Source organism: Hippichthys cyanospilos, chromosome 11, assembly GCF_059441005.1.
Source record: "Hippichthys cyanospilos isolate Australia breed blue-spotted pipefish chromosome 11, RoL_Hcya_1.0, whole genome shotgun sequence".
Lineage (NCBI taxonomy): Eukaryota > Metazoa > Chordata > Actinopteri > Syngnathiformes > Syngnathidae > Hippichthys > Hippichthys cyanospilos.
In genome coordinates this window covers 3757637-3818584 of record NC_142379.1, presented here as the reverse complement: position 1 = coordinate 3818584, position 60948 = coordinate 3757637, and the positions used below count along the sequence as shown (strand labels likewise).

Genomic DNA, 60948 nt, shown 5'->3' with positions numbered 1-60948 from the left:
TCAAAATCCAGTTTATACTACCATGAAAAAAAAAAAAAAAAAAATCAAAAGCACGTGCGCATTTTTGCTTGCGTCTGTGATCAGGCCAACTTCCAAAGGTCACCTTTACCGAGGGGTCACGGTCAACGGCGTCAGGAAATACAACACACGTTACAATCGGCAGTTACTCGGCGGACTTGACAACGGCAGGCGAGCGCATCATCCGAGCTGCCTTTCAAGCCGCTTTCCTATTTCCTGTTGTGTCAGAAACCCGGCGTGGGGGATTTGCGAGCGGGGGCCCGGAGATTTCCACTGATGTTCAAAAGTCTGGATGTGGAAAAAGGAACGAGCCGTAAACTGTTTGAGATGAGAGCGCGGCAGATCTCCGCAGGCCGAGCGGGGAAAACGCTTGCGTCTGAGCGAGGGGATAGATGTGCCTCCAAAATGGGACCCAGCCAGCCTCCTCTCCGACTGAGGTGCACGAATAAAACGGATGGATGGATTCAGCTCGCAGTGAGAACAGACAATGTGTGTTGGCTGCTATTGTTTCAGTCACCGTTGGAAGGATTTACTTGGGAAACTAAATTCCACAAGGCCAAATGTCTGGTCACTTCCTAGCCCAGATAGTGTTATGCTCACTTCAGAAAATATTGACTGGTGGCCAAAACAGGAAGGAAACAACCAGGTTGTTTTTAAAAGTCTCAAACAAATGCAGAGGTCATGTAATTCAACCTATTAAGGCTTGATAATAGACAGCTGTGAACTGATGGTCATTCCACCTCATAAATCACAATCCGCATCATAAAGCCAACTGAGAAAAAAACCATGATGTGCAGATCTGGACAAAAAGAAACTACATACTTTGAAGAATTTTTTTGCCCCAAGGTCTACTTGACACGTTTAGTACTTGCTGTAAAACTTAACATTTGCAATGTACATTTTTCGTAAATATACCGTATTTTTTGGACTATAAACCTGGGTAAACATTGGGAACATTTGTGACATGTAAATTTTATATACAGTACACGGTAAATATGATTTTATTTATGTATTTATGATTGTATATATGAATTATATGCAATGTGTTTTTATGTTCCCTAAACTAATCTATAAAACAAAGGGAGATTAAAAAAAGATGCTATTGAAGTATTGATGCATGTTCAGTCTGTTAAAGAGAGGATGTTGTTGTTGACAATTACAAAAAATAAATAAATAAACTTTTATCTGCCACCTTTTTTGCAGAAATATCGCATTTCATTACCTGTGGCTTATAGTCAAGTGCGGTTTATCCGCGACAAAAAAAAAAAATTTTGCTCATATTTTGCTGCTGCGGCGCATATACCGGTGCAACTTATAGTCCGGAAAATACGGTAATTATTAATTCTTTCAGTGCCAAGCATTATTGGAAAAGGCAACCCCTACAGTGCCAACCGATTTTTCAGCGTTTTCATCTTTTAAGGCCGACAGATTATTGTGTGCTACTTCTATGTAACCATGGCTGGTATCATATGAAAGCTTGATTTCCATTCCTTACTTAGAATTACAATTATGTTATGTATGTGTAGTATGTATGGCTTTCATCCCCTATGTGAGCAACACTGCCATCCAGTAGTTAATAATAAAATAAGCCCTAGTGAAGGGTGTCAGCTACTCTTTGATAAAATAACATAATTGACGAGAATTCTCGTCATTGGCACGCAGCATAAATATTTTAAAAGACAAAGACTGGCCTCACACCACCCATTTAGCAGAAAAATACGCCCATATCATCCGAGCAGCCGTGCATATTTCTACTTCCAGTTTAACGTTGGCGTTGGGTATTAGACATTTTGCACAGGAGTTAGCCAAGTAAACAGCAACGTTTCATTTATTAGTTACACAGTTTTACTGTAGAAAACAACTAGCGGCTGTTTGTGATTATCATCATTTCATGGAGGACTGCATGGTGAACCTTCGCCAATACAAGAGAAATAAAATTTGGAGCAATTCCCACAATTGCTCCCAATGGAGAGGTCATAAACTGCTTTGATGAGGCGTTTTCTCTTCCGCGACTAACTTCAGTGCCGTTTACATCAACTTTTGAGTTCCTTGACCTCATAAAATGAGTTGCGCACATTGTTTGACACAGCCCAATGCGATGTTACCTTTTTTGCCTTTGTCATATACCTTTGTCATCTTTGTGTCGTAGCCGCTCGGCTTTAGAACTATGTCATAAAGGCTATGCTGCAGCCACACAATTGAGTGGCACGATTTCTGTGAATGAGATGTTTCACATGAATGTCGCTACCACAAAAATAAACACATACTTCTGAAAAGTCACTAATTCACCAGAGGTAAGATTTAATCAATTACATGCAAATGTGTAACTGTGGAAAGTTGAAAATATGATACAGACCCTGAAAGGGGTCTCTCTAGGGGGCCGGCCTCCTAGACGCCTTGTTAACTTATTCAATGTCAGCCATGTTATGACCCTTCTTTACCCCGAGAGTTAAAACGAAAAATAATAATTGAATGTCCATACTTTCGAAACATGCGTGAAAATATGTCTGTTATTTGATTCCTCTATCTAGTCTGAGCACACACTGCCAAGGTGGCTGAAAGGCAGATTTTGATTTTTTGCGCATCGGCCGACGGGGAGCGAAATGGTCATGGTAAATTTATAAAAGACGTGACGGCAAACATTTCTTGCCTGTTTCAAATCCCTTATGCGTATAGCCTTGGAGAATTGAAAACCCTTTCCCATACCAAAGCTGTAAAATGTTGAAGTGCCATAGTGTTCTAGTGGGCTGATAAAGCCTGGTGGGTTCTTTCAGATACTACCTTCAGAATTCAAGCCTACTTGTGATTCTCTCAGTGTTCAAAGGCTGAATGGGGAGGCAGGAGCCTTCAGCTATCAGCCACTTCTATTGTGAAATGATATTATTCAGTCTGAAGGCGCTGATGGTCTTTCTGAATTTAGGAGAAGATGGTCTGTTCTGACAAGGCCCAACTCTGCGTTGCCATTAATCATCCCTTGGTTTTTGATGGTACTGGCCTCAAGCGACCATACTTGAACTTTGATCACTATCACTGCTTGCATTGTTTTCTTAGACTACCTCTTTTCCATGTCTCTGTCAAGCCAAAACGACATAAAATGAACATGAGACCTGGCTCTTCGAAGCGCCATCAAAATCAGGGCTGGGCGATTCCGGGCCTTGAGGGCCGGTGTCCTGCGTGTTTTCCAGTTTTCAACACACCTGATTTAAACCATTAGCTCAACAACAAGCCCTACTGGAGCTTGACAATACCCCACTTTCATTTCCACCAAGAAATACCAGTGGGACTGGATATCCCATAGACCATGATACTCATACAAAAAAATGTGCCAGAGAAGTGAAAATGATCACCAAAAGCCTACAATGCGTAGTAATCAGTGTAATCTATATTAACACGCATATAGCCCATATCAATATATTTCCACATTACTAGATCGTTAATTCACAAAAAATTGTACAACGGAACCAACCTTGTTGACAGTCGGCCCAACACTGGCCTGTTGTGCTAAATGCCACTAGAATCTGTAGATAGATTTGTCATGAACCGCTGGAATGCCATTTCATGTTTTTGCAACGATTCCTATACTCACTGCGATTTTTTTTTTGAAAAGGTGTAAAAGGAGACATTTAGAATCAAGTTAACAATGTCTTAGAACTATTATATAAAGCCTGACTTTTTAGAAACAATTGTTTTCAATGGAAAAACACAGGAGACATGTGGATGACGGAGCAAGCCACAGAAAAGTCTTCACTGTTTGCAAAATACCCAACTATGTGCACAGCAGGCCTGGTCTTGTCCTTTTCCTGAATTGTCTAATCCAGGAATGAAATAGAATGTTCTTTCTGGTCTTGACCTTACCTGGACCTTCTAGCTAATGACAAACACGGCAGACTAATAACCCTCAAATGAATCATTCCTTCATTTCTTTCCAATGAAACCGCAAGACCCCGAAAAAAAAACAAACAAGCTTTGATCTCCCACATCCTTCCCAAGTGCCGGAGTCTTGTGCATCTCATCTGCTAATTATTCTCAACGATCCACTTCTGAAGCACTCAGATTTGGTATGAAACAAAACCGAGCTTGGCTGCTTATTGAAAACAAAGCGAAAGTCTCATCTGTCAGCGGGCAGATGGGAGGACACTTCATTTTGTTCGCGAGTGCTGAAAGACGGTGGATTCGGATTCCCGATGATTGAACACGGACGTGGGAAGAAGCCTTTTCAACAAACTCCAATCATGACCTTTTCTCAATAACCACAAACTGTCAGATCATTGCAAGTTCCGGGTAAATAAATAGACCATCTGGCAAAGGTAAAACATGTTAAAGACCAGGTTCACTTTAGTCTCCGAGGCCTCATGACCCTCCCCTTGGACTGACAAACAACAGCCTCATTCAGTGCACCTCTGCTGACCTCATTGTCTCTTTGTGAAGGGAAAATCCACAGTTGCATTCTGTTCAACGATCCAGCACTGGACACTCGCCTGACCGTCCGCCCTCTGTAGCTCCATCACAGTCTCCAGATGAGCTTGCAAACAAAATGGTAAGGAAAGAAACTCACCGGCGCTTTGTATACTATATTTGTTCCGAAAATTGAACAATTATGTTTATTCTAGGGATCAGAGGTCACAAGATTTTTTTTAGTGCTCTCCTGTTTTCACAAGAGAGCAGATCATTGCGGCAATTACTTAGATAGAAGATAAGTACCTTCCATGAAGGCAGCTTTAAACGCAACGTCAACATGCTGCTAACAATGGAAAAGCATGCCTAAACGGACCATGCGTTTAACTAAGCCCAATACAAAAAAGAACCAGTGGAAGTTGGTCATGTCTGTGATGTTCCTCAATCTGACAGAGTCCTGATGGAGACACATTATCAGTCATTGAGAATACGCTGGCACTCGGTCATCGCTTTTCCGTCGAGAAGGCAACAGTCGTGGAACGAAGCCAGGGACTGCGGAGCTGTTTGAAAAGCTTTCGTAATGCGACAAATGGTAAGTGCCAGACATAACGCCTGATTGCCGTCTAACCACCTGGAACACCTAAAACCTAATCAGGCCCGCACTTTCAAACTATAAAGACACTTTGGCTGTGATTCAGTAATGGCGTAAAGTAAACACAGAGGAAGTCATCTGAAGCAGTGGAGATGACTTTGCTGCTCATAAGATCCACGTACCAAAATTTATCTTTACTTTGACTAGGTTGTCGGGTGTTTTGGAGCTCTTTGTTTTTGTTTTGCAGCATATTGCTAAACTACAAATGTGTGAAACTGCCAATGTTGGGTTAACATTTAAATGAGAAACTTAATCCAGTGTATTTGCAAATACATTTGACCATTTAAATACCTCAGACCTTTGAACGGGCTTGCGTGTACCTCTGATCGTGCTTCCGTGTATGTTTGAACGTACTTCCAATGTAAAAACAGCATTTTCCCCACATAATGTTACAGGGTATATTGACTTGTGCAGCCAACTTTTCTTTAGCATGTGGCTTACATTATACCACTGTTAAAAGAAAATCTGTTTTATAGTTTTATTATGTTTAAATTGCATGGTTTCCAATTGCCATTTTTCTCCCAACAGATTGCCACGGGTGTGTGCACATGCACAAATCAATAAAAGTCTCACATTTAGCCTAAGAGTACATTTGTATGTCTATGCAAGTATATTCAAACCTACACGTGAAAGTATCACAAATATTCACTTCACATTTCAGTTCCTCGTTTTTGTACGACATAGATTTGTGCTGCACGGTATTTTCATGTAAAAGTTGATACAGCTTATACTAGAAATGACTGTGCAGGAACAAAAAACGTTCACAAAAAGCAATGACAATTTTTTACACAGCCTAATTACTTGATGGGTTATTTTTTGTTTCTAAATTGCTTGTAATGTTAAGTAGGTGATCCGCGCGTTTGCAAGAGTGATGCAGTACAAAAGTTTATGAAATGCCAGCTGGTGATGGCATGCGAGCGGAGAGTGTGCCTAGTGAGCATCCATATCGAAAGCAGCCAGAATGTATCAATTTGTCGCTCTAGCTCACAGGCTGGTGAGGCTGCTGGCAGCCGTGTGGGCACTTGGACTCTTGGGAGGATTGGCTGTCGGCGTGTGGTTCCTAGGTGAGCATTCAGTGTATGATAAATAAACACGGTGTCATCTTTGTCAGGTCTAGATGTCGCTCAGCCAAAAATGGTCCTAAATTGATCAACACGCATCAGTCTCTTTATCCTGCTCGATTATTGATTGCAACATAATAGTACACAGGGGTGATTATTTCTGACAGTGTTACTAATAGTATTGCTGAATAAATCACAGTCACAGTCTATTTACTCGCAACATTGACACTGTTTGTATAAATGGCACCAAATGAGCGGGTGTGTAATTAGTCGCCTGATCTGTGTTTACACGTTCGGGGGTCGTAGCTATAATAAAGGCCGTCCAATATGTATTTTGTTTCATAGACTCAATGACGGTTCTTGGACTGACGCTCTAATTAATTAACTCCGTCATGTTTTCCCACCCAAGTCAAGTTTTTCCCAAGGCAATCGTCCTCTCACAGTGCAATGGGACTGGGGGACACAAAGGAGACGTCTTTCTGCAATGTAACAGAGGACGTTCCCATCACCGACCACAGGAAAGGTCTGTGTCAGCTCTCTTTATTCGCGACTAATTGGAAGCCAGATACCGCTCAACTGTTAAAGACGAAAGAAAGGGATTGTGAAGTTGCTTATTGTAGATGTTGTCGTGGAGGGCATAGTTCCACTGTGAAGAAAATTTGAGCCCAAAAAAAATTACCATTCAAAAGCCAATTCTTTGTTTTCTTTTTACCCTTGAGACTTGCCCATTGACTGGCATGAAAAGACAGTGTAATTATCTGTGCTTATTTGACTACATTAGCATAGGAACTTTTTTTTTTTTTTGTCTTGGTTGTGCTTTGTTTCCCCACAATCAGTTCTCACTGGCAGACGGTTAATTAAATGTTGGCCGGGAGCCTACCACTGAAGGGATTTTCAATCAATCAGGTTCAGTGTTTTACAGGATCAGCCCCGAGAACTCTCTGCTGGAGATCCAGCTGGGAAAGCTGCCCACCTGGCTGCCGGTGTGCTATGAGGGATGGAACTCCACACTGGGAACACTGGTCTGCAGGCAACTGGGTTATCTGAGGTTTGTCCGGCTCTCTCACTACTGCACAGTCGCGCACGGACTGTCTACCGGTTTTTACTGTTCGAATCTGAAACTGCCTGAAGACTTCATTACAATCTCACATTTCAACTGATTGAGTAGAAAGATCATAGGAAGAGATTAAGCACTACATCACATTTGGACTTGGCAATTTCCTAGCAGTATTGAGTTTCACATCACTTACATCCATAAATCCTGAAAGTATTGTCCTGCCACGGCGCCTCTGAGGTGAGACATCCCCTTCCGAAGCGCTGAGAAACTTTAACATTTGAAATTGTTTTTCCCCCCGCAGGAGCACTGGAAATAGAAATAATCTCTTTAAGGGTCAAACTGGAAATTTAAGGATGCAGCATTAACTGCCATACAAGTGTAAAAGATGAGATTGCTTCTAAGCTTGAATCATCTTTGCTTTTTTTTTCTGTATAATCAAAAAACATGGTCTTCAGTTAACCGAAGCAGCACAACCCGAATATTCGGCAAATCGTCGTCAAATTGCCTGAAGCCTTAAGGCATTCACGTGTAAAAAATTTCAGCATTGAACAAATTTCCACACCCCATTAACATTCCATTGCCAATGACACATTTGAAAAAACCACATTACAGTCAACCCTTGTGCAGTACTTTGTCCAGTTCTTTCACATTAAATGGAAGGCAGTTAAAGAAGACACCAGGGAGCTGAAATTTCACCCATTTCAAGTTCAATTTTGCATGACCCCCCAAAAAAAGCTCAAATTACTGCACAAGTGTTATTATCATGCAAAATCATTCCAGGTTTGTGTTTTTTTGAGGTCCAGTATTTTAGATTTCACATGCAGTTTCTCCAGAAATTGCAAAAAACGTCTAGTTACTTAATTTGCAGTATGCATTTGCCTAAAATGTAATTCCAGACTGACCAAGCACAAAGGCGTGAATCTGACTGATATTGGGCCCAACTACACCGAGGGCTTTCTACAGATAGCTCCAGAACATGGAAATCTGGAAAACCTTTGGCAGTTCAGGTAACATTCAGTGGACAATTTTACCCATATTATATTTAGTTATGTCAAACATACCCAGTTTGGCTTCATCTAGGCGGCGCTGCATCACTGACAAGGTTATCGCCTTGCAATGTTTCGGTGAGGCCACCGCACAACGGAAAATCAACTTCATGAGGAGCATTTTCCACATTGCTTTCTTGTCTGCTTTTGCTTTGGCTTTCAAGAGTGTGGCACAAGAGCCAAGCTGTCCAGAATCATCGGTGGACTGGAAGCCTCGCTCGGGAGGTGGCCCTGGCAAGTCGGCCTCTACAACAGCAACATCCACACCTGCGGAGGCTCCATCATCAACAGCCAATGGATTGTCACAGCTGCTCACTGTGTGCACAAGTAAGAACGGGCTGACCTTTGCCGGCCGACAGCTCCGAGGTTACCATTTCTGTAAAACAGCTGCCCCACACACAATCACACAGATCTTCTTTTCATGCTTCACAATCACCTTTTGTGTCTCAGAAATGTCAGCGAGAGGCTTCCGCAGGTGGACAGTTGGGTGGTCTACACGGGCATGGTAACGCGCAAGTTGGACGAAATGACGGAGCGCACGGGGCACGCCGTGGAGAAAATAGTGTACCACGAGAACTATGACATGAACCACGACTACGACATCGCCCTGATGAAACTGCAGACGCAGCTCAATTTTTCAGGTTGAAATGCAAAGACACATTGGCGCACCCCCCCAATCTAAAACAGTTCAAGGCAGCTCTGCTTACCTTGTGCCTGCCATGAGAATGGCTCACTCACAGATTTGCTGTTATAACAGTTTTAGACGTAGGCCCTGCCTGACAAAACTCCACCAATTTCATATTTCCACAGATAACTAAAGATTCACTTAGTTGTTTTCTTTGGCAATCGATGGGCGGGCAGGAACTCCAGAGACCAAACTAATTCATATGCGAGCCATTAAAAAGTCATTTTACCACAATATGTCTCCTTTAAAGCATAAACCAATTCAGATTGAGAAGATTTTATTTTATTTATCCCTGCTGGGCAATTAAGGGAGCAGCAAGCGGCACAGACAGCCAAGACTAATATTTAATTTTTTATTGTTTAGGTGATCACAGCTAAGGACCTCCCCTTTTTTTTTTAGCTCTCTCAGAACTCCGGATAGCAGTAGTTACACAAAAAGTAATGCATAAAATGAAGAGGTCATGTGAAAATATCTGTTATAGGATTAAGATTACATTTGTTTCCTTTATTATAAATACCTGGTGGTGGGCCGCTGGTATGCTGTGTGCTTGTTGTAGTCATTAGTGATTACTTCATTAATGTGATTTAGGTTAAAATGTTTAAGATATTAGTGCTGTTGAGTTCGTGTTCCAGTCAATTTACATATAGTATTTCATATTTTACAGCCTCAAATGATTTAGTTGGTAAAAAATATGTTTCCAGTTAGTAAGGAATAACACTAATTTCAAGCACTTTGATGCACTATTTTTTTTCAGTTTCAACATCACCTGTATAAATCCTGTAAAAAGTAACATTTGTTGAAGTTAAATAGATTACTTTTTTCGTTTTTCTTCTTAATGTTAAAAAGAATACAAAGTCAGGTGTACTTACAAAATTTTAATGGCTAATGATTGGGTGTTTTCTCTTCCCTGGGGAGGGCTTTGCACTAAGCTAATAGTGTTGACGTTGATTAGCATCACAGGTAATAAGAATATGAAAACAATACAGATCCAGAGTACAAAGTTGGACTTTCCTCAATCTGTCCCCATTCCAAAACTAGATATAGTTCGCCCAGTGTGTCTGCCTCAGTACGACTACGACCCCCCTGGAGGTACGCACTGCTGGGTCTCCGGCTGGGGATACACACAACCTGGCAGCAGTAAGTGAGTCGCCGCTCCAAAGCCAACATCTGCTACAAAGCTACAAATGCACGTTTCTCTCAGGTGAGCCATCCGAAACCCTGAAAACGGCCCCCGTCCCCATAATAGGCAACAACAGGTGCAACAGCTCCTGCATGTACAACGGAGAAATCACAGCGCGAATGCTCTGCGCCGGATACCCTGGGGGAAAAGTGGATGCATGTCAGGTGCAGTTACGGCCATCTCATTCTGATGTTTTTGAAACCGGATCACTCGGGGATGGGTGACATTTGTTTATGACGCCCTCTCGCAGGGGGATAGTGGTGGGCCGCTAGTATGCCAGGATGACAATGTGTGGAGGTTAATAGGAGTGGTCAGCTGGGGGGATGGCTGCGCCGAGCCCAACCATCCCGGAGTTTACACCAAGGTGGGCAAATTCCTTGGCTGGATCTACAAGATGATGGAGGTAAATGCATTCATATTGTTGTTTTTATTATAGATTTTTCTTTTTTTTTATAAGCGTCAACCATAACATTTCACAGAGGAAAAGTATTGAGGGAAGACACGAAGAAGCTGAAATTTCACCCAGATGGTGACAGCAGGTCAAAAGTTCGACATGTCACAACCACTTGGTTATCACACATGTCTGGACTCTTAGAGATAAATAAATAAGCAAATAAATAAATAACAAAGGAAAACTGTCTTTGGGATTGAATGACTTCATGCGCTTTATGGTTGTGTGAAGCGATTTAAGTTGCCTCATGTGTGAGTTGACATGCCTCCATTGTGTTTACTGATTACAATTCCTTATCATTACAGAATAACTGAGGAGGAACCTTGTCACAACATCAGCAATAACCAAGCATTTCACCTATTAATATTGCTAATTTGATGTAAACATACAATCACATGTACAGGATATTGAACTACATGTCACGCTTCATAACACCTGTTTTATATGTTGTTTATACTTTTCACCATTTATAAAGCTGTTCTACAGTGTTTTTTCTCTTTTTGTAACAAATATAAACGTTTCTTATGAAACACCTAACGTGTCAGAGGATTATTGAGTCGCAGTTCTCCCCTTGGCCAGCAGTGGCGCTCTTGCAACACCTACGCTCGGCCAGTTTCCATAGCAACAAACAAAACAGCTGGACTACACATATCGCTTCCACTAGATACCAGTACACAGGGATATTTTGAGTTATTTCAATTATAATTAAACCACGGCTTTTACTGGGGTGACATAGCAAGCAGCTACTATTTGTTTCTTGCTTGCCAATTTTAATAAGTTTGCGAAAACGTGAGCTTCGGGAGTTGACGGCAGTTGATGACGTAACGGCTTTACAATATTGAGGTTTAAGAAAGCGTGCGCTAATAGACAGTTGGTGTTTTTGTGCGACTTACCCTTAAAATTAGCGTTTGGGTTGAAAATGTCGTCCGCCGGCGGCCCGGGAGATGTTCTTCAGCAGGTCAACCAGCTGTGGTCCATGTTGGACGACCTTTGCCAAAATGACCCAGAAGCGTACCGGAGCTTCGTCCAGAAACAGGTGAAATCCGGCATGGAATACAACGCTCCACCTCAGCTCGACTCGTGCATACGTACCGAATTATCGGTAAGTTGCCACAACTTCTCACGTGAGTTTGACCCGCATGGACTTCGCAGGTGGAGCTCATTAGAGGGGTCCTATGAGTTTTCATGACGTCACACGTAGGCAAAAACTACACAATGGCACCGCTAGTAATATTTTCATGACAAATGACTTGTTTGAATGTGTAGTGCCAGTCAAAAACTTTTTTTTTTTTCTAGTTCTAGATCTAGTTCTCGTAGTTGGGGACTGTCATCTCCATTTTTTGTTCATGATAAAACCATGTCCAAAGTAGGGGTGTCAAACCTTTTCTTCTGAGGACCGCAAACACAAAAGTAGACATGTAAGGGCCACTTGCTTTTTTCTGTAGAAACACGATGAGCTATTTAGATTTTTTTCCCTACATTTCTAATGCAGCCTACCATCAGAGAACGTTCTTCTTTTAGTACGGGCGAAAAGAATGCGACCACTAAGTATAAGTTACGATTTTTGTGCTGTTTGTTGTTCATTGTACATGGAGAAGAAAAATGTCTTTAAAAAATTAGAGGCCGAAATCTTGGTTCTCTTTTTATTTCTACAAATATTTCAACTCCATAGCGCCACAAACCCCCATTATGTGAAAAATCTGCAAAAAATAATAATAATAATAATAACCTTTGGCTGCAAAATATTTGGTTTCTGTTTTTCACACTTCACAATGGGCTTTAGTTTGGATACTACCTATAGTTTTAGCTTTGTTTTCTTTACAGTTTGTCATGGTTTGTGTGCCCCCCCATCAGGAACCACACGGAGATTCACTGTACATTAACATATGCAGCTGGAAGCGCGTACCAGCATCCCAGGATCCCAGCAAACCATTACCCGTGTATGCTGGAAGCCTGGAGACACACACAGATGACGGTCAGAGCTTTATAAAAACAAAGCTGTGAAGAAGAAAGGACTTCTAATGTTTGCATGTCCTGCACACACACCATTAGAATGGCATTAAAATAATATATGAATATTTGAACAAGTGAAGTCATATATATTTAACAGTGTTATTGTATTGTGTTTTTTATGTATGATTATGAATTGTGAACATTGCAGGACTGGCCATCGACTTGACTTTTGGGGCCAATACAGTGATAATGAATATTATGCTATATATTATATATGTCACCACCCCTTATTTATCACACAACTTTATTATGTAGTATATAACATAGAAAATGCAGTGTACTGTATTTAAATGTTTTTTTTGTTGTTTTAAAAGTGTGTACTTAAGACAGTAAATATTTAATATTACATAAAGTCTAATTCATTGATCGACTTTTTTTTTTAACATTTTAAAACACATTTTTACTTGCTGTGGAGTGAAAATGGCACCACACTATTCATAGACCTGTTTTTTTGGGTTTGATCATGTGACATTTGCAAGTTGAGCCGTGATTGGTTGTTACCTGAGCTCTAAGTAAATGTGATGTCATTTTTAGTGTACATAAGGAAATGTGTGTGTCTGGAAAATATTAAATCAAAAATATATTTATTTATATCCACCAATCAGAGCAATTTCATTGTATACCAACTATAAAGGTATTCTATTCTATAAACCTTTTATTTTTAAAAATGGCTTAATAATTGTACTATTCCCTTAATTATTTCAGCCTGGATTCACGGTTTTACTAAAGCGAGGAGTAAGGGCGTACAAATAATGGTAAAAAGTAAAAGTTAGTACATAATTGATACTTAAAACAATTTGTACTTCTGTTCAGATTTAGAGCAAGCTGTACAAAGGAAATAAACAACACTTTCCTCACCCTGTGTATCATTTTCCAGGTGCTTACTCTGTACTGGACATAGCGTTTAACCCCGAAGTCCTGCAGGACTGTAAAAAAGACAAAGGCGGGATGGACCAGATCTACATGTTGGCTCTGAGTTTCGCCCAGCAGCAGCACGGGCTCAAGTTGTCTCAGCAGTATAACGTGGTTAGCTTTTGCCCCAAAAACGCCCCGGAGGACCTGCGCCGCCGCCTCAGCCTCCAACAGCAACGACTGACCGCTGACAAACAGTCAGATGCGGGTAGGGTAATAAGTCAGCGCCCCGACAAGCCGCTTGCGGGCCTTTTCGCGTCGGAGCTCATCTTTCACTTCCCGCCGCCGTCGTCGATAACAAGCGAGACGTTTTTATTTACAGCCGGTCAGAGCCCGGACTCCCTTCTACGGCAGATCAACTCTCTGCGGCTGGACAAGGACGACGGCGCGGGGCCGCCGGCTGATCTCGTCTGTCGGCCCGCCGTTCGCAAGAAGGGCTTGATCGAGGTAATCTCTTCCACCACGTTCGAGCGGCCCGAGAAGCCCGAGTATCGACTTGAGGTGAAGCCCCGCGCCGAGGGATTTCCCTCCAAGCTGGAGCTAACCGTGGAGCTGCCCAAGATTAGCTCCATGTCAGAGTGGCAGCTCAAGATGTCCAAGGTTAGGCCTGATACGGATCCTTACAAAGAACTGCCTCATAGTTGGGCTAGGGTGACCGGATTTTCAAAAGCAAAAACTGGGATACGACGAGTTACTTGAAAATGAAACATGCAATTACTGTATTTTCTGCACTATAAGGCGCACCGGATTATAAGGCGCACCCTCAATTAATGACATATTTTCAAACTTTTTCCATTTGTAAGACGCACCGGATTATAAGGCGCACCGTCAATTAATGACATATTTTCAAACTTTTTCAATCACAATATAGTAATACTTAAAGTAATAACAATAATAACTCAAATAATAACTCTAAACTCTCAATAGCATAATAACTCAATGTCAATATGAGCAACCTTGTTCAACTGTAAACACACAAAAGAAACAGGTAAAGCTTACTTTATCACTTCGTTCCCCATCTACCAATCCCAATCTGCATATTGATCCATATATAAGGCGTACCTGATTATAAGGCGCACCATCAGCTTTTTTAAAAAAAAATTAAGGCTTTTAGGTGCGCCTTATAGTGCGGAAAATACAGTAATTGTAACTTGGAACTTTTAATAACAAAGCTAACCACTATTCAATCTTGTCACCATTGATTGTGTTGTCGCTTTAGCTAGTGCTACGTACTACGGATGTCAGCTCAACAGCGCTAATGTGGCCAATGCACTCACCATGATCCAAACTATATATTTTGGAAATTTCCATATATAAGGCACATTGGTTTATAAGGCGCACAGGGTTGTAATGCTTTGGGGAAAAAAAAAAAACAAAACAAAACATTATTCAACTTTAATTGGACATCCATACTTAAGGGGCACCTGATTATAAAACGCGCTTTTGATTTATGATCAACTTAAAACACTCTTAAGTGCGCCTTATAGTCCAAAAAATATGTTTGAGATGTCCTACTTTGTGAGTGGGCATTGAATGCAAACCAGTCAACTGCGTCAGTACAGTAGTACTCTGCTTCCGTTTGCTTCTTCACAAATTTATCAGTTGTTATACGCAAGCGCTTTTTTGTGTTTGTTCATAAAACTGAAAATCAATTGGCACATTATACCTTTTTGTCACACATCAGCAATGTGCTGTCAAAAATCTCAGCTAGCTATGGTCTGATTTCATTTACCATGATTCTTCAACACGGAACCAGGAAGTACTTCTAGTTCCCGAATGACGAGAGTTTAAATTCCTTTTTGGTTTATCGCATAAATCAATATGATGAAACAATGGGGCTGGCAATGCCGTTGGGTCTCAGGGCTAAATTCGGGACACCTGGTCACCCTAGAAGATAAAGCAAAACATATTAATGATGCCATGAAAACATTGCTTTTCTGTACAGGATGACATCTTGTTAGAGGTGGAGGACATCTACTACCTGCTTCTGGATTTGCCAAATATTGTCAATGAAAACAGCGCTGTTGCTATATTTAACAAGCAAAGTCGAAGGCTAACCGTAACAGCGGATATTTTGTGACATCTCTGGACTGGAAAAGAGCAGTGTTAAAGTCCAAATAAAATACTGGAAATGCAGAATTTTGACTTTTCAGAATAAAATCTAAGTCAATTGCACTGGTAAGTAAAGTTATGAGAGGCAGATTAATATTAGCGTTATGAGCAATAGCTAAAGGTATTAGCTTCTGATTAGCAGCATAAGCTAAATTACTGTCACGTTCTGTCTGGGTTTTTCCTGTTGTGGGTTTATTTTGTGGCATTTTAGTTGATTTCACCCTTGGGTTCATGTTGTGTTTTTCCTCACGTCTGTCCGTATCAGTGTGATTAGTTCCACCTGTTGCCCGTGTGTTCCAGCGCTGTGTTTCAGCCAATCAGCTTCCCCCACCTCTCGTTCCATCCAGCTGTTTTGTATTTGCCATAATTATTGTCCTGTCTATTTAAGTCCCAGTTGAGTTGCAGTTAACTGCCAGGTTTTGCTGTAGTCCGTAGCTGTGTGTCCTTTTTCCGTGTGTCCCTTTGTCTCCCCGCCGCTGCTTCCCATTGGTCAGGTTTCCGTCTCTAGTGATGTACTTCACCTTCATTTTTTGCCTTTGTTGGATTTTTGCTTCCAGTATTATTAAACCTTTTTTTTTTATAGCACATCTCCCGGCTCCCCTGACTTTTTTTGGATCCACCTTTCCCACACCCCACGCCAACGTGCCTCGTAAAGTGACAATTGCGAGTAAAATCGGTAATACTGTGGCGTCGGAGGAGGAATTTGTGTTTGGGGATGAACCTAAAACAACAGGGCCTTAATACGATTCATGGACACAAATAGATTGAAAATCTAACCAATATGGCTAATCATTCTTTTAAGTTTATCGTGTTTAGCTTCAGTGAGCTCAAATTTAAAACCAAACCTTTTTTTATTATGTTTTTTTTTGTGTATGTGTCGCCACACATACAATATAAAAAACACATACATGCGCATACAATTAAAAAAAAAACATTGCTGCAAGACAAAAATAAAAACAAGTCTTATCAGTTTTGCCATACGTCAGATATAAACACATTATTTTCCGTCACTCAGTAAAATCACATTTTAAATCATGGCAGGTTACCACAATCTCAGAATGTTATTCTGGCCTTGCGTGGGCTGAGTCACTGCCGCAAATGTGCTTCTCTATTAAGCAATTAGTTGGCTCTGTTTATTAATGGAGCGTAGGTGTAATGGCTCCGAGGGCCTCGTCAATACCGTCCATCTTCGGAATAATTGACAGCACAATGACGCATGCAATAATTAACGTTTATTAAAACACTGAAAGTGAAGAGTGGCAAACATCCACTATTTGGCAATCTGGAACTTGCGGAAAATGGCAGTGAACATCCATCTGTCTTTTATACTACAATATATTTTTTGTTATTTATGAAGGAGTATTTCCATCAAATTAACTGATTTCAGGTCCATGTTCCAAGTGTAAACAGTGTCTAACAAGCATTCCTTGACATGAAACTTTCCCACACTTGATTTCAGTCCATTGGTCCCAAGAGTTCTCAGTCAAGTTCTGCTCCGGTGAACACAACTGAGGATGTTTTATTTCTTTCTTTCTTTACCTCCTCTCCCCGTGGTCTTCCTCCACCCACGCTACAATCTTCCCTTCCCAGCCAGGCACCACGGCACCATCATGGAATACCTGCAAAAGAAATTCCAAAGTGGTTTTATTTCATGTGAATCCTTTGTTTGTTTGTGAAAGCAAATAATATCCCTGGGTCACTTTGACCCGGAGCTTATTAGTCACCCGAATGTGTCTGGAATGTGTATGATTCAAATCCAATATTTTGTTTGAACTACTGATTTATGTTCATTTCTCAAGAACAAGCAATAATGTCTCTGGGTCAATATGACCCGGAGGTGTGTATGTGTCAAAACTTTAATTTTTTTTAAAATGTTTTTTATTCTCAACCCACTCACAAAGTAACAACTGCAATATTTATTTGTGTTGATTTTTTTTCTCTCTGACATGGTAATAACGCCATGGGTCAATTTGACCCGGGAAAAGTTTTACAAACAGTTGTGTGTGTGTGTGTGTGTGTGTGTGTGTGTGTGCGTCTGCTCACAAATGTGACATCCAGAAAAGTCAATAATATTTATGGGCTATTTTGACCCAGATTTTGCTTATTTATCAAAACAGCTGCAAAAATATAAATAATTTCAAAAAGTATGCCAATGCCAATTTGAATGGATATGTTGATTATATGTAGTCTAACTGGAAGGCTTATACTGCATTCAACATTTACTCACAAATGGGTCAATATGACCCACATCATAGCAGGAGGGTTAACGATGCCCTGTATAAAATTAAGAAACCAAAAACGGCGGTTATGTTTTATCAACTGAATGGCATGAACCAGGCAACGCTTTTACTGGCAGCAGGTCATCCTATTTGCTGCAGTTTTTTTTTTTCCTCACGTACCTCCTCTTTCACGGTGCCAAACTCTGGGTCGAGCGCTTTGAAGTGGTATCTAAAGCTTCCTTGACGGTCCACGGCGGCCTTGAAATCTCGCAGCGTCACCTCGCCCAGCCTGTAATGACACGGCGCCAGACGCTAAACATCCTTATCTCTTCCTTCATGGACCCAGCGTTCGGAAACCGACGAGGATTTTTTGACTGTAAATGATGCTTAATATAAAGGATTTTTAGCATATTTTGCAAAGTCAATCCATTTTCTATCGAGCTTCTTGTGAACATTCTGCTGTACATTCTGGACTCATTGGATGACAGTCAATCGCAGGATGTGATATTATTAATTCAAGTTTATAATAAAGCAAAACATTTTATACACGCCTAAGATTATACAGTCAGTGTGCGTGGTGGAAAATGCATCAAAAGACTGTCAAAAAGCCACAACCATGAGCTGTCAAGCTTGCTTCACTGAAGCTTATTCGGAGAGCATCAAGTGATAAATCTTTGTTTCTCCAAAAGCCTCAATAGAAAAACAAAAAACTAAAGGGGGTTTGTTATTTTAACATATTCAAACATTGACCTTGCGATTAATAATAGAACTGTTTCAGACAGAAGAGTATGATGATTCTTCGCAGAATCAGAATGAAATTGTTACAAAAAAATTATATATATATATATATATATATATATATATATATATATATATATATATATATATATATTAGCATTTTTTTTAAACTTGCAATGATGATTAATAGAGATGATCAAATTTTTTAATATTTTTTTGTCTTGGAATTTTCGAAAATAATCAAATAAAAAATACATAGTTGCAAAGACTGTTTTATTTGCTTTCTTTGATCATTGAATATGATTCTTGTCCTGTAAAATATAACTGCTGAACTAAACTACTAATCCTGACTCAACAATAAATGTTTTTCTCTTATAATCTCAGAAAAACAATCCTAAGAACTTGCCTTTGCAAAGTCTTTTTTTTTTTTTTCCAAACAAGCAACTTTTTAAAATCGAACTAAGTGAAAGTGCCTGTGACTCTCTCTCTTGGTTGCAGGGTTAGAAGAATTGAGCTGTCATAAAAATGAAATGGAATGGACGTTTTTTTAACCGTCAGCCCTAATATATATGTAATTTACCTTTTGGGTATGTTGACGAGGAAAGGTGTGAGGGAGCGATCGGTAAAGTAGAGCACTTTAGTTGACACAGTGCCATCCAATCCTGGACTGCTGTGAGAGTGTGCCATTTCTGCAAGTAAAAAAAAACAAAACACTGAATAGTTTTCTACAAAGCGAAGCGATCATACAGAAAAAAAATTGCTGAAGACTGAAGAAAAATTTGTAGCGCGCCTCACTTGAGCTTGGTGGCCATGAGTCTCTGTCTGAAGAGTTTGCTCTTCGGCCGGGCGATTTAAATTCCTCCTGGAAGACAGTCCCGTAATTGTCAGAAAATTCTCAAGGCATTACTGACCTGTGTCAAAACCGACAAAAGGTCAAAGGGCCTTTGTAGCGTATTTCGAAGCGTACCCCCCTGTTGTGCCGTCGCTGGGCGTCAGAGTGCAGACGCTCCATGAGGTTTGACACGCCCTGTTCCAAGGTGTCCAGGGTATGATGCTGGGGGTCGTGACCGGAGAAACTGTCTCTCAAACTGCGCAGGGCTTCCCTCACCAGCTGCATCTCCTCACCCTGCGACATTAAATGATGACTTTGCGATTTATGGAAACATGCTGCGAATGTTTTGGAAAAAGGAAATGAGGACTTACTGGGGCACTGTGCTGAAATGTTGGAGGGGAGCTGCTGTAAACACTTTCACTCCTGAATGACTGTCACAAGGAAGACAATATAACAATTCGATAAGAAGAAAATGTGGTTTCCAATGCCTTAACATTACATTTTGGATGATTACAAGTGTCAAACAGATCTTGGAGAAGATATAACGACATATGGTGGCAAACAAAACTAATGCATTTCAGAAACGCACAATAAAGTCGAATAATATGCAAAATATATGTTCTATAAAATCAACAATAATTTTCTTTGTATAATCGTAGGTCTAGTAATCTGTAATTACATTATAAATTTCGTGGCTGCCATGTTTCACCGAAACACCGTAGTCTTAAAAATCATTGCAATCTCTTGGTTCACCGTTAGGTGGCACTAAATTCTACACTGTCACCACGCAAAAATCTGTTTGGTGTTTTGTATTCAAAATGTACGTTTTATTTTGATCAAATACCGGATGATATAAGAATGGCAAATTATTCGATAGCTGCAGTGCGGCCCTATGATTATGCAAGCAAAAAAATGGGCTCAAAGTTGTCCCTCTTGTTTCAAGTCCACATCGCAAAACCAGAACTTCAGAACTATGAAGCAGACTTGGTCATGGCTCTCTCACTATTTACATCATGTTCTTTTGAAGGACTTACCCGATTGTGGCAAACATCGTGTGCCTTGTGCTGAGTCTCGTCGTGCTTTTGCTGCTGCAGTATCCTCTCCTTCCTTCCGACTTGCTGCTATGGCAACCAAAGAAAAGAAAAGCCATTTGTATGCATATGCAAAACACACCTTGAGGATAAATTAATGCAGCGGTGTCCAAACTGTGGCCCAGGGGACATTTGCGACCCGCTGCGCATTTTTCAGCGGCTTGTACCATTTACTAAAAATAACATTAAACATGGCCCATAGGACTACCTAACAACATATAAATTGGTTTAGGAGTGGGCAATTATTTTTTTTCCTCTGAAAAAATAAGCAAAATAAGTCAATGCCATTGTTTACAGAAGCTACTGAGAGTATGATACTGTTAGATAATGAGAGATTGTGGTTGTTTTACGAGAAAAAACCCTATTCATCCAGTGAAACTGGATTGCAAAATTTTAATAATTTTCCAGTAACATTAACACAAGACTGCTTTCCGTTTTTAACTTTTTATTAATAATCCACAAGGTCTTTGTATGCCACTAATAGTGTAACTCATTTTTGTCCCAACTGCCAAGCAATGCGGAAAAAAAAATCTAAATATGTTTCGGTGTTTTGTTTTGTTTTTCTTGTTCTTGTTTGTTTTATTTAAAATCTTGAGTTACTCCCTGGAGTTCCTTCAGCATCCACCTTTCTTTTTTTTTTTTTTTTTGACATTGGCAACATTTTGAAGGGTTACCATTACAATGACTTGTTGCTAATCCCACAGACTCGGACAAATATGTGTATGCAAACGGTAGGTCGCAAAGTAAAAGCACTGCTGTTAAAGTCCACGCTATAAATGGAAAATGTTGAAAGGAAGTTTTATTTTACTCATTCCAAACCACTTTTGACTACCCAGTAAGGGCTGGGCTATGGCCCAATATGCACGATGCCAACATTTTAAAGCACTGTTGCTTTTTTTTTTTTAAATTTCATTCCAAGTAACTCCTCGCGGGCCCGTAAGAGCCGGGCCGCCGGCCATATCTGACCAGCAGGCCGTAAAATGCCCGGATCTGCTGTAGAACTCTTGAAAAATATACAAATCATTGTAATTTGTACAATTATTTAGAAATTAAAAAAAAAACACAATTTTTCTTACCAACACTGGTGAATAAATACTTTAAAAGTAAAAATTATTTGATGAACTTTGTGTCAAGGTCCGATAAATCCTTACCTATTTGCTTTATAACATTTGACAGATAGCTGTTTTGCGTTTTAATTGCTTGCTTGTAGGGCTGCACGGTTATGTCCAAAATAATAATCACGATTATTCTGGTCAATATTGAAATCACGATTATTAATGCAGATTATTCATCATGTTTGGTCAAACGTATATTTATTGCCCTGTTTTAAACAAGCACTTTATAAAAAAAGGCTTCAAGGCTTGAAACATAGAAATAATAATAAAAATTACAATAAATAAGGTATAAAATAATTCAAACAAATTCACCCAAGATATGTCAAAAACTTGGCACACAGGGCAAAACAGCTAACTTACTTGCTGAGTGCAAACAAATGAAAAAAAAGAAGCCTACTTAGAACCAAGTACATTATTTAATTTTAAGCAAATTTGAATCAATTAGCAGTCAAAATGTCATTTTCAGTCATTTCAGAACAAATTCATTCGAACTTTTTGCCATTCTGATCTTTCAAAATGGGTCTCAATAGACAGCTAGCACTGTATATATTAGGAATAACGTGAGAAACGTTGCCCCCTACTGGTAGGATGGCATGCACGTAGCCGTCTTTTTAAGTGTTAATATCGCAGAGGATCATCTTAAATAATCTCGGCAGCCAATATCGTAATTATGATGAAAATTCGATTAATTCTGCAGCGCTACTTTCGTGATTTTAGTGTCTTTAATAAATGAAAGATTCAACTTTTTGAAACGGTCCTCTCATCCTGCCATCTTACACAAAAAAAAGTTTGGACACCAACATTAGGACACAATACCTCATACTCGCCGAGCAATTTGTTACGTTCGTTCAGTTTGTCTTTGAGCGCCACCTGCAAAATACATGATACCAATTGCCATCTTCAGATTGTGATTGTGAGCCCACCGGGTCAAATAATTCTAAAACTCTTCAGTGGTCTTACATTTTCGCCTTCCAGCTGATCTTTGGCCATGTTGCTCCTCAGTAGCTCCTGTTTTAGCTGCAGCACGGCATCCTCCTGCATGGACAGCCGCTGTTGCAGGGCATCCTAATGAGCGAAAGGGTCACATCGCAAGATCGGTATTCATGTACTCAAAATCCACATATATTATATTCAGAGACGAACAACCTCGAAGAGATAGCCATCGGATCAAAGTTTTATGAACAAGAGCACTCTGGAGCGCATAAATCTTCACTTTTCAAATATGTGTATATACATTTAATCTTAACGTGATCTGAAAATGTGAATATGTCAGTGACACTGAGAAATTTTCGCAATTTGAAATTCACTGCAGAATGTAAATCTAACCTCTATCACGCGCAATTCATGGCATTGAGATCGTAAACTATGAAAGATTGGTTCTTTAAGAGATTCTCTCCTCGGTATCGACGGCAACGTTAGCAGGCTAACCTCTGACTTCAACTAGGAGGCGCCTATTGATAGTCCATTCATGTATAATTCTGTAAACTTAAAGACATACAAAATAACACAGCAAATGCACACTTATGACTTTTCGATTGTCTTTTGAGTTGTAGTTTATCCATGTGTTTAAGTTAATGCAATTGTTCCCCTCGTGTCAGTGTTTCATCACTGTCCTCATAAACCTGGTGTCTGCCAATCAGGTCCCTGCTCCTATTGTGTCATGCCCAGGTGTTCCTTGTCTGTCTCGCTCGTTTTGAAAGCATTTACTTTCCTGTTTCCTTTCAGTTCTTGTCGGGTCATTGTCAAAGTGTCGTTGTAAATGTTGCTACCAGTCCCTCGTCGTTCTTGATGATTTCTCGAGTTTATAGTCTTTCGGTACTCAGTTTATTTATTATTATTTTGGAGCATATCCCTCCTGTGTGCCTACCTGCATTTGAGGCCACACCTTCCATAATCCTCCACGCCATGCCACAACATTATATTCATAATAACGACTTAAGACGTCTATTATAATCAAAACAATCATTGCCAAGGCGTGTTATGTCATTTTTTTTTCATTGGGTTATAGGTTCTCAGTTCTTTGAGGAGTTGTAATGAGTCAAACCGCCAGCAGAGAGAACTTGCTTGGTTTTAGATAGAATATCCCGTCGGGTCGCTCAAGACGTATTAGAACAATCTGAAGCATAAATTCGAACAAGGAACATAAAAGACATGCTCACATCCTTAAAATCAATTTCCATCAATCAATTTTTCAATTGTAGTTTTCTCTGTGACCCAATTCATTTTTCTTGCCCCTCGGCGACCTGTATCTGATTTATTTAATGGCTGTTTGAACAACAAAGATCGTTTTTTTTTTCAACTGCGTCCCAGGCCTCTTGGGTATGTGGTCTTGAAACCGATCAATGTCTGATCTTTTGTCACGTGACTTCAGTTTGAACGACCAGGTTACGGTAATCCGACTTAAACGAGACCAACAAGCGACGGGGCGGAACATGCTAGTGTTGATTAATATCACCAGGTACTCAATTTGGCCGTCCATAGTGGTACTTCTAAACACTAACGTTAAGCGAGACAATTTTGGGCCATTTATGGTTCACACGCAGGTCACAAAGACGTCACATTATATGAACAAACCAATCGGATTTCACCCCAAAAATGGGAATTCAGCATCACAGCCTGCTGCTTGAATACGACCCTTCCACTTTAACGACACTGAAAGGTTCATTTACCTTGATGGCCTGAATATGGCGCACCTCCTGTTTGTGCCTCAGGAGTTCCCGCTAAGAGTTGGACAAATGAAGAGAGACATTTTCAGAAAACGGGCATCCAGAAAGTTGATTACATTCACTTGGCGTACTTTGAGATCAAGGGCCTCTTCCGTGCTTTGGTCCAGGCGGCTGCGTGTGAGAACCTTCAGAGGGAAACAGTAAGAGCATCCTAATTAGATAATGTCAGAACTACAGAGGGGGGGATGCTGACAGGGGGGCCCGCGAGATCAGTCAGATTAATTTGCGCTCTCCAGACGAGAGCAGAACATCAACACAACAGAAGGGCCGAGAGTTCACACAAAGCGGCGAATGTGGCGGCTGCTGTTGCGTTTTGACGGGTTAGCGGAGGCGAGAAGAAGGGGGCACCGTACCAGCTGTTGTTCGCCGAAATTTACAGATCCACCTTGGTCATCCTCTGGGAGGGAACCATTGAGGAGCAGAGCCTGCACACAAACACACATTAACTCTCATTATTAAAATTCGTTATCATTTTTTTTAAATAGAAATCGGGTGTCAACTGGGTCTAGTATGTTTTTATGTATCGCATAAGTGAGAACACATTTATTGACATGCTTTTTTACCCATTAACTTTATATACCCGTATGTGTATTTATGTACCTATTTTATGGGCTTTGTTTCAGACTAACAAGTCCCATTGGGTGTGCTCCAGTGCAACCCTACAAACATCCAAAAATGTCGAAAAAAAAGTTTAATCGTCGCATTGTGATTTGGAATAAATTTCGTATGACCCCCAGAGGACTTTATAAAATATAAAATGGCCCCGTTTGGAAAAAAAATAGTTGATTATTTACCTGCAGGCGGAATACCATCCTCCTGGCCTCATGCATTTCCTTCTCCAACTGCTCCTGATGGACGTCCAGTTGCTCCTCCCAGGACTTCTCTTCCTCGGGTACTTCATATCCAAGCGAGGGGCATAGCCCACAGAGAGACACCTCCTCTAAAATCAAAGTGTCCTTGAATATATCTTTTTCTGCCAACTTCATTTTCGGCACTTGCTAACGTAGCAATTGACGTCTTTTGGTTCATAACCTTAGCAAATCTACGGAAACGCTTTTCCCGAGCAAATGCTAGTTAGGTAGAACGAGTTGATTTTTCTTTTTTGAAAGCATTTTGTTCCTGATGACTTGTTAACTAAAATTCCCAGCTAATTTGACAAAAAAACACGTAAAGTACTTTAAAAGTTGTTCGAATTTGTTAATTTACTCAGACAACTCAGTTCATAGTTTTAGCAAAGCTATGAAACATGTTTTTGTTTTGTTTTTTTTTACACAAATGCAAGCTAACAAGCATGATTTTTTTTTCTTTTTTACTCCTTTGAAAACATTTCGTTTCATTCCTGCAAGCTATCGAGAAATTCCACCTAATTTGACAGAACACATGCAAAGTGATCATTTTCAGTTAGCATTCGCTAGTATCGCATTTTTTGTCGCTGGGTAAATCCAATGAAGAAACATGTATTTTTAAGCTAATGCTAACTAGATATTAACGCAAAAATGTAATTTAAAAACACAAAAAGTGTACTTTTTCAGTCATCATTAGTTATTTATGCATTTTTCTAAATATTCAGGTTGTATCAATGTTAGTTGGCTGCAAAACATGTTTTTTTTCTTCTTTGAAACTATTTGAAACTACAAACTAGTTTGCTGTGCTCCGTTAGAAAAAACATTTGCTCATTTAGTATTTATATAATACATAAATGTACACACATGCATCTTACAACTCCTGCACACTGCACATTGCAGGAAAGCTGCAAATTACATAATATTTTCTAACTCCATAATACTTCGCAAGGTCATCCTCATACTTATCTCGCAGCTTCCACTCCATCTACTACATAATATGTTCAGATTTTGAATCTTATTCTTATAGTTATAGTGCCTCATTATCATTGCCGTATTACTGTTTTTATTCCGGGAAGTGAGTGGAATAAAAAAAATATTGTGTAGTGTTACTATGCATGTGACATCGAAACTGTCGAATCTTGAATGAAGTTGAAGAAACGCTTGCTTTGCTAATATAATCTAAGATTCTGATTCTAAAGGCCCTGAGCAGATTAAAGTGACATTCCAACACCGGGGATGGAATCAGATAGGGCAAAAAACAAAAAACAAAAAAATCTGCACAGCACTAGAAAGGGGGAACCCAAGAAGAATGCTGCAAAATGAAGAGCCTGTTGGGATTAAGTAAATACAACTTCATCCAGCAAAATAGCAAAACTGAAATTGTGTATTAAATGTAGGTCAACGCTTCTGATAATACTGTATATAGGCCAGTAGATACGGTCTCGGCTTTAATGGAAGTACTGTTAATAATAACATGTCCTGTGGAGCCAACCGACCTGCGAGGTGCTTCTTGTCGATCAGCTCCGATTTGTCTTGGCCCGGTCCGACCCGTTGCTCCTCAGGTTGATCGCGGATGGTTTCCTGCCCGGGCGTGTCGCCGGAGCGGGTGACAGCATACTCCTCTTTGGGGGACCGTACGGGGCTGGCTGAGCTGAGGCTGAAACAGATGGCGCGCGCAAGGCAGCACCGTCAATGTTTGTGCCTCCTGCCAGATGAGCTGCCATAAATAGAGCCATGCGCATAAAATGTTGATATAGGTTTTTACCAGCCCTCGGAGGGGCATGGAAATAATAAATCAAGCCCATCTGGGTAGATTATTGTTAATGTTTCCATTTTTAAATACAGTAGAGCACCCAAACGCCAATGTTTGCTTTGGAGTGCCTCGTTGTCAGCGGTCAGCTGAAAAATAAATAAATAAATAAAATAATTTAAAAAAATAATAATAGTAAATATATATATATATATATATATATATATATATATATATATATATATATATATATATATATATATATATATTTTTTTTTTTTTTTTTTTTTTTTTTAATTATTTTATTTATTTATTCATTTTTTTAAAGGATAGTCACTGCCACAAAGACAGACAAAGAGGGGTGTTGTACTTTAAAAAGTTGCTCTACGACGTATTGGAAAATTACAAAATAAAAAAAAAAATTGTGCACTTTGCCAAGCCAAGTTCATACACCATAGTTTTGGGCGTACCATTTCAGAGCAAAACAGTCGGCTCAAGTTACAAGTTTGAGAAAGTTTTAAGAAAAAAATGGCTGTAACGATGAATCAGAATTGGTAGTTTTGTTCAACAGTTCCATTTTGCAAAAAGATAATTGTACTAAACAGTCTTTGAACTACTACTTATTTTTTATTTGATCATGTTAGATTTTATTTTTGGAAGGTAGCTGAAAAATGTGATCAATTGCCATACAATTGTTAAGAAAAACTTCGACAACTCAAGTTCAATCCCCAAAAAAAAAAAAAAAAAAAAATATATATATATATATATATATATATATATATATATATATATATATATATATATATATATATATATATATATATATATATATATATATATATATATATATGTGTGTGTGTGTGTGTGTGTGTGTGTGTGTGTGTATGTGTTAGTGATCAAATTTGCATTGTTAACATCTCACATGTCTCACAACTTTCTGTTCCTTTGTTTATGAGCAACAGTTTAACCCTGAAATTTCTTAAACCACTTCACATCCCAGATAAGAGACTGGAGATCAGGCAACATTACGGAAGGGATTATGGACCTCCAGACTCCAAAATATCACTGACACATGCTGCAACTCGATCGTTCGGACAGGCATGCGCGCATGACGCAGGAAATTCTTCACATACTTTGCTAGCTCGTGAGTCACGGCGCTTCTTGTGTTTGGCAGTAGACGGTGGTCATGGGTTTACTGCATGTCCACTGTGTTTTGTTTGCTCGGGGAGCATCTAAAGCAGCTCGAGGGCGGGCGAGGGAGGCAAGCCGTCAACTTCATTTACCTTTGTGTTGACAGAAATAAGATGAAGCTGCTGTAAATTATGAACTGTGGGATGATGTCTCACAGGGAGATTCCTTTTACCCCCCGTGTGTGTGGGGAAAACAACTCTGTGGGAAGGAAAGAGGATGGGAAAAAAAATGTCAACTCTTGCTCCCCAGGCTAAGCAGAGGGGGAACAAAACTGTGGGCTTAAGTGGAGTGGAGGATAAAACCACAGGACATCCACAGGCATTGCATTAGTGGCAAAAAACATGTTGCATGATTTGGACTGTAGCTGAAGAGATTTTTTTTTTTTTTTTTGGAGGGGGGACTTAGCTAATCGCATTATTTCCCACCTAAAATTGGCATTGTGCTCCATATGTACTTTTAGCAGCTTGACTGATGTTTTGTGCTTTTAAATGCTGTGCCCCAATTGGTCAGTTTTCAACAAGCAATGCAAATAATCAAATGCAATCAAGTTAAATTATGAATAGCTTTGTAAATGATGATACTATATGTAAGTGAATAACTAGGATAAACACACACACACGACCATACTAAAGTGGTTCTTAGGTAATATGTGAATAAAAAATAGAAAGGTCTAAGAGCTCATATTTTTTTTCTGTTTTAGTACATACACTTAAAGTCAACATCATGTCTATTGTTCTACAGCTACACTGCAATTGAAACACAACACAGTAATATAAGTGTAATACGAAAACAAAGCCAGTTAAGGGGTTTAACCCTAGGCTATAATACGCCATCATTATTATTATCCCCCCATGTGTCCCATGTGAGAGAATACAGCGTTACACTGTGTGTTGCCATTTTTCGCCAATCTTTCTGACATTTTAATCCAACTTCTTCGAGAAAGGTTATATAGTTCACCCCTTCCAAAAAAAAGCCATCAAGTGAGTGAGTGCCTTATCAGAAGCCGCAGTGATTATGCCCGAGTGTTTCTCCAAAGGGGATCAGAGCAAGCAGCCTCCTCCTAATCTCCGTCTGAGCTGATGACATGATGACACCATCAAGATACCTTCAATCACCACCTAAACTGGCTCCTCCAAAACTCCTCCTCCTAATGCCGGCTGCAGACGCTCGATAAACAAACTTGTTTTAAAACTGGCGGGCAACGCCGCAGAGGAGAAATTGGGATTCAGATTAGGATTTACATGAGATTAGCGTCAAATCAGTATTAGCGTGTTTGATGGGGGGGCTGCACTCATTTTTTTATTTTGTGTTCAGGATGGGTATTTGATTGTGTTTTATTTACATTTTTTTTACAGTTATTGGCTCTATTATTGTTAATAGCAGTGGGGTTCAAAATATACAAAAATGTACGCAAATTACAGGAAAATACCAGGCACAAATGAAATTGCGAACGAGCTAAACGCATACAGGGCAGCGCCAAATAACATGACGATTAGAACTAATATTAGCTAGCTTGTTATCCACAACCACAAGTTGTTGGATCAACAAACAAACGGATTTTGGCCATATGATCATACATCAACATCCTTACAAAGAAAGAACAATTTACAGACATCCATGGGCCAGATTTCACAGCGACAAAACAACGCGTGCGTCACAGACTGACTGCTCTCAAAACCACACCATGTTTCTCACTACAAAATGTAATATCAACAGCGGCCAGAGGTGGCGCTAAAAAACAAACATCAAGCCAAACAAAGCACAAATGAATAAACTTTGAAACTAAATCCGTTCCAAAACATTATTTCAGGTGTGGCCCGGTACCAGTTGATCCACGGACCGGTACCGGGCCGCAAACCGGTGTTGAGGACCAGTGGTTTATGGGATTATAATGATTTTTTTTTGTCAATGACTGGCAGCCAAGAGTGGCTGCAGCTGAAGGGCTCTAAAAAAAAGAAACAGACAAATAGATGCTGTCCCTAAAGGGAAAATTATATCGAGTCTATGAGATATTTCCTACTGTGGTAAATGAATTCTGCTCATTCATTAAGGGGATCGTTACAGGTCTAATTTATTTGGAGGCATGTTTATCATGAGATACGGTAATAACGCAGCCTGTGGCTGTGGGGAATTAGAGGCAGAGGCGGTAGATAAGTGTGTGTTGTCGTAAGTTTATATTTATAAAGAGTGTAGAGTCAGTTGACAATGAGAACAGTATAAAGCATTACACCAGTGTTATTGGTCCCCGGGCCACAGCTTGGCCCACGCCTGCCCTAAAAACTTGACGTTGGGCAGCGCTTCTCAAATAGTGGGCCTGGTCCACCTGGGGGGGGGCAGGAGGTTGATGCCAGGGAAAAAGGCATATTTTTTGTCACGTGAAGTTTAATTGCAATAAAATAAGAAGTTATCTTTTATTTTTAAAATTATTTCAGGCACTTTGATGCACTTGCTAATTTTTTTCTGTTTTAGACTAAGCTGTAACTTGTATAAACACTGTAAAAAATAATTAACAGTTGAAAGTTGATTTGTATTGCTTTTTTTCTTTTGTTAATCTTAAAAAGGATACATGTTTAAGTATACTATTTTATGTATGATGATCTTATTTATAGTCAGTGTGTCGAGTGGGGGTTCATGAAAAGTTTTCTCTCTCCTAGGAGAGCTTGGGAAAATATAATTGAGAGTTATGTAAATTATCCCAGTGCAATTAATTAAAATTAACAGTGACCATCACTTGAAAGTGGCTTTGAATCTTCAGCCAGCCGAGTTGCTGTTTACATTGCTTCAGAATCTCTGCATGGAGAATCTCATAATGTAAATCAGCCTCATTGTTGTGCGGCAGTCGGGTGGAAGTGCACGATGTCGTTTTCAAAAATAACCTAGTTATTTATCCATCTATCAAGCAACCTACCTATCTACCCATCCATCTAACTAGCTAACTACATAATCGCTGGACAACATGCGCTCTCAAAATGGAAGTGAAGGCGGTAATGAGTCAAAGGAGAGGGCGGTTGCTAGGCAATAGCATCCGGCCTGCCTGAGACACACCCACAGCGATAACACATCGTAAACAGGCAGACAATGAGCAGCCCGCTTCAGCTGTCACCGTCGTCTTGTTCCGTGACACGGATGATGCGATTCCTCGTCAGTACGTCACTGATGACAAAGAGCATCTGCTTCTCGTCTGCTTCATGATGCTAACATTTATAGCCGCATGTTAGGTAGTGATAAAAAACAAAAAAAAACGCTCACCATTTCATCTGCTTGGCCCCCATGGCTGGAATTTGCTCACTGCGGTCAGCCGGAGCCCGGCGTCCGGGTGATGCCCCGATTCTCAGTCAGGACCATAGCAGCCACGCAGGGAGGGGGGGGGGGCTTCACAAACCGGATCAATCTCGCGCTACGGAACAGAACAGCCGCGACTTTGGCGGCGACGTGGTTCAAATTCTCTCATATTCATACAAATTCCGATTTAAAAAAAAAAAAAAAAAGCTCTGGAAAGCCTCCTCCCGTCCTCGCCTGGCTGGATGGTGCCAAGCTGCAGGGGGGGGGGATCACAGACAGAAGAGCGATTGGTGCTCAGCAGCACCAGTCACTGTGTTCTGCCTGCCTTTTCATTTCAAAAACACACAATGCATTTGTGTCTCTGACTACTGATGTAGCTCCTAATTTGCATAAATTCTGTAGTCCTCCCTTATTTTCCTCTTTCTCTGTTATTCCTTCTTTTCAGTCAGTCACTCTTTTCCGCCTGGGTGTGTTTTACCCCCTCCCCCTTTCTCATCTTCGTTCCTCCTCTCCTTGCTGCTGCTTCTCCACTTTCATGACGAGGAGGAGGAGGGAATTTGAAGTCCCGCTTAGCGTTTCGCAAAAGATTCATGGAAATCTATGCGGTGAGGATATTCGGAGCACAATATGTGCTCAAGCCAAACAGCTGGGTGAGTTAAGGGTAGAATTACTGGGAATAAAAACAACTATTCTTTTATAGAAGCCTACAATTAAATGGCTGGCTTCAGATTATCCAAAGTAAGGGTTTTCAAACTTTTTAGGAAGCCTTATAATCTTAACGCTAATTAAACCTAAATACCATGTGCACCCTTAAAGGGGAAGTCAACCCACAAAATTGCTTTACAATAAAGGCCGCACTCATCTAAACATGGGATTCTGAATAAGAATTGAGCAGATGTGATCTCAATTTTGACAGGAAGTTGTATTTTAAATATACTAATTGTAGGTGACAAATATTTTAGTTACCAAGTTAAATTAAAAAAAAAAAAAATCACGGTTTACTACAGAAAATGCCTAAATAGGTGAGCTATCCCTTTAAATTGAGGTTGAAATAAAAAAAGATAACCTAGAGCCAGAAATGATAAATATTGACCGATAAATATATTGCATACACATTATTTTTCACCAAGCTTCTAAAGCTATCTTAATTTCGTTTTTTTTTAATTATACAGATATTAACTTAATTTTACGGATGAAAGATTCATGATGGCATCAGATGAGGCATCCTGACTTTTGAATGCACTATAAAACTAGTTTATACTTTGATGTATTTTTGTGGCTCTCTAACATTAAAGTAGTTCTCTTGATCTTGGAAGGGAATGACTGGCATCCTTTAAAACAGAATTAAGGATATTTTGGAAAAAGAAAAATGAAAGAACAAAGGCACAGATGTCGAGCAGATGGCTAACACAAGTGGTTTGGTTCTTTTTTTTCTTATGTGACTTGATTATGATTATACCATATTAGGATCAGGGCCAAATTCAGTTAGAAATTAACATAAAGTGTGAAAAAGTAACACATGGTTGAGGGAATCTTTAATAAAAAAAAACGTATCGCTTTATGCAGAATTCCGTGTTATTTTATGGTCTCTAATTTATTTCCATCCCATTTTTTTTTACATTTATTACATTGAAAGAAGTATAGCAGCAGCTCGGACCTCATGTTGCTGATAAAGTTTTAAAATGTTCACTTTTTTCAAGAAGTTTGGGAGATTCTTATGTATTATAGACAGGTACAACAAATATTTATGATTGATATGCGCTCATTTCAAATGAATTATCAAATCCGGTTGAAAGACAAAATACAACGCCCACATACGTGTTTTGACCAATCACGGTTGAGCTGAAATTGAGCAGATACGGTCGCTTTAATTTTCCGGAGGACCTTAAACAGACTCTTACCCCTACTTTGTGTTCATTGGCTTATATGACGACTGACAGTTTGTACAGCCAATAGATGACACGTTTTTGCTTTAACGTAAACGTACGTAACGACGTACACGGAAATAGCAACAAAATCGGCGAGCGATGTGAATTTAATCGAAGCCTTTTTTTTCTTTGTCATCTAAAAGTTCACACTTGGCACAAGATAGTAATTTATGCTACTTTTCTAAACAGGTTCCGCAAATCGAACGTAAGTAACACGATTTGTTGTTAGTGGCGTGTTTAGTCTACAGTCTTAGCTACGTAAATCGCTAACCACGATTAATTAACATCTAACTAGAGCTCGTTCTTTTATTGAGGCTCATTTAACCGGCGTGTGTTATTAAAACGTACCTTTTGTGCCGTGTCAGTTTATCATCATGTCCAAGCAGACTCTGGGGAAGACACTGCTGCGAAATGTAATACGCCACACTGATGCTCACAACAAGGTAGGAGCCAAAAGCACACAAGATTTATGAAGCTTTTGTGCAGGCAGCATGTTTGATTGCATTGCGGTTAGTGCTCTGTATTAGAAAAAATAAACACAGTCAAATCCCACGAGACGAGATGTACCACGATGTTAAGTATGAGAATTAGACGAGATTTTGGAAAGAAAAACAATGTAATATAAAACAAACAAACCCTGTTGTCAGTAAGACACATTTAACTCAGCCCGCTATATTCAAACGTGACCAGCAGCAACAGAAACTGACATAATAACACGGTTGCTACTGATCACTTTTGCATCAAAGGATGCAATCAATTTTGTCTTTAACCCTTGTGCAGTATTTATCATTTTTGAGTGACTTTATTCCGCATAATTCTTGCAGTATTTTATCCAAGCAATTGCACACTCCTAGTAGTGTGATAACTAAGTGCTTGTGCCATATTGAACTTCAACATCTGAGTGAAATTTCAGCTCCCTAGTGCCGTCTTTAAATGCTTTTCCTTTGACCTGAAATAGAGTGGATAAGGAAAACGATTGGACAAAATACTGCACAAGGTTTAAACTGCTTCTGAAAAGTCATCCAACTTTTCTTGGGGGAACTCGAGTGCTGCTAGCTAGTGGCTGAATTATGCTAGCGGCGTTGTATGAGATCTCGTCCTGTCCCGAATTATTAGACAAATAGTACTCAGCTGCAAGGAAAGAGACTTATGTGTGTGATGCTCTACCACATCGCAAAGCACACTTATGGAATACGTATAAAATTGCTTTGTTCACTTACTGCAGATCCAGGAGGAGTCGGAAATGTGGAAGTTGCGGGGTTGGGAGGTCCAAATGTCCAACAACAGTCACATGAGCGCCACCAAGACAATCCGGTATAAAAGCGCCACTTCGCTGTCAACCGCTTGCACACCAAAACCACAATTATTAAACTTCTTGATTTTATTCCAGAGGCCAAATGCACTGCGATCGTTTATCCAGATTTCCCTCTGAGCACGACGATAGAGAGGCTCGATATTGGACGCGGAAACTCTACGAGTTTGAGGACAACGATCCCGACAGGTAATCAACCGGAACCGGCATTTTTTTTTTAACACCTGAGCGAGCCTTTTTTTTTTTTTTTCTCAGATGGGGACACAGTGGTTTCAAGGAGCTGTACCCCGAAGAGTTTGACAGTGACAGGTAAAAATAACCGCCACCGCCATATTAGAAGATTTCTTTTCTCTCATCAATCCCTCCTGCCTGCTCATATTTGTTTTAAGAATTTAGAAATTGCACCAGCGGGGATTCTTTTCACAGTATTAATAAAGCGCAGTTTGCTAGCAAGACAAGTAGAGCCCCTTTCCACACATTAACAACACTTATCAGGCTCTTCACAATGAGCCAATTGAAATTAATTAAAGCGGATGTTTATCAGTGTGCTGCGTGGATGTGGAGCATCATACTGTGTGGTGTGTTCTATATATGTGTGTGTGTGTGTGTATGTATATATATATATATATATATATATATATATATATATAATTTTATATATCGTCCGTTGTCAGAGTTATCAATGCGAGACTGGAGAAAAGCCAAAACTCTTGAGTCAAACACGATCTTTTGCAAAAGAGGGAGAGCACCAGGGTCTTCCGGTGCTCTGAGGCTCTCCTCCTTATTTTATTCCAAAGATTACGAAGAAGGCGGTTACAAGTTTCAAAATAATACCATATAAGGAGTTGTTTATGTCCGTAGCGTGAGTGTGTGTGCATGTGTATATTTGTGTGTTCGTGTGTGTGTGAGTGAGTAGGTTAAGAGGTGTGCGAGCAAAGTGTTTTTATATGATAACATATACACATATATACAATTATTCCATCAACCGTATTCCAATTAACAATAATTACCGTAACTGGACAAGCAAGAGGGCTGATGTCAGGTGGCTGTTAGCAGCAAGCTCTTTTTGCAGCTAACAGCTGCTCGTGTTAGCTGAGGTTGTCACGGAATTATTTAAGAAAAGAAATAAGCAGACCGAACCACTGTCCGAGTCCCCCCTTGTTCACACACCGGAATCTTACTAAAACGGAGCTGATTCAATAAAATTTGGCTTAGAGTTGTGTGCGCCGGTTAGAGAACACGCAAAGGTATTCAATTTTACTCGTTTGTTAATTGCGGTCTTTTGGCATCTGCACATAATCATAAATTCGGAGAAACGCCGATGCTGCGCAACTTGGGGTATTTGTGGCGAAATGAAGTTGAGCCGTGTCGCGAGGAAAACGATAAATAACTGCTTCCTGCGCGTTCAGTTACACTGGCGAGGCGTTCACTGACCGCTCACAATGTGGGAAATCTCAAACGCACTTTACGCGCAACAAATATATAAGATAAAATACCAGAATTTGCCCCCAAATTATGAGCGCTTACAAAATGCCCACCAACCATTTTTTTTTCCTCCCCCTGCGTTCCAGTTCCAGCGACAAAAGCAGCGCAGCCAAGAGGAAGGCCGGCCACAAAAGTAAATCGTCCAAATCCAAACGCTCCAAAAAGAAGAAGAAGAAGAAAAAGAAGAAAAAAGAGGAAGACGAGGAGGGAAAGAGGAAGAGGGCGGACAGCAGCGACGACAGCAGCAGGAGCAAAAGTCGACACAAAAGTAAGAAAAGGGAGAGGAAAGACCAGGACGGGCGGAAACGCAAGAGGAAAAACCAGGATTCGCACAAACGCTCCGACTCGGCAAAAAAACCAAGGAGGGACTGGAGAGCGGCGGGCGAGGACAGCACCCAAGAAAGTTCCGAATTGTGAAACTCCGCACTTCTCTGGTAACGTTTTAACATCGGGATGCACGGCTGGATCACGGGAGAAAAGAAACTTGATTTTATTTTTGCAATTTTTACAATGATCAACGATTACCTCCAAAACTTTGTGTTATGTAAATAAATGGGAACGCAGGAGCTCACCAAATGTTGGTTCTGAATTATACATGTGCAGATTTGCCGTTACATCAATAGTAATATGACAAGTAAAAAAAAACTTTTGGATTTAAAATTTTTATTGATTTATGAAGTCTAAAAAAACGTTTTTCTATCCAAACTTTTTTCTATTAAGCAAATTCCAGGAGAAAATCCAGAAAATACTTTTTTAATGACCGCCTTCATTTTTTATTTTATACTGTATTTTTTGTCGACAAAAGTTTCTTTACTGAAGAAACTCATATTCTTTTTTTCGAAATGACTTCCTTTATTTTTAAAATGTTATTTTTATGACGTTAAATAAAGTTTTTTTTTTAAACAAAACACAATTACCCATACGTGAAAGACTTTTTAAATTGAAATTATTGTATAATTCAAAATAGTTTTCGTTTTAACATTTTTTCAAGTAATGCCAAACTTGAGTTGTCAGTGCAGGAGTGTCACAAATTTTGTTATATTTATGATCTTTTATGATTTTTAATTCTGATTGACTGCCTTCATATCTTATTTGGAATTCTACAGATAAGTCAAGAAAGACTTGTCTTCATTTTTAAAATAAAGGTAATTTATAAGGAGTCAAATTCAGAAAAAGACTCACACATTTTATTATATATATATTTTTAAATTGTAGGTCAAAAAGTCCATTTAGTTTTTCATATAAAGTTAAATGTAATTTTTAACAATGCACTGCCAAACTGGGTGTCATTTCTGTTAGGCACGGTTGTTGGTATCTGCTAATCGTAAATCTTTCTCACGCTTTGAGATAGAAGATGCATCTATAAAACTATTGATTTTGACTTTGAACTTCTATTTAACTCACCACCAGGGGCACTCTCCACTAGTAAACAAAATCAAGCATGTTACTCTTTTGTTGGTACAGTATTCTAACAATTCCAGCGTGGCTGTTTTTTGTTAAATATGTTGGTGCTGCTCTTATTTCTAAACATGCAATCATGTTCAGTCTGTGTTGAAAGAATGATGCTTCTGGTTTTCAATTAAAAAAGTAAAAATCTTCCATTTTTCTGCGTCAATATCTGATGTTGCAACCTGTGCCTTATAGTCCAGTGGAGCCTATTGTAAATGACTAAAAATGATGTAAAAAACAGAGCTGTAATTTTTAAGACTGCGAAATCAGAATCTAAAAATCGGACCTTGTCGAACATAAAATAGGCCGTTATTGCCCCCGAGCCTGTCTTGCCCCCCTCCTCCCCATCAAGGGTAACAAATGTAGTCACCCGCTTGTTAAATAAAACTCACGCGGTTGTAGGTGCACCGCTGCACTCTGTTCCCTGCACGGCTCGACCGCTCCCACAACGGAGCACTTTTGCTTAATGTATCAGAAAAAGGCTAAATGACGCCATTAAGAGCCGTGAACCTCCAAATTGAACGCCGGCCACGCTAATGAACGGGCGCCATCGGAAGCATATTCTGGCGCGCGCCGCCACGGGTCACTCCTTGCCTCCCCCGCACAATGTAACACAGTGGTCAGGAGATGTGGGCGAGAGGTGTCTGGCTGTTTTTTTTTTGTTTCTTTTTTTCAATCAACTTGCCAGGCTGCTGGAAGGGATAAAAAAAATCTAAGTGTTAAAAGTACAAGAGAAGAAGCGTGAGTGGGCCAAAAGGCTAAAATGTTCTTTCCAAACAGATAAGAGTGGGCTGCGCTGAACGGAGAAGGTGGAACAAAATTCAAATGTGTATTGACAGGCGAGGGGGAAAGGTTAAAAGGAGACATTTAACAGAAGCGGAACCTACAAGTGCGTTGAAGTCTCGTTTGGAGATGGATGAAGAAAAATAGATTGAGGCTTTCTGTAGCGTGTTCCTACAAAAGATAAGAATGACCCACACCAAGGCCAAACAATCCCAATTTGAATCAACATTCATTCACTAATATGTTTAAAAAAATAAATAAAAAAGTACTGTTGAGACCAAAAACTTTTAAAAGTCTGGACAAATCTATATTTTTGGACAATAAGCCACTACTTTTTTCAACCTGTTCCCTTGTATCTGCCAATCAGCTTCCTGCTCCAATTACGTCTTATCCAGGTGTTCATCTTTGACTCGTCAGTTTGGTGTGTGTTTAGTTTCCTGTTTCCTTTCGGTTCTTGTCGGGTCATTTTGGGGTTGTAGCTTGTCGCAGTCACTCAGTCATTGTCCTCAGGGGTTACATTTCAGTTTGTCCTAGAATATGATATGCAGGTCTTTAACCCTTGTGCAGTATTTTCATTTTCTTCCACATCATTCCGCAGTATTTTAGGCAATGGATGGCAAACCCCTGGTAGCGTGATAAGTAAGTGGTCCATATTGGAATTTGGCATCTTGTCACTACCTGGGTGAAATTTCAGCTCCATGGTGTCTTCTTTCAATGCTTTCGCATTGATGTTAAAGAACAAAGAATTGGACAAAACACTACACAATAAATAAAATTTAAACCCTAGATTGTCACGATTCAGAATTGGTGTGGAAGACCAAATACGGACCAAATGACTTTATTGTACTCAAAAATGATAATTTAATCTCGATCAGAGGCAAAGCAAACAAGAAAAAAAGTAGCATACAAAGTAACAAACAAAACCCGAAACTAGATAAAATTTTGCGCAGTATTATGGCCCATTATTTGATCTTTATATCAAAGGCATTTTATGTTTGAGTAAAAACATTACAAATACACACTAGGGAGCTGAAATTTCACCCAGATGATATCATCATGTGAAAGTTTGAAATGCCACAAGCAATTTGTTATCACACTTCCGGGAAAGTGACACGCCCTGGCTAAAATACCGCGAGTAGAAAAAGTAAAACGTAAAAAAAAGTAAAAAAGAATAATGCATGTAAAAAATGCACAAAATACTAAACAAGGGACAAATTATGCTAGCAAAAGAACTTTTGCTAAAGATGTCCAATCTTAAGTGGCTTTGATTGGACTCATCCCACATATTAAAGATTTAACGAGCTCTCTGAAACCTCATGGAGGTCAAGGCACATTTTGCGCAGCCTCAGAAGCAAGAAAAAGTGCTGACGACTCGCAAAGATGAAGCCGCAGCCTCCTCCTTGCTAAGCGCATTTTGACGCTGCTTTGAATGAATAATGCCCGCAGATAACGACGAACAAAATTATCTCTCCGACATGACAGTCGACGGCGTGTGTTGACACGCATGCACAAATCCTCAGCTAACAATATGCTCAGCAGCCATTTGATTGGGTCCACCGGCACACAGGCTAATGGGATCCAATACAAAAGCGGTATCAAATATCGAAGCTTTACAAATATAATAATGCTCATTTTGAAGGATTTTTTTTTGTTAGGATTATGCAAAGACATATGAGCCATGGTAGAACCCATTAAATTTGAGGGATTCTTGAAGGCTTATCGTGGTTCCATTCTTATTAGAATTATAATATCTATTTTCCTTCATTCATCTGTTAAAAATGCATCACATATACGGCTGCACATTTCGCTGATGATTAATCCTCTTGAGAGATTATGAGAATATTATAAAAAAATGTTAAAAAACGTGATTTTTAGGTATATTTTCTTTAGGAGTCAGTACTTTCTATTAAATGCTTACTGTGGGATCCTTGCTGAGCTTTGTCTCCCCCTAGAGGCAGTAAAGTCCCACCGCATCTTGTTAGTCCTGTCTGCCGCCTCCACTTCGGTTCTCATGCTCCGTCTTCCACAACCCATTTTCCTCCTCCCGCTCTTCTTCCTCTTCCTCCTTGCCTCTCTGGTCAACTCTGCAGCTTTTCACACACAAGTGCCTTCCTTATAAATAGTCCTCGCAAGATTAAATATTCATACGCTCAACTTGAAGTGTGAAAGAAAAAAAAAACTTGTGACGCACAGGGATTCATATTTGAGACGTGGGTTCGTGTTTGAAGCGCAGATTCTGAAATTTCACAAAACGTTGTGTTTTTGACAGGCAGACCCAAGTTTGACCTGTGGACTTATTTTTGACATAAATCCACATTTGAAACACGGACCGAGTGTTTGATGTACCTAATGTTTGTCTAATGGGCTCTTGCCTAATGATTCACCTTTGACACATGGGGTTACCAAACAGAACCTTGTTTGACTCACGCTTGACACATGGTTATAGACGCACTTAACGTGTTTGACCTATGAACCTGTTTTGACGCACAAATCCTTGTTTGACTTGTGACCCGGATTTGACAGGTGGATCTGTTGGACCCACGATAGACCCATGTTTGACATTTGGAGCCATTTTTGATTCATTGACCCATTATTGACATGAATCCACATTTGAAACATGGACCAAATGCCTGAATTTTGTCAAATGGGTTCCTGTCTCATGGCTCACATTTGACACACGGTTTAGTTTAACACAGACTCTTGCTTGTGTCTCAACTTTGACATAGGGACATTTTTGACAAACATAACCACGTTTGACATAAGAGCTTGTTTTGAGACACACACACTTATTTGATTTATGACCCACATTTGACTCATGGGCCTGATAGACATAGACATAGGTCAAGTTTGACCCAGAGATCCAAGTTTTTGACTCATGGACCCAATCATTTAAATATGGACCAAGCGTTCTCAAACGGGCATGACTCACATTTGAGTCAAATGGGCCCCTGTCTTATGGCTCACATTTTGACACACGGTTTAGTTTAACAGACTCTTGCTTGACTTGTGTCTCACCTTTGACATAGGGACATTTTGGACAAACATAGCCACGTTTGACATAGCCTGTTTTGAGACACACACGCTTGTTTGATTTATGACCCACATTTGACTCATGGACCTATTAGACATAGACATAGGTCAAGTTTGACCCAGAGATCCACATTTTGACTCATGGACCCAATCATTTAAATATGGACCAAGCGTTCTCAAACGGGCCCTTGTATCATGCAGGACTCACATTTGACACACAGGCTTTTTTGGCGCACACACACACACCTGGTTTGACACACATACCCTTGGCTGACTCGTGTTTGACACATGAGCAATTTTGACACAAATACCCATGTTTGACCTATGACTGTTTCGACACACCAAACCATATTTGACACATGGACCCATATTCAACCATCAGACCATGTTTGACACATGAACCATCGCTCACTCAGATTTGACAAACTTTGGTCCCAAAAATGGACACGTGACCCTATATTTGACATATAGAGAGGTGTCATGACACAGGTTTTTAATGTAAAAACTTGCAGCCAACACCAAAATGCTTTGTAAAAAGTCATGTGACATAATGACTCTTTCTTTACATAGTTAGTACACATACATCAAATGTTTGAATATACTTATATAGGTCTTCTTTTGCGCTTTGTAGTCATCTGTCGTCTTTTTGATCTAGACCAGCCAGATAGGGTTCATAATATACAGTCATATCTGGAGCTATTTCACACCATCCAGTCCATGAGAAGCGAGGTGGAATCCTGTTACTGTTAAGAAACGTGTAAAAGACGGCTTTATTCTTGTCGTTGATCCGTTTAAATTATTACTGTGTTGATACGTGTCCTCGTATCTTCGTGTCTTCTGTGCACAAATGTTTTTTTTTGTGTTGCTGTTCACTTGAAAGCCTTTTTTCCCCCGTTTTTTTTGAACAATGAAAGAAAAAACATACAAAGCTCACACGGACGGTTATAAACGAACAAATCGTCAAAGAAATGACGGAGAGGTGTTTTTTTTTTTTTTTTTTAATTGTCGACAGCGGCGAGCAGCATCCTCCATTCATACTTTTTTTGTTCCGTTTGTGAGAATTAAGGCACTGCTGCGTTAAAGAAACATGGGCGAACAAACCATGTAACATTCCTTCTCACCATTTTCTATTGGCAATTGTTAAAAAAAAAAAAGGCTGCTTATAGTGAATTAAAATTCCTCTTTATGACACTTAAGGGTGAAACCTTAGTTCCTTGGTTTTAATTTCACAGTTTTTCACATTCAGTACAGTAAGGGGACAAACGCTAAGACCATATTTTATGCATTATAAGGCGATTTAAAATGTGTTTCTTTGAACAATTAAATGCCTTATAATGCGTTGTAACCCTCTATATTGCAAATAGGGGTGAGTGGAGTCCTCAAGTACTATAATTCCAGTACGTCCGATTAAATGCTTGAGGCATTTTTATTTTTTTGTCCTCCCTCAGGTACTGGTTTATTGAGTGTAGAGTGTCAGGAAAAAGTTGACCTAGCAGCAACTACCACAATGCCAATTATGGTTACAAGGTCGACTTCAAAATAAAAGCTTAAAAATAAACCTTAGAGTCCAAAATAAGATGGATGTCACTGACTGGTATACTTTTATTTTGAAGTAGATACCAGCAATGCGTCACCGAGATCAACAATATGTTGTCGTGAAAGAGGTTTAAAACAACAAATTATTGATGGTAATATTACAGTCATCCCTCATTTATCGCTGTTAATGGGGACCACACGTGACCCACATGCCCGGCTCGAGTTATCGGATTACTTTTCAAAACAGTTCAACAGATGGAAATGACTCACCAGACGCAGTTGCTGTTCCTACTGATCACTTTTTAACAAACCACGCTGACCAAAATGTGGCATTTTAAATGGTTACTCTGATTCTGACATTGTTTAGTTGCATAAACTAAATGGGGTGAGGTTTGTCTAAAATCTTAATGTTTCAAAAGAGGAAACTAGCGTTGTTTCAATTTAAGTAAACAATATTGATTATCTAAAGAAAAAAGTGGATCAATCTTAGATTGTTTTTTTTTTGTCTTCTGTATTTATTACCAAGCAAAATTGTATACTTTAAGGGTTCTATTCCGATACCTGATTTTTAGACAGAATTTTGAGTAGGATATCCTATAGCTGCAGCCCTTACTAGAAGTTCCAAAAACAGGCCTGTGAATTGAGACTGCACCTAATTGGGTGTGCCTTATCGTCCAAAACGTATGGATTACCCTATCTTATTGTTTGTGTAAAAAGGGACAGATAATGATATTCCAAAGGGATATTCAACAGCTAAAATATTTTTCATTTTGGAAACGGCAATCAATGCAGACAAGTGCACAAAGTTTGACGTACGGAGAAAAATCTTAATGACATTTGTTATTGTTTTTTTCTCCAACTAAAAATTCAAACACAAATTGGAAATTCCATTTGTACCGCGCTAGTTAAAAAAAATAAAAAATAAAAAAAAGATAACAACATACCTTCAAGGCTAGCCTGAAGCTAATCCGCATTGTTTATGGACGAGCTTGTTGTCCCCTTACTCAAAGTGCTCACACAATTTGAGCCTCAGGCGTCCGAAACGTCGGGATGAATTTAAATGCATCATAATCTTTACAGACACCTGCGTGTTGGATTACCAAAACGAACGAGAAAGGAAATCAGTCCCTTTCACATTTGTTTTGATTTTCGATTGCCAAATGAAAACGGAAAGAAGGAATGAGGCGCGGATTTTTGACAAACCTCTCTGGGGTGTGCGATGGCGAGGTGGAATGAGGGGCCGATGTGGTTTTCGTTTGTCTGTTGAGGGGGCGTGTCCCCTCAGACGGTGCTTTCCAGCATCCACTCTGTGCTGCTGAACGTCACCCGGCGACTGGCCAGGGGCGACGACTCTGCGTCCAGCTGGTTGGTGGAGCGGTGCCACCTCGTCCTGGCCCGCCGCGGGTAACTGTGGCTCTGAAAAATGGAGTAGTCCCCCCCGTCGAAGGAGAACCTGTGCCGAGTTCGCGCCAGCTCATTTGGCATCAGAAGCCCCGCGGTGGCCAGCACGCCCTTTTTGTCCACGAAGCGCGGCGCCTCGGAGGTGCCGGCGCCCGGGCCGATGAGGCACAACGACATGGTGGAGCCCGTCAGGCTGCTGTCCGTCTGCGTGTCCATCTGCGTGTCCTCCGGCGGCAGGCTGTTCCTTCGCTTGGTTGGGAGAGGCGGCTCCGCTTCCGGTACGGCGGAGGGCGCCGCCGCGGCCACTAGCGCCCTGGTGTCTTCTTTCTTTTCGTCATCCACCTTGAGAACGAGCGCCATGCACTCCTTGGGCCCGTCGCGCTGGCCCTCGTCCGAAGCCTGACCGGACGCCGGGCGCGGTAGCCGGCGGTGGCTGCCGTTGGCCTGCGAGCGGATGCCGGTGCCCGCCTTGGCTTTGGCCTCTTCTGGCGTGACGTAGGTCTTGTAGCGGATCATGAGGATGACGATGAAGACCAGGACGGATGCCACGATGATGCCGCCGATTATGATGATCATGGTGCCCCCCAGGAACTGGCTGTGCATGAAGCGGCACGGGCTGACGTCGCTGGCCGTGTGGAACTGGATGCAGCCCACCACGCGCGTGGCCGTCAGCGACGTCACGCCGTCGTCGTACACCGCCAGCACGCACAGGTCGTACTCGCGCCCCGCCGCTAGGTCGTTGATCAGAAAGTCCTTGTTGGTAGGTGGGATCATCCTGGAAGACGGGAACAAACACCAGGTTACTCCTGTTGGCTGATTGAGGGTATTATCTTCACCATGTCTCCGGTGCAGCTGTCAATTTGGTGACAGAAATTAGACACCACTTAAAGGGATTGTGGGTAAGATTTAGACCGTTTTTTTATTACGGCCAGTAGGAGGTGCTGCTGGGGCTGCATTAACCATTGTTCTTAGCTTTAAAAAAAAATGGCCACCTCCAGAGTGCCACTCCTCATGTAATATAATTTTATGATAACTAGACCTATGGTTATATTTAAAACATACTGTCGGTGATTGAGAACACATTAGTTTGCAAGTTTTTAAAATTTACAATTATTTTATTTATTCTTTTTTAATGAAAAACAGTCTAAATATTACACACTTCCCCTTTAAGACTAGGAGAAATCTGCTCTAAATTATGGTGCATATGGTATATACAGCCAAAATCCGGGTATATGTAGTTTCTCGATACGGCTCGTCTAGAAACACACTATATATTAAATTTAGTTTCTGACGTGTGATTCGATTCGACACATCCGCTTGTGTAAAGGGTCCGTAGAACGTGAATTAATGTTAGTCTTCATGTGCCTTGTGATTGGTTGATGACCAATCGAGAGTGAACCCTCAAAAGAATTGGAACGTCTCTTAATTTGGAGTTTGTTGCTTGTCCTCTATCGATGATATTCCATAGCACCTCAAAACAAAACAACTCACGGCTTTAAACCAGCTATGAATATTATACCACTCTTTATATCAGATCCTAAAGCTCAACGGCGGATACTTTATGAATTCACAGCATGGATGCATGAACCTTGGGATGGATGCCAGGACCCTATATTCTGTTTGTGCATCACAGTGAATCATAGCACTGCTTACAGTATTTTTTTTTAAAGACTCTTAATGCACTATTAATACATCAATATTTTACCAATTAAACAAATGAATGCAATGATGTAGTACATTATGATTTAAAAATGCATGCAATTTATAATACAGTACATCATCTGAAGTGAATATCCAATATTCAAACATATGTAAATATATGTTAATTGATGCATTCCAGGCATTAGAAAAGCACATTTATCCGAGTTAAATGAACGACATTATTGGAGTGTTTCATTTTATTTACCGCTATCTTCATAGGTTTTCAAAATTCCCATATGCAATGAGCATCTTTTATTATTCATAAGGATGGCATTAGCATTACAAAAAGACCTGAAAGGATCCATTACAAATTAAACTACGAACAACCCCTAAAAACACCACACCGCTTTAAAACGTTGCCCCACTTTATCATCTGATGCTTTTCATGCACAAGAGCCATAAAATTCAAATAATATCACGTTAAAACCCCATTTTACTTTGAAATCACCCCCAAAATCGTTTACTAGTAAACCAGTACTTGCTTATTTTCCCACCCCTAATAAGTAAATGACACTCGGCTCACCGCTGCAACCGAGCCTCTAATTAGCCGACCGCATGTAATCACGCTTTGTGTTGCAGCAAATTAATGATGGCCTATTGCCGTTTGGCTGAGTGCGCAACGTGAAATGTGCTGTTGTTATTTATTGTGGTGTAATGATCCTGGAAGAAGGCCCTTTACTCCCGCTGCGCGGTGCTGCGGGCCAAATAGAGACCTCAATAGACTTCATGTCAGCCAGCTTCTGGCGGGACCTTTTGTGGCTTTTTGAGAGGGTGGTTAGAGGAGAATAGCCTCCCGAAGTTCTCGCAAGACTTTGGGGGCAATCGGAGACTTTTTGTTCAGAGAGCTTTAATGCTGTAAAAGTTGGAGTTGAGTGCGGTTTGTAATTCCGTAGTTTGCGCTTTATTGATCTTATTTCAGTTGGTTTTTACTTCTTTTGGCTGGTTCATTTGAACTTGTAATAGCCAACGAATTTACGTTGTAAATTTCACCGCGGAGGTTTTGTGAACCGAGTACTTGAGTCATCACACCTTAGTCCTGTTAAGCTTGCATCTGTGAAGCTAATTGGTTAAGTACCCTATGGCTACTTTTTATCGCCAAAGGTTAGCCTCACTTTTTGAGAGACCCATTCCCAAGGCACCTGTGAAACCTGAATTTCAACAAATGTTGTCCATCACAAACACATATTTGATACATCATAATTACAGTAAATATTTGAAAAGAAAACCAGCCCATGGACATAATATAATCAAACTAAATGAGTAAGTACCGCCAAATGTTAGCATTTCTTTTTGTGCCACATGACCAAATATCCGTAAGCCGCCGAGTAAACTAGTTCCCAGCAGCTTATAACCTTCAAATGTTTCAAATGTTGGATCGTTGTAAAACAAAGACCTCCAGTATATGTTATTTTGCTCATTTAGTTGAAAATGGTTGAAACGATGGTCTAAAAATAATGTGGAATCCGGATTTAAGTATCTCAAGTATAATCATTCTCAATGTTCCATGTTGTTTTGAAGCCATGAGGTGATGGTTGGTAACAACAACGTATAATGGTAACACATGTCCCCAGTAGTCCCCGACTAACCTGTACACCAGCGTGTCGTCAGCGGTGCTGTTGTACTGGAGCTGGTACATTCTGATGCCGGGGATGTGACGCTCGGACGGCCAGCGGATTACGGCCGAGGACGACGTCAGTTCTGTGACCACCACCCTCCTACCCTGCTTGTCGTAGCCCTTGGTGTCGTTGCCCGACTTGGACGAGGTTGTGATGTCCGACAGGCCCGGGTCTTCGCGCATGTGGCCCGTGTTGTTCACAAACAGCGGCAGGGGAATCATGGTGATCTCCACGGCAGCCGTGGCAATGCCCGCCGCGTTGGAGGCCACGCAGTTGAACGCTCCGCTGTCCTTCAGGGTGGTGATGAGAATATCAAGGGTGCCATTTTCATACAGGATAGTGCGGGAGTTGTTGTGCACCAGCTTGCCATCGGGGGAACGCCAGTGGATCTCTGGGTCGGGATCGCCAACCGCTTTGCACTTAAGGGTGACCCCCTGGCCTTCCATTACGTGGGGCTTTGTGGCAAGGTGTTTGGTAATCAGTGGTGGCTCGCAGATGAACTCCTCCTCTTGTATGGACCAGAAGTACTTGTCCATGAGGTGTTCCGGCGAGGCGCATGTTTCTAAATCGTCCTCGCGGGTCAGCCGGCGGAGCCACAGCAGCTCGCAGTTGCAGTGAAGCGGGTTGCCTCCGAAGCTGACGGCCAGAGTGGACGAGCTCGATCCCTTGGCATCGGACAGCACCTGAGCTTGCTGGAACAGGCTGTCGGGCGGTAGCTTCTGCAGCCGGTTGGACGTCATATCCAGGCGAACCAGCTTGGTGAGCAGGGTGAAGGTGCCTGCCTCGATGTGGTCGATCAGGTTGTGGTCCAGGGTGAGCGTGTTGATGTTCGTCATCCGGGCAATGGCTTCCCAAGGCAGGGTGCGCAGGTTGTTGTTGGACAGATCCAGGTCCTCGATGGTGGAGACAAACTCGTCGAAAGACGTGGCTGCTACCTGGTGGATCTGGTTGTTCCCAAGGATGAGGTGCCGCAGGTTGTTTAGGCCTTTGAAATGATCGCTCCTGATTGCACTCAGGCGGTTTCCGTCCATGTGCAACGCCCGTAGCGAGCGGAGACCTAAGAAGGCCTGCGGGGTAATCTGGCTAATTGTGTTTCTGGATAAAGTGAGATGCACCAGGCTGGTCATATTGAAGAAGTCCTTCCTGCGGATGACGGTGATGAAGTTGTCGGTCAGTCGCAGCTCCACTGTCTTGCGGTCGATGGTGGGCGGGACAAAGAGGAGGCCGGTCTTGGCGCAGAGGAGCGTCAGGGTGGGCGACAGATGCTGGCAGATGCAGCGGCCGGGACAACTGTTGCCCTTCACCAGGGCACCACACAGGAGCACGTACAGGATCATCCGCTCCATTCTCGATCGCGTTCCTGCTCCTGTACACACAGAGAGAGGCAATCCAAATGGGATGAATAAACAGTCATTCACCCTTATAACAGCTTGCTGCTGACAAAACCCAAAGCCTAACCAAGATAGAAGCAAGGTAGCAAAGCAAAATGGAATGAGCTTTTCAGAAATAATGACACCTACTATGATGAAAGGCAGCGGCGGCACCATCATAAAACATATCTGTGGAGACTTTTAAGGCAAATAAGCATGCTTTTGTGCCTGAAGCATATAATTTACAGAATGATCACAAAGCACATGGCCCTCAGTCAGCATGTACATTTTCATCATGATATTCTTTTCAACTCTCTCGTCAACAGCGTGGTGAAAAAATAAAGGTTGCTTGTCAAGAAATCTGTATGACCTTTTCACACTCCCGAGGCATCTGAGAACTTTTACAAAATGAGATTCCAAAATGACATAAACCGAGATGACCCCGAGGGTAGGGTTAGGATTAATTAGGGGCAGGGGTAGGGGAACGTTGCGCAAAATGGAAAAAACAGAGTTAAGGGCACAGGTGCAAATCTGGGCAGCAAAAGGTTATTTGAATTGGTTTAGGATGAACATTCGAGTGAACAAACGGTTGGGTGTAAGAGATTGGGGTAAGACAATTACGAAAATCTAGTCAACGAAGTGTAACGGGTCGGGTTAGGGTTACGGATAAGGCTATTGTGCAATTCTGGGAGCCAAAAATGGATTATGACTTGGGGTTAGGTTTACCGGAACAGTGTAGACAGTGTATACAATTTTGCTTGGTAATAGTTTAGTTACCAAAGGTTTAGTGTTAGAATTAAGACAGTAGGTTAGGAGAAAAAGACTCATGCTTGTAGACAATCGTGAAAATCTAATCAGATATTTTTGTTCTGGGGTTTTGGTTTCACTTAGGGCGGTTGTGGGTGACAAAGGGTTGGAGTGTAAGTAAGGTTTAGTGTTGTCAGATATGTACAAATAGTTTAGGATTAAATGACTGAGAATTGTGAAAATCTAATCAGAAAATGGTTTGAGGTGGACTTTGGAATATGCTGAAGGCAGTTGGCAATTCAAAATGACAAAATTGGATAAGTAGGGATAAGGGTTAGCAGAGAGGTCTAGTCAAAAAAGATTTTTATAGTAGGGGAAAGATACTAGATTACGGGTAAGAGACTGGGTTAGGACAGTTGTAAAAATCTAGTCAGAAAAGAGTTCGTGGTGGGGTCAGCGTTACGGTGAAGGTAGTTGCGCAATTCTGAGTGACATCAATTATGGTTGTGAGTAGGGCTAAGTGTTGGCAAACTCGTGTGGATTTAATCAAATATTTTAAATTAGAGAGTGGGGATGAATCAGTTGCGCAAATCTCGGTAACAAAAAGCCTTCTGGTGTTTAGGACTGTCTCTGATGGATGCTTTTACCGGATGGCGCTATTTTTTATTTTTTTTTTGGAGGAAGCGCTGATGCTGATTTCTATTTAGAGCTATTGATTTTCGTCTCAGGGAGAACCCGCCTGTGGTGACAGGCGGAAAATGTGATCCTGGGCAGGAGCAAACACGAGAGGCCCCAGTGGCAGACAAACGTGAATGTAGTTGCCAGCCGTTCTCGATCGGCCTTGGCATCCGTCTTGGCTGTAAACGCCTAAAGCTTCATTGGGAATGAGGAGCGTGTGTTAGCATCAATCAAATGAAGTGATAGAAAGTGACTTTCCATTTGTGGACCAAGGAGAGGACCTTAACACGCTCCCAGCTGCCCCTTTTTCGCCACCTGTTAACCGAAAACGTTAGCTATCATATGTCAATTGAAAAGCAAGATGCCGACAGCCAATGATAATTTGTTATGACTAATTTACGATAATGTGAGGACTAAAGTATTAGGACGCATTGCTCAAGGTGACGTACTCAGTTTTTACATGTCGATAACTAACCGTGAACTTACTTTGAAACTCGTTTAACAAGCTGTTAAAATAGATCGCGTATTTTCCGCACTATAAGGCGCACCTGAAAGCCTTAATTTTCTTAAAAAGCTGATTTTGCGCCTTATAATCAGGTGCGCCTTATATATGGATCAATATTGAGATTGGGATTCGTAGATGGGGAATGAAGTGATAAAGTAAGCTTTACCTGTTTCTTTCGTGTGTTTACAGTTGAAAATTGAATATTGACATTGAGTTATTATGCTATTGAGAGTTTAGAGTTATTACTTGAGTTATTATTGTGATTACTTATAATCCGGTGCGCCTTATGCATGGAAAAAGTTTTAAAATATGTAATTAATTGAGGGTGCGCCTTATAATCTGGTGCGCCTTATAGCGCGGAACATACGGTACATTTCAATCACAGAAACAAGCTAATCCTACTTGTTTGCTCAAAGACTGAACGTGCAGTTTATATCAAACTGTGAGCTCTTCAGGTGAAATATTGCTAGTAAAGAGCACCCACTGCTAAGGAAATCTAACATTAATGACTTCCGTGAAATTTATTGAAAGTGAAACATGAAAGCGCTAAAGCTGCCGCATCTGCTCTCTGTTGCCATTCAAACTGTTTCAGAGGTCAAAGCGCTTGTGCATGCAAGAACACACACGCGTGCACACACAAGGTGGTACACGCCGTGAGAACATTCCCAATCCCCTGAGACAAATTATTTATGCAGCAAAGCACTGCTGTTGTTGGAAATTACCTCTCGAAATTCCCTCAATTAGGAAGCGGGGGGGAGACTTTGCTAGTATGAAAAAAATTTAAATAAAATTGCCGCCCACTCTTGTTTGTGCACAGCGTCGGGCCTGACCTTGCTGGGTTGCGTTAGCATTCACACGGTAACTATGTCACAAAGCTCGCGCGTTCTGCATCTGTGCTTGAGTGTTTTCTGCCACAAATGCTGAGGATATTCTATTGATCTTTCACGATTTCTGAGAGGGCAGGGAGGGAAGGGGGTCGTGATGAGGGGGGGGTCTTTGTTGCCAAGGCAACTCAGGCTGTCGAATGTAGGTCTTTGAATTTAATTAAGATGATGCTGAGCTTCCATCTTAACATTAATGTCTTAAAGTGAAGCAGATGTGAAAATTTGCAAGTAAATTAGTGCTCGTCTTTCTCTTTTTTCTGCTAGGTTGCTGTTTTTCAGCATGGAAAAACGGGATGTAAAAGTTGAGTAGAATTAAAGGCGGCGTTGAACATTGCAAAAGTCACTCATAGGTAACAGCTAGTGCAAGTGTAATCTACCAAAAAAAGAATAAACAGGATTTAGAAGATGCTAGGCTAGCATGAGAAGCTAACATTGCTCGAGTTACAGGGAATCTTTTATTGTTCCCACAAAAATGTCAAAAAACATTTGAAGAATTCTTAACTCAAAATAAAAGTTATCTAAATGGCCGTGTGTGTGAACAAGTATGGACTCAAAAGTTTGGTCCGCTAGTTCTTTTCTTGAAACCAAGAAGGTAACAACCTTGGTAACCGCTAAAACCTATACGAGGAATGGAGAACGTAAACAGGAAATACAGAGGGACCTTCCGGATTAAAAGCATATATTAAAAAAAAAAAAAAAGATGACACAGGTAAGTAAACAATAGCGCTTGAAGGATCTTAACAGAATAAATCTCATCTTAATGTCCCTGTTTGCGAACACGGATGGATTCAGACGTTGGTTTGGTCTGCTTGGTTCTTTTAGTGAAAATAACAACCTTGGCAAACAAAAGCTGCTCAAAGCATCTCCTGTGGGTGCTAACACCCAAATGATTCCATCCGCTTCCACCCTCCCACATTTGTCTTTTGTTTATAAAAAGCTGCTTGATATACGGGCAGAATAAACTCCAAAACTCCAGCTGGCCTAACTTTTGGGGAGTACAAACTTCAAGGCACTGCTTTACAAATAAAAACCTCACGCTAGCATTTGCCTTCGGCCACATCTGCACCTTCTGCTGAGCGCATTTTCCACCGCGTTTATTAGTCAACCTGGTCGGTAAACACGCTCCCAAATATGCGTGAAAGCCTTAAAGGTGAGCGTGATTTTCACACGGAAGTGTGAAGATGTGCACCCCAAAGCCAACAGACACGCTCACCAAATCCACAGAGCCTCCGCTAACATCTGCTGCTGCTGCTGTTTGCTCACTGAAGGTTGGATTTACTTGGAGCGGCGCCACTTTGAGCCATCATCACTTAATGAAGCATGTTTACTCGCAGCATTATTAGTGCACCGCGCTCATTTGAGGATTCTGGCTACTACTTATTTAAAAAGGACTTAGCAGTATCACTCATTGGGATGAGGGAATTACCCAATATTTTTGCTATTCACTGGTAACAGGAGTCGTATATTACGCGATATGTTTTAAACTAAGACTGCTTTTGTTAAAAAGTGAAAAGTAATCCAACGACTCGTGCGATCCTATGTGGAGCAGTTGAGTGCCGGTAATGCTAATGCTGCTAGCATAGAGTGTTGCTTGTGTCTGCTAGCCCTGCTAGCGCTGTGTCTAGTGCAGTACATGTCGCTATTCGCTGTCAACGGGCATCATGTAATTCCGCTACACAATGCTATATGTATAAAACAAAGCCTGTGTTGATTAAAAAAGCGAAACGTAATGCAACAGCTCTAGCTAGCCAGAGGCCGCACTAGCGGTGGTGCTATTCGCTAGCAACACGCTGTGTAAAATACAATGTCAGCATGATTGTTTTTTTATTTCTTTTTAGCAACCTTAATTAGCATAATTAAATGAGATTTTTGGACAATGTTGTGTTGTTGACATCTGTAATGAGTCAAGTAAGCCATTATGCTGCAACGTGTCGCCTGGATCAACTTAAGTGTGTACCAAGGCCATGTTCTTCTGCTATCTGGGAAGGTAAGAATGATTTTAAAGTCGGTCTTCTTACTGCGTTAGCTGGGTGTGACTGTCATGCATAGCATGAACACTTTCTACAGTTAGCCTGACATGACTCTTGAAAGGGAGCAATAAATAAATGGGTAGAAAAAAAAACGCCTCAAGTATATTTTTAATCAAATTCACCCCTATTTTCACTCCTTTTCTATTCTACATCATTTGTTTTATGCTTTGCGTGTGTGAAAACATGGCACTTAAAACACTGCTTGTCTGTACCGTTAAAAGTTTTATGCTGGTGACAGTTTGACGGTAACAGATTTGTTCTATTTCCATTACTGTATATCCGATGGGAGAAATGTATTGCTGTGCACATACCAGAGTGCACTCATTATGCATGCACGCAGCTAGAATCCTGCACCAAGCCTCCACGTCTGATCTCACTCCGTGACCACCCACACATGCATACGCATGTAAACATGCTTTACATAGGCAGGCACTAAGTGAACCGAATATGGGAAACAAAACAGGGTAAATTAACTGTACCTGCGTGTGTGCGTACAGTATGTGTTTGTCGTTTTTATCAGCCCGCTTGGCTGAGACGACACCGGGAAGTATTTGTGTTCTTAAAAGGCGCTGGCAGCAAACACGCGTTCTGTGTCAGATGATACACGCCTGGGCGCCTTGTTATCTACGTCTTTTGTGCTTAACTCATTCATTTAAAAAACTGCAGAGAAACAAAGAATAAGAAAAAAAGAAAAAACAGAGGCGCAGGTAGCAGACGTGCTGTCAATTGTAACAGAACTTCAAATGCTAGCAGTGCAAAGAATGTGACCAAAGGAAGGAAATCAATCAGGGAATCCTATAAGGCTGACAAGGTTTCCTCGGGAATTTAAAAATAAATAAATAAAAAATGACACGCAAACAGCTGGCTCCATTTCTTTCACACAAATCTACTACTGCATTTTTAACATGGCACAGTACAAGGGTGGAAACACATTTCCATGCAGGCATTTGCTCGGCTACCCACGTGTATCTTATGCTGTAAATTTGTTTGAGGATACGACCAGAGATATAAAAAAAATGAAGTGGGATCATTTGCATGGTGCAACAACACACACTATTTATTCAGACTAAGATTGAATACAAGAGCAAGACTGACAAACCGAGCCTTTGCAAAAATTATGCTTCTTTAGCGGTGAGTAAGTCAACAGCCAACATCATCAAATTTAAAGGTTTATGGCTTGTACATGCACATGTCAGGGCCGTCAAAACCTATTTTAGCTCTGGGGCCACTTGGATGAAAATCTGTTGTTGATTGGGCCGGACTTGTAAAATAATGGTTATAAAAACAATTAGTGTCACTTAAATGTTGATATTTTCTCCCTGGGGCACTTTCATTAAGTCATTATTTTGGTCAATGTTTAGATCATTTGGTCAAATGTGTATTACCTTTTTTTTGTAAACAAGCTGTATATAAACAAGGCTTCACGGCTTGATACTCATAAACAATAATAAAAAACTCATATAAATACGTAAATAATAATTCAAACAAATTCACCCTAGACATGGCAAAAATTTGGCGCAAAGGGCAACATAGCTACCATACTTGCTGAGTTGAGTACAAACCAATAAAAAAAAGAAGTCTTCTAAGAACCAAGCACATTATTTACTTCTAAGTAAATTACAATCAATTAAAGGACTATCGTGACCTAAATACAATAAACAACTCCTAGCGAGCATGTACGCTGGAGAGAGCCCTCATATATATATATATATATATATATATATATATATATATATATATATATATATATATATATATATATATATATAATAGTAAAAGACTTTATAGGGAGTTCTTCTACTTTGTAATTTCTAGTATGGGTGCACGCTAAACTTTTCCCATACAGCCAAATGTCATATTTGGGAATGTGACATTGAGAAGTTTATAGACAAATATCGCAAATGATATCGCTTCCTGCGGACACACATAGCGCTAAGGAGCCTCACTGGGCTGTGACATTGTCAGCGTAAACAGCAATTAGATGGCGCCATCGCTGAACTTTGCCCCGCCCTAGTGTGATCCTGTCAGAATGGGGACCTAATTATTGACAGCTCCACTTCGTCCTCTTCTGCGGACCCCACGCACAAAACCCTACAAACCCCGAGTCATTCCTGAGAGCTTCTCGTTAAAAGGGGGAGGTGGAGAGGCGGGATAACATAAATGGGGCGGTTCATTTGCATATTATAATTACATCAATATGAAAGATGTGGCCTGCATTTGCATTGAAATCTATCAATGGGACACTTAAACCTTGGTCACTTTGGTAATTACGTCCTCACAAGGTAGGGAAGTCATTGAATAAACATGCACCTAATTAATTGCCAGCCTGTTCGTTTCCATTTGAATACCCAACTCTCATAATGAAGGAAGCCATAATTGACAGTATTAATTACTCCAATGCAAGTGGAAAGGAAAGGCTCTTGTGCCAAAATGTCTACCTGAAGAATAACATTTGGAATTTTCTTGTTTGATGGTTTACCGCGGTTTTAAAAAGTCTAAAGCACCATTAATGATTTTTTTTCTTCCCTTTTTTGAGGGGTCTCAATGCAATGTGATTGACTGCCTGTTCTGAAAAGATGCAGATCCTCGCGAAATACAAGAGCCTAGAAGATCTGGAAAGTTTTCCAACAGCTGACACCTGATGCCCAAAGGCATTTAGGATGGAAGTATACCCATGGGCATAACTCCGAGAAAAAAATGGATATTCCACACGCATACATGACAAATAATCAAAAACAAATCAAGGAGCTACCTGAAATATGCAAATGAGAAGTAAATGAATTAGAATGATGGCATCTCATTTTGCGCAGTTTGATCATTTGAGTAAGTCACCTGCCTCCTCTGGCATTTTCCAAATTTCTCTCTCTGCGTAGTGTTCCTACGTAATCAAGCTTGAATAACGTCCATTTGCATGCTAATGAGGTTGACTCTGGCATGTGAACCCGATTTAAAGGAGTCTCACAGCAACATGTGCCGATTCCAATTCCGCTCACGGGGCCCCCGTGAGTCATGAGGACGAAACGGATGATTAGATATGGTGTTGTTCCAGCCAAACCGCGTCACTTTCACGCGCAAATTGGCTTCCCGGCCGAGCCAAAATAATAAATCGCGGAAATAAGTAGCCTTTGCCCATCATGATGCATACATAGGTTGACCCCTCATGCGAAGAGGACTTGTTTAGCGTTGAGAAGCACGTTTTGGTTAAAGGTTGGGCAATTAGCATTAACACAGAGATCATTTTATGCTGTCAAAGGTTAGCTAATGCAAACTGGCTCGATATAATATAAACACATGTACACTATGAATACTTAATCACCAATGGAGCCTTGAAGCTTAAACAATGGCTACGTTTTGATTTCAATACGTTTAAACCGTAGTAATTCATTTGGGTAGAAAAATATCAAATTGTACATATATTACTGATGGATTGTCTCCTGGTGGCTAACCCACCAAAAAAGTGCAGATGAGCTGCACTGGACTACAAGCCACAGGGCTCAAATCATGAGAAAAAAGTTGTGGCTATTTTATATATATATATATATATATATATATATAAGGACACACATGCATACCCCTACTTTCCGCACTGTAAGGCACACCTCATTATAAGGCGCATAGAATAGAAGCTGCTGGGGGTGACTTACGTTACAGATATCTAGATACAAGAAAAGTATACACACACGTAAAATTGTCAGTTAGGAAATGCACGAGGCATTTGTACATTAATTGGTTTAGAATGTTAACATTTTTCTTCCCCCTGCAAATGTTTAAATACATTTTGATGTGGGGTACCGCAAGGATCTGTTTTAATGCCAATATCGTTTCATACATTTCTGAATGATCTCGCTGGAGTTTAATAGACTTTATATCCAATAAAAATCTCTCATCTATGCTATTTGCAGGGGATATGAATTATAATTTGGATTCAGGAAAAATGCATATTCACGGAGAAGAAATTATAAAACAACACGATTCCTAGGGATACTAAGGAGAAACTTTACTGGAATGAGCATATTCGTTTTGCTTCTAAAAAGTTTGCAACATCTCTGAGGATTATAAGGAAATTTAGTATGGTAGTACATCCATCTTCTTTTCCCAGATATTATCGTCTGGTATATCCACTTTTTTTTCTTTTTTTTTACAATAGTAACATATGGGCTAGTATTATGTCTTTCCAGGAAAATATTCTTTTTTTTTCCCATATATTTTGTTATCACCCCTAAATCAAACAACCTTGAGCTTCCACTGTACATGCGCGATAATGCAGGCCTTTAAATGGATCCGATCATATCCTGACATTTCATTGCAACAAGCACAATGCAGCTGTCTCACTGACACCTTCAGTGAAATTGCTGAAGAATTGCATACTTTTAGAAGAGGGTGTGTGTGTGTGTGTGTGTGTGGGGAGAGAGAAAGAGAGAGAGCTAACAGCAGGAGTTGCTAACAAGGACACAGAGGCACGCTGAATGACACGCGGCTTAGCACAGTTCTCGTCTCTATTTCAGGACTGCGTTATTCTCAAAGGCTGCATGAAGAAATGGCCGTTTTTCCAATAGTGCACCATTATGTTTGACATTCCTGTGTGTTTAGTTGATGTTTGTTTTCTTTTGCGATGGCTTCACTGATCCTGGATTTACCTGGCCAGTTCTGGCTATATATAGCGCAGTCGGTGATTATTTAAGTTTGCTGTCTATATTGTGAAAGGGTAAAACAAAATCTCAGCTTTTTTTCTTTGGTTTCCCTGACAGCATCATTGTTCATTGCTGCTCTCTCAGAAGCAGCCCCTCCCACTTTGAGAAAATGAACGAACCTTCATTTGTTACAGCACGAAGCAAAAATAAAGTTTAGCTTTCTGTGGGTGTGTTAGCGTTGTTTACAATTAAAAAGGCCCAGATTTCACACTGAAAATTTGAGTAAAACAAAAAAAAAGGTAATTATTGTGTCAGTATTTACACTTTCGGGCAGTAGGCAGGGGGACACTCTGAACTGGTTGCCAGCCAATCACAGGGCACACAGAGACATACAATCCTTGACGCACCCAATCAGACCTAAGGAAAATGCATTATGTCCGATTCACTTGCCAAACATGTTTTAGGAGTGTGGGAGGAAGTGGCTGGAAAAAACCCACACAGGCTCAGGGAGAACATGCAAACTCCACACAGGAAGGTCGTACGAGGTGGATTCGAACTGTGAGGCGGACGTGACTACCGAAGCGCCACCGAGCCGCCCTATTGGACAATCTCTTGGGGTAAAACGGAGGAAAATAATTAAATATCATTGCATCAGCCCAAAAGATGCCGGCCCATCAGGCATTTGCCCTTTGACACTTACGGCTGTTGGCGACATAAGGAGTTCTGCTGGTCCAAGATTTTTCCTTTTATTTTATTTTCAAAAAAAAAAAAAAAATAGACTAATTGACTACACAATTGCAATGGTAGTGCAAGAGATGATCACTTCCCCTTCCATGTGAGTTTATTGTTTTGAAGGTCAACCGTTACATATAGCTCCTTTGATGCTAACGTCTGGCGCGTTTCATTGCAAACATTGGAGACGCGCATTGTTATGCTGCAAAACCGTGAATCAAATCAACAACCACACTGGAGACTTCATGTTTTTCCATTAGGGACCACGCTGTTCAAATCTGGCTTCTCGTGCATCATTTTATTTCCCGCGTCAAACATAAAATAAATATCCGATTGTCTTTTTATGGTAAAGCCTCGAAACACCCCAGATCAACGCCCAATGGGAAAAAAAAAATCTATACTTACAATAAAGAAGCTCTTAATTGATACAGAGAGGCCTGTATGAGGAATATAATGAGCTGACTCACTTCTGTATTATATTCCATCCAACAGTTTTCACACTGCTGGGTGTCGTCTCTTGCATTGCTATAATAAGCGCACTGCACTACAGGGGAGCCTGATGTAAGCCACAAACACGCAGTTTTGTTTCCTTTTAGAAAAATACAGTTGGTTTCTAAGAACTTGATTTAGTGTACAGGTGACGTTTAATGTAACAATTCAACATGCTCGATGAGCATTTGCTGTATTTGCCAAATAGGCCGAGCACTGTACAATCGAGCTAGCAACAAATGCAAGAGTTTTTCATCGCTATTAAGTTTTAAACAGGTCTATTTTAACATTTGTATGACATGATAAGAAAAAGAGCTCTATTTATTATACTATTTATACTTTATTTCTACGTTAAACACCAACAGTGACATTATTATAATAAAACAATATTAAAACAATATAAAATACTCTTTATAAAATAATAAAATAATTAATAAAATAATTCTTTATTAATTAATTACATATATAATTATATATATTAATTATACATAAAACTTTTAAAGCATATTTTATATATATATATATATATATATATATATATATATATATATATATATATATATATATATATAAAGTAATGTAAAGAATGATTGTTTTTTACAGCTTAAGAAATATTGACTTATTTTCACACTTTAATGATTCTTCAGAATGTCATAAATTACAGTTTGTATATTGTTTTTTCTTCTTACCACGAACAATATTAAAAATAAAATTGTTATATTTAACTGTGAGATGACCTTATTTATACACTTGAATGTAAAAATGTTATCAGTATTTTTTTTCTCTTACACTTGTAAAGAATCCCTCAATAAACAATTATCACCTTTTGGAAAAAAAAAACATGTTTTTCATGTTTTATACAGGACATGATTAAAAAATATTTGTTTATTAACTCTGAGTGGTAAAAAAAAAAAGTGAAACGATTATTTCATTGGTTTTGACATCGATTGATTTGTTCCAAAAAAGATGATATTGTTTAAAAAAAAAAGACTTGTGACAAGACTTTAAAAATGTTTGTATATTTGTCAAGAATATTAAAACTAACAATCAAATAAGGCCAAAACACTTTCTTTTTGTTGTTGTTGTTACTTGTGCGGTACTTTCCGATTCTGCCAGAGTTTCCAGGCGTCTTTGCGCATTACCTACTAAATGTGCTTACAAGTTGAAAAATTGTTTTGTCTATTTTGCATGCTAACGCGCTGTGTTCACCGGAGCAGAAGGAGATGCTAATGAGCTGTTTCTGCCGCACATGCAAATGACGTTGAACGCGT

The 60948-nt window shown here is 40.3% G+C and overlaps 5 protein-coding genes across 11 annotated transcripts in view; 3 read left to right on the top strand and 2 right to left on the bottom strand.

Annotated features, from left to right (window-relative positions):
- Window positions 1-896: 896 nt before the first annotated feature.
- Window positions 897-11082, top strand: tmprss5 (transmembrane serine protease 5). Of its 6 annotated transcripts, none has more exons than XM_088426840.1 (14): window positions 897-1007; window positions 4447-4555; window positions 4867-5005; window positions 6049-6129; window positions 6536-6649; window positions 7033-7174; window positions 8080-8190; window positions 8264-8307; window positions 8394-8556; window positions 8680-8870; window positions 9953-10051; window positions 10116-10258; window positions 10345-10497; window positions 10851-11082. In XM_088426840.1, exons 2-14 carry the CDS (start codon window positions 4553-4555, stop codon window positions 10857-10859), a joined length of 1392 nt encoding a protein of 463 aa, XP_088282966.1. In that variant the 5' UTR covers window positions 897-1007; window positions 4447-4552; the 3' UTR covers window positions 10860-11082. The 6 variants fall into 6 exon arrangements, with proteins under 6 accessions (XP_088282966.1, XP_088282967.1, XP_088282968.1 ...); XM_088426841.1 differs by lacking the exon at window positions 897-1007 and adding an exon at window positions 2211-2312 and having other exon boundaries at window positions 7039-7174; XM_088426842.1 differs by lacking the exon at window positions 897-1007 and adding an exon at window positions 2211-2312 and having other exon boundaries at window positions 10161-10258.
- Window positions 11083-11172: 90 nt separating this feature from the next.
- On the top strand, window positions 11173-16169 carry pih1d2 (PIH1 domain containing 2). The gene is made up of 5 exons (XM_088426847.1): window positions 11173-11647; window positions 12400-12520; window positions 13436-13678; window positions 13793-14070; window positions 15416-16169. The coding sequence occupies exons 1-5, from the start codon at window positions 11465-11467 to the stop codon at window positions 15548-15550; spliced, it is 960 nt and encodes a 319-aa protein (XP_088282973.1). The 5' UTR covers window positions 11173-11464; the 3' UTR covers window positions 15551-16169.
- Window positions 16170-16799: 630 nt separating this feature from the next.
- On the bottom strand, window positions 16800-32481 carry dixdc1a (DIX domain containing 1a). 2 transcript variants are annotated; one of them, XM_088426846.1, is made up of 15 exons: window positions 31338-32481; window positions 26645-26805; window positions 25098-25243; window positions 24657-24728; window positions 24375-24428; window positions 24247-24297; window positions 22538-22642; window positions 22394-22447; window positions 20406-20489; window positions 19743-19802; window positions 19507-19665; window positions 19335-19401; window positions 19120-19228; window positions 17982-18090; window positions 16800-17201 (listed from the first exon to the last, which is right to left on the bottom strand). In XM_088426846.1, the coding sequence occupies exons 1-15, from the start codon at window positions 31358-31360 to the stop codon at window positions 17118-17120; spliced, it is 1338 nt and encodes a 445-aa protein (XP_088282972.1). In that variant the 5' UTR covers window positions 31361-32481; the 3' UTR covers window positions 16800-17117. The 2 variants fall into 2 exon arrangements, with proteins under 2 accessions (XP_088282972.1, XP_088282971.1); XM_088426845.1 differs by having other exon boundaries at window positions 20406-20492; window positions 31338-32480.
- Window positions 32482-33367: 886 nt separating this feature from the next.
- On the top strand, window positions 33368-37691 carry nkapd1 (NKAP domain containing 1). The gene is made up of 6 exons (XM_088426848.1): window positions 33368-33503; window positions 33664-33741; window positions 34524-34612; window positions 34689-34799; window positions 34866-34919; window positions 36182-37691. Exons 2-6 carry the CDS (start codon window positions 33673-33675, stop codon window positions 36510-36512), a joined length of 654 nt encoding a protein of 217 aa, XP_088282974.1. The 5' UTR covers window positions 33368-33503; window positions 33664-33672; the 3' UTR covers window positions 36513-37691.
- A 4144-nt stretch (window positions 37692-41835) lies between these two features.
- The window catches only part of lrfn1 (leucine rich repeat and fibronectin type III domain containing 1), a 150128-nt gene continuing 131015 nt past the window's right edge, over window positions 41836-60948 (bottom strand). The window contains exons 4-5 of the mRNA XM_088428353.1: window positions 47582-48977; window positions 41836-45069 (exon numbers count right to left, since the gene is read on the bottom strand). Coding sequence (XP_088284479.1) covers window positions 44175-45069; window positions 47582-48957 — 2271 coding nt within the window. The 5' untranslated portion in view covers window positions 48958-48977 and the 3' untranslated portion in view covers window positions 41836-44174. The remainder of the gene's footprint in view (window positions 45070-47581; window positions 48978-60948) is intronic.

Excerpts from the sequence above, each read along its gene's own strand:
- dixdc1a (XM_088426845.1), bottom strand. The coding sequence starts at position 31,360 with ATGGGGGCCAAGCAGATGAAATG. Across the intron at positions 24,298-24,374 it reads AAGAGGCCCTTGATCTCAAA|CGGGAACTCCTGAGGCACAA; the intron begins GTACGCCAAGTG and ends TCCAACTCTTAG. Across the intron at positions 19,803-20,405 it reads ACGATGTTTGCCACAATCGG|TCATTCAGGAGTGAAAGTGT; the intron begins GTAAGTCCTTCA and ends TCCTTGTGACAG.
- tmprss5 (XM_088426840.1), top strand. Across the intron at positions 6,650-7,032 it reads CATCACCGACCACAGGAAAG|GTTCAGTGTTTTACAGGATC; the intron begins GTCTGTGTCAGC and ends TCAATCAATCAG. Across the intron at positions 8,871-9,952 it reads GACGCAGCTCAATTTTTCAG|ATATAGTTCGCCCAGTGTGT; the intron begins GTTGAAATGCAA and ends TTCCAAAACTAG.
- pih1d2 (XM_088426847.1), top strand. The coding sequence starts at position 11,465 with ATGTCGTCCGCCGGCGGCCCGGGAGATGTTCTTCAGCAGGTCAACCAG. Across the intron at positions 12,521-13,435 it reads GGAGACACACACAGATGACG|GTGCTTACTCTGTACTGGAC; the intron begins GTCAGAGCTTTA and ends ATCATTTTCCAG. Across the intron at positions 13,679-13,792 it reads TGACAAACAGTCAGATGCGG|CCGGTCAGAGCCCGGACTCC; the intron begins GTAGGGTAATAA and ends TTTTATTTACAG.
- nkapd1 (XM_088426848.1), top strand. The coding sequence starts at position 33,673 with ATGTCCAAGCAGACTCTGGGGAAGACACTGCTGCGAAATGTAATACGC. Across the intron at positions 33,742-34,523 it reads ACACTGATGCTCACAACAAG|ATCCAGGAGGAGTCGGAAAT; the intron begins GTAGGAGCCAAA and ends CACTTACTGCAG. Across the intron at positions 34,613-34,688 it reads AGCGCCACCAAGACAATCCG|AGGCCAAATGCACTGCGATC; the intron begins GTATAAAAGCGC and ends ATTTTATTCCAG.